Source organism: Syngnathus scovelli, chromosome 6 (genome assembly GCF_024217435.2).
Source record: "Syngnathus scovelli strain Florida chromosome 6, RoL_Ssco_1.2, whole genome shotgun sequence".
In the NCBI taxonomy this organism is placed as follows: domain Eukaryota; kingdom Metazoa; phylum Chordata; class Actinopteri; order Syngnathiformes; family Syngnathidae; genus Syngnathus; species Syngnathus scovelli.
Genome location: NC_090852.1, coordinates 4,169,320 through 4,241,408, shown reverse-complemented (window position 1 = coordinate 4,241,408; position 72,089 = coordinate 4,169,320). Strand labels below are relative to the sequence as shown.

The window sequence follows — 72,089 nt, the reverse complement described above, 5'->3', positions numbered from 1 at the left end:
TTGGGTGTGCATAGTAAAAAGTGCTCTTGGCAGCTAGAGAGTGCCGCGTTGACCACTGCGCATGAAGAAATTACCATCTGCAACGTTTGGTTTAGGTTTTGGGTGCATTTTTAATTTTATTGCTTAAATCGCATTTTCTCGACGAGCTGAGCACGTTTTCTGAAATGTGCTCCTCCCGTCACTCTGGTTGGAAGCGCATAGTAAAAAGTGCTCTTGGCAGCTAGAGAGTGCCGCGTTGACCACTGCGCATGAAGAAATGACCATCTGCAGCGTTTGGTTTAGGTTTTAGGTGCATTTTTAATTTTATTGCTTAAATCGCATTTTCTCGACGAGCTGAGCACGTTTTCTGAAATGTGCTCCTCCCGTCACTCTGGTTGGGTGTGCATAGTAAAAAGTGCTCTTGGCAGCTAGAGAGTGCCGCGTTGACCACTGCGCATGAAGAAATAACCACCTGCAACGTTTGGTTTAGGTTTTAGGTGCATTTTTAATTTTATTGCTTAAATCGCATTATCTCGACGAGCTGAGCACGTTTTCTGAAATGTGCTCCTCCCGTCACTCTGGTTGGGTGCGCATAGTTAAAAGTGCTCTTGGCAGCTAGAGAGTGCCGCGTTGACCACTGCGCATGAAGAAATAACCACCTGCAACGTTTGGTTTGGGTTTTAGGTGCATTTTTAATTTTATTGCTTAAATCGCATTTTCTCGACGAGCTGAGCACGTTTTCTGAAATGTGCTCCTCCCGTCACTCTGGTTGGGTGTGCATAGTAAAAAGTGCTCTTGGCAGATAGAGAGTGCCGCGTTGACTGCTGCGCACGAAGAAATAACCACCTGCTACGTTGGTTTAGGTTTTAGGTGCATTTTTAATTTTATTGCTTAAATAGCATTTTCTGGACGAGCTGAGCACGTTTTCTGAAATGTGCTCCTCCCGTCACTCTGGTTGGGTGTGCATAGTAAAAAGTGCTCTTGGCAGCTAGAGAGTGCCGCGTTGACCACTGCGCATGAAGAAATTACCATCTGCAACGTTTGGTTTAGGTTTTGGGTGCATTTTTAATTTTATTGCTTAAATCGCATTTTCTCGACGAGCTGAGCACGTTTTCTGAAATGTGCTCCTCCCGTCACTCTGGTTGGAAGCGCATAGTAAAAAGTGCTCTTGGCAGCTAGAGAGTGCCGCGTTGACCACTGCGCATGAAGAAATGACCATCTGCAGCGTTTGGTTTAGGTTTTAGGTGCATTTTTAATTTTATTGCTTAAATCGCATTTTCTCGACGAGCTGAGCACGTTTTCTGAAATGCGCTCCTCCCGTCACTCTGGTTAGGTGCGCATAGTAAAAAGTGCTCTTGGCAGCTAGAGAGTGCCGCGTTGACCACTGCGCATGAAGAAATAACCACCTGCAACGTTTGGTTTAGGTTTTATGTGCATTTTTAATTTTATTGCTTAAATCGCATTTTCTCGACGAGCTGAGCACGTTTTCTGAAATGTGCTCCTCCCGTCACTCTGGTTGGGTGCGCATAGTAAAAAGTGCTCTTGGCAGCTAGAGAGTGCCGCGTTGACCAATGTGCATGAAGAAATAACCACCTGCAACGTTTGGTTTAGGTTTTAGGTGCATTTTTAATTTTATTGCTTAAATGGCATTTTCTCGACGAGCTGAGCACGTTTTCTGAAATGTGCTCCTCCCGTCACTCTGGTTGGGTGCGCATAGTAAAAAGTGCTCTTGGCAACTAGAGAGTGCCGCGTTGACCACTGCGCATGAAGAAATGACCATCTGCAACGTTTGGTTTAGGTTTTAGGTGCATTTTTAATTTTATTGCTTAAATCGCATTTTCTCGACGAGCTGAGCACGTTTTCTGAAATGTGCTCCTCCCGTCACTCTGGTTGGGTGCGCATAGTAAAAAGTGCTCTTGGCAGCTAGAGAGTGCCGCGTTGACCACTGCGCATGAAGAAATGACCATCTGCAACGTTTGGTTTAGGTTTTAGGTGCATTTTTAATTTTATTGCTTAAATCGCATTTTCTGGACGAGCTGAGCACGTTTTCTGAAATGTGCTCCTCCCGTCACTCTGGTTGGGTGCGCATAGTAAAAAGTGCTCTTGGCAGCTAGAGAGTGCCGCGTTGACCACTGCGCATGAAGAAATGACCATCTGCAGCGTTTGGTTTAGGTTTTAGGTGCATTTTTAATTTTATTGCTTAAATCGCATTTTCTGGACGAGCTGAGCACGTTTTCTGAAATGTGCTCCTCCCGTCACTCTGGTTGGGTGCGCATAGTAAAAAGTGCTCTTGGCAGCTAGAGTGTGCCGCGTTGACCACTGCGCATGAAGAAATAACCACCTGCAACGTTTGGTTTAGGTTTTGGGTGCATTTTTAATTTTATTGCTTAAATCGCATTTTCTCGACGAGCTGAGCACGTTTTCTGAAATGTGCTCCTCCCGTCACTCTGGTTGGGTGCGCATAGTAAAAAGTGCTCTTGGCACCTAGAGAGTGCCGCGTTGACCACTGTGCATGAAGAAAAGACCATCTGCAACGTTTGGTTTAGGTTTTGGGTGCATTTTTAATTTTATTGCTTAAATCGCATTTTCTCGTCGAGCTGAGCACGTTTTCTGAAATGCGCTCCTCCCGTCACTCTTGTTGGGTGTGCATAGTAAAAAGTGCTCTTGGCAGCTAGAGAGTGCCGCGTTGACCACTGCGCATGAAGAAATGACCATCTGCAACGTTTGGTTTAGGTTTTAGGTGCATTTTTAATTTTATTGCTTAAATCGCATTTTCTCGACGAGCTGAGCACGTTTTCTGAAATGTGCTCCTCCCGTCACTCTGGTTGGGTGTGCATAGTAAAAACTGCTCTTGGCAGCTAGAGAGTGCCGCGTTGACTGCTGCGCATGAAGAAATAACCACCTGCAACGTTTGGTTTAGGTTTTGGGTGCATTTTTAATTTTATTGCTTAAATCGCATTTTCTCGACGAGCTGAGCACGTTTTCTGAAATGTGCTCCTCCCGTCACTCTGGTTGGGTGTGCATAGTAAAAAGTGCTCTTGGCAGCTAGAGAGTGCCGCGTTGACCACTGCGCATGAAGAAATAACCACCTGCAACGTTTGGTTTAGGTTTAAGTTGCATTTTTAATTTTATTGCTTAAATCGCATTTTCTCGACGAGCTGAGCACGTTTTCTGAAATGTGCTCCTCCCGTCACTCTGGTTGGGTGTGCATAGTAAAAAGTGCTCTTGGCACCTAGAGAGTGCCGCGTTGACCACTGCGCATGAAGAAATGACCATCTGCAACGTTTGGTTTAGGTTTTAGGTGCATTTTTAATTGTATTGCTTGAATCGCATTTTCTCGACGAGCTGAGCACGTTTTCTGAAATGTGCTCCTCCCGTCACTCTGGTTGGGTGCGCATAGTAAAAAGTGCTCTTGGCAGCTAGAGAGTGCCGCGTTGACCACTGCGCATGAAGAAATAACCACCTGCAACGTTTGGTTTAGGTTTTAGGTGCATTTTTAATTTTATTGCTTAAATCGCATTATCTCGACGAGCTGAGCACGTTTTCTGAAATGTGCTCCTCCCGTCACTCTGGTTGGGTGCGCATAGTTAAAAGTGGTCTTGGCAGCTAGAGAGTGCCGCGTTGACCACTGCGCATGAAGAAATAACCACCTGCAACGTTTGGTTTGGGTTTTAGGTGCATTTTTAATTTTATTGCTTAATTCGCATTTTCTCGACGAGCTGAGCACGTTTTCTGAAATGTGCTCCTCCCGTCACTCTGGTTGGGTGCGCATAGTAAAAAGTGCTCTTGGCAGATAGAGAGTGCCGCGTTGACTGCTGCGCACGAAGAAATAACCACCTGCAACGTTTGGTTTAGGTTTTAGGTGCATTTTTAATTTTCTTGCTTAAATAGCATTTTCTGGACGAGCTGAGCACGTTTTCTGAAATGTGCTCCTCCCGTCACTCTGGTTGGGTGTGCATAGTAAAAAGTGCTCTTGGCAGCTAGAGAGTGCCGCGTTGACCACTGCGCATGAAAAAATAACCATCTGCAACGTTTGGTTTAGGTTTTGGGTGCATTTTTAATTTTATTGCTTAAATCGCATTTTCTCGACGAGCTGAGCACGTTTTCTGAAATGTGCTCCTCCCGTCACTCTGGTTGGATGCGCATAGTAAAAAGTGCTCTTGGCAGCTAGAGAGTGCCGCGTTGACCACTGCGCATGAAGAAATGACCATCTGCAGCGTTTGGTTTAGGTTTTAGGTGCATTTTTAATTTTATTGCTTAAATCGCATTTTCTCGACAAGCTGAGCACGTTTTCTGAAATGTGCTCCTCCCATCACTCTGGTTGGGTGCGCATAGTAAAATGTGCTCTTGGCAGCTAGAGAGTGCCGCGTTGACCACTGCGCATGAAGAAATAACCACCTGCAACGTTTGGTTTAGGTTTTGGATGCATTTTTAATTTTATTGCTTAAATCGCATGTTCTCGTCGAGCTGAGCACGTTTTCTGAAATGTGCTCCTCCCGTCACTCTGGTTGGGTGCGCATAGTAAAAAGTGCTCTTGGCAGCTAGAGAGTGCCGCGTTGACCACTGCGCATGAAGAAATGACCATCTGCAACGTTTGGTTTAGGTTTTAGGTGCATTTTTAATTTTATTGCTTAAATCGCATTTTCTCGACGAGCTGAGCACCTTTTCTGAAATGTGCTCCTCCCGTCACTCTGGTTGGGTGCGCATAGTAAAAAGTGCTCTTGGCAGCTAGAGAGTGCCGCGTTGACCACTGCGCATGAAGAAATAACCACCTGCAACGTTTGGTTTAGGTTTTGGGTGCATTTTTAATTTTATTGCTTAAATCGCATTTTCTCGACGAGCTGAGCACGTTTTCTGAAATGCGCTCCTCCCGTCACTCTGGTTGGGTGCGCATAGTAAAAAGTGCTCTTGGCAGCTAGAGAGTGCCGCGTTGACCACTGCGCATGAAGAAATAACCACCTGCAACGTTTGGTTTAGGTTTTGGGTGCATTTTTAATTTTATTGCTTAAATCGCATTTTCTCGACGAGCTGAGCACGTTTTCTGAAATGCGCTCCTCCCGTCACTCTGATTAGGTGCGCATAGTAAAAAGTGCTCTTGGCAGCTAGAGAGTGCCGCGTTGACCACTGCGCATGAAGAAATAACCACCTGCAACGTTTGGTTTAGGTTTTGGGTGCATTTTTAATTTTATTGCTTAAATCGCATTGTCTGGACGAGCTGAGCACGTTTTCTGAAATGTGCTCCTCCCGTCACTCTGGTTGGGTGTGCATAGTAAAAAGTGCTCTTGGCAGCTAGAGAGTGCCGCGTTGACCACTGCGCATGAAGAAATGACCATCTGCAACGTTTGGTTTAGGTTTTGGGTGCATTTTTAATTTTATTGCTTAAATCGCATTTTCTCGACGAGCTGAGCACGTTTTCTGAAATGTGCTCCTCCCGTCACTGGTTGGGTGCGCGTAGTAAAAAGTGCTCTTGGCAGCTAGAGAGTGCCGCGTTGACCACTGCGCATGAAGAAATAACCACCTGCAACGTTTGGTTTAGGTTTTGGGTGCATTTTTAATTTTATTGCTTAAATCGCATTTTCTCGACGAGCTGAGCACGTTTTCTGGAATGTGCTCCTCCCGTCACTCTGGTTGGGTGCGCATAGTAAAAAGTGCTCTTGGCAGCTAGAGAGTGCCGCGTTGACCACTGCGCATGAAGAAATAACCACCTGCAACGTTTGGTTTAGGTTTTGGGTGCATTTTTAATTTTATTGCTTAAATCGCATTTTCTCGACGAGCTGAGCACGTTTTCTGAAATGTGCTCCTCCCGTCACTCTGGTTGGGTGCGCATAGTAAAATGTGCTCTTGGCAGCTAGAGAGTGCCGCGTTGACCACTGCGCATGAAGAAATAACCACCTGCAACGTTTGGTTTAGGTTTTGGGTGAATTTTTAATTTTATTGCTTAAATCGCATTTTCTCGACGAGCTGAGCACGTTTTCTGAAATGTGCTCCTCCCGTCACTCTGGTTGGGTGCGCATAGTAAAAAGTGCTCTTGGCAGCTAGAGAGTGCCGCGTTGACCACTGCGCATGAAGAAATAACCACCTGCAACGTTTGGTTTAGGTTTTAGGTGCATTTTTTTATTGCTTAAATGGCATTTTCTCGACGAGCTGAGCACGTTTTCTGAAATGTGCTCCTCCCGTCACTCTGGTTGGGTGCGCATAGTAAAAAGTGCTCTTGGCAGCTAGAGAGTGCCGCGTTGACCACTGCGCATGAAGAAATGACCATCTGCAACGTTTGGTTTAGGTTTTAGGTGCAGAAAACGTGCTCAGCTCGTCGAGAAAATGCGATTTAAGCAATAAAATTAAAAATGCACCTAAAACCTAAACCAAACGTTGCAGGTGGTTATTTCTTCATGCGCAGTGGGCAACACGGCACTCTCTAGCTGCCAAGAGCACTTTTTACTATGCGCACCCAACCAGAGTGACGGGAGGAGCACATTTGAGAAAACGTGCTCAGCTCGTCGAGAAAATGCGATTTAAGCAATAAAATTAAAAATGCACCTAAAACCTAAACCAAACGTTGCAGGTGGTTATTTCTTCATGCGCAGTGGTCAACGCGGCACTCTCTAGCTGCCAAGAGCACTTTTTTATTATGCGCACCCAACCAGAGTGACGGGAGGAGCACATTTCAGAAAACGTGCTCAGCTCGTCGAGAAAATGCGATTTAAGCAATAAAATTAAAAATGCACCTAAAACCTAAACCAAACGTTGCAGGTGGTTATTTCTTCATGTGCAGTGGTCAACGCGGCACTCTCTAGCTGCCAAGAGCACTTTTTACTATGCGCACCCAACCAGAGTGACGGGAGGAGCACATTCCAGAAAACGTGCTCAGCTCGTCGAGAAAATGCGATTTAAGCAATAAAATTAAAAATGCACCCAAAACCTAAACCAAACGTTTCAGGTGGTTATTTCTTCATGCGCAGTGGTCAACGCGGCACTCTCTAGCTGCCAAGAGCAGGTTTTTCCTATGCGCACCCAACCAGAGTGACGGGAGGAGCACATTTCAGAAAACGTGCTCAGCTCGTCCAGACAATGCGATTTAAGCAATAAAATTACAAATGCACTTAAAACCTAAACCAAACGTTGCAGATGGTCATTTCTTCATGCGCAGTGGTCAACGCGGCACTCTCTAGCTGCCAAGAGCACTTTTTACTATGCGCACCCAACCAGAGTGACGGGAGGAGCACATTTCAGAAAACATGCTCAGCTCGTCGAGAAAATGCGATTTAAGCAATAAAATTAAAAATGCACCTAAAACCTAAACCAAAAGTTGCAGTTGGTTATTTCTTCATGCGCAGCAGTCAACGCGGCACTCTCTAGCTGCCAAGAGCACTTTTTACTATGCGCACCCAACCAGAGTGACGGGAGGAGCACATTTCAGAAAACGTGCTCAGCTCGTCGAGAAAATGCGATTTAAGCAATAAAATTAAAAATGCACCTAAAACCTAAACCAAACGTTGCAGGTGGTTAATTAGTCTTGCGCAGTGGTCAACGCGGCACTCTCTAGCTGCCAAGAGCACTTTTTACTATGCACACCCAAGCAGAGTGACGGGAGGAGCACATTCCAGAAAACGTGCTCAGCTCGTCGAGAAAATGCGATTTAAGCAATAAAATTAAAAATGCACCTAAAACCTAAACCAAACGTTGCAGGTGGTTATTTCTTCATGCGCAGTGGTCAACGCGGCACTCTCTAGCTGCCAAGAGCACTTTTTACTATACGCACCCAACCAGAGTGACGGGAGGAGCACATTTCAGAAAACGTGCTCAGCTCGTCGAGAAAATGCGATTTAAGCAATAAAATTAAAAATGCACCCAAAACCTAAACCAAACGTTGCAGATGGTCATTTCTTCATGCGCAGTGGTCAACGCGGCACTCTCTAGCTGCCAAGAGCACTTTTTACTATGCGCACCCAACCAGAGTGACGGGAGGAGCACATTTCAGAAAACGTGCTCAGCTCGTCGAGAAAATGCGATTTAAGCAATAAAATTAAAAATGCACCCAAAACCTAAACCAAACGTTGCAGGTGGTTATTTCTTCATGCGCAGTGGTCAACGCGGCACTCTCTAGCTGCCAAGAGCACTTTTTACTATGCGCACCCAACCAGAGTGACGGGAGGAGCGCATTTCAGAAAACGTGCTCAGCTCGACGAGAAAATGCGATTTAAGCAATAAAATTAAAAATGCACCCAAAACCTAAACCAAACGTTGCAGGTGGTTATTTTTTTCATGCGCAGTGGTCAACGCGGCACTCTCTAGCTGCCAAGAGCACTTTTTACGATGCACACCCAACCAGAGTGACGGGAGGAGCGCATTTCAGAAAACGTGCTCAGCTCGACGAGAAAATGCGATTTAAGCAATAAAATTAAAAATGCACCCAAAACCTAAACCAAACGTTGCAGGTGGTTATTTCTTCTTGCGCAGTGGTCAACGCGGCACTCTCTAGCTGCCAAGAGCACTTTTTACTATGCGCACCCAACCAGAGTGACGGGAGGAGCACATTTCAGAAAACGTGCTCAGCTCATCGAGAAAATGCGATTTAAGCAATAAAATTAAAAATGCACCTAAAACCTAAACCAAACGTTGCAGGTGGTTATTTCTTCATGCGAAGGGGTCAACGCGGCACTCTCTATCTGCCAAGAGCACTTTTTACTATGCGCACCCAACCAGAGTGACGGGAGGAGCACATTTCAGAAAACGTGCTCAGCTCGTCGAGAAAATGCGATTTAAGCAATAAAATTAAAAATGCACCCAAAACCTAAACCAAACGTTGCAGGTGGTTAATTCTTCATGCGCAGTGGTCAACGCGGCACTCTCTAGCTGACAATAGCACTTTTTACTATGCGCACCCAACCAGAGTGACGGGAGGAGCGCATTTCAGAAAACGTGCTCAGCTCGACGAGAAAATGCAATTTAAGCAATAAAATTAAAAATGCACCCAAAACCTAAACCAAACGTTGCAGGTGGTTATTTCTTCATGCGCAGTGGTCAACGCGGCACTCTCTAGCTGCCAAGAGCACTTTTTACGAAGCACACCCAACCAGAGTGACGGGAGGAGCACATTTCAGAAAACGTGCTCAGCTCGTCCAGAAAATGCGATTTAAGCAATAAAATTAAAAATGCACCTAAACCCTAAACCAAACGTTGCAGATGGTCATTTCTTCATGCCCAGTGGTCAACGCGGCACTCTCTAGCTGCCAAGAGCACTTTTTACTATGCGCACCCAACCAGAGTGACGGGAGAAGCACATTTCAGAAAACGTGCTCAGCTCGTCGAGAAAATGCGATTTAAGCAATAAAATTAAAAATGCACCTAAAACCTAAACCAAACGTTGCAGGTGGTTATTTCTTCATGCGCAGTGGTCAACGCGGCACTCTCTAGCTGCCAAGAGCACTTTTTACTATGCGCACCCTACCAGAGTGACGGGAGGAGCACATTTCAGAAAACGTGCTCAGCTCGTCGAGAAAATGCGATTTAAGCAATAAAATTAAAAATGCACCTAAAACCTAAACCAAACGTTGCAGGTGGTTATTTCTTCATGCGCAGTGGGCAACGCGGCACTCTCTAGCTGCCAAGAGCACTTTTTACTATGCGCACCCAACCAGAGTGACGGGAGGAGCACATTTCAGAAAACGTGCTCAGCTCGTCGAGAAAATGCGATTTAAGCAATAAAATTAAAAATGCACCTAAAACCTAAACCAAACGCTGCAGATGGTCATTTCTTCATGCGCAGTGGTCAACGCGGCACTCTCTAGCTGCCAAGAGCACTTTTTACTATGCGCACCCAACCAGAGTGACGGGAGGAGCACATTTCAGAAAACATGCTCAGCTCGTCGAGAAAATGCGATTTAAGCAATAAAATTAAAAATGCACCTAAAACCTAAACCAAACGTTGCAGATGGTCATTTCTTCATGCGCAGTGGTCAACGCGGCACTCTCTAGCTGCCAAGAGCACTTTTTACTATGCACACCCAACCAGAGTGACGGGAGGAGCACATTTCAGAAAACGTGCTCAGCTTGTCCAGACAATGCGATTTAAGCAATAAAATTAAAAATGCACCCAAACCTAAATCAAACGTTGCAGGTGATTATTTCTTCATGCGCAGTGGTCAACGTGGCACTCTCTAGCTGCCAAGAGCACTTTTTACTATGCGCACCCAACCAGAGTGACGGGAGGAGCGCATTTCAGAAAACGTGCTCAGCTCGTCGAGAAAATGCGATTTAAGCAATAAAATTAAAAATGCACCTAAAACCTAAACCAAAAGTTGCAGGTGGTTATTTCTTCATGCGCAGCAGTCAACGCGGCACTCTCTAGCTGCCAAGAGCACTTTTTACTATGCGCACCCAACCAGAGTGACGGGAGGAGCACATTTCAAAAAACGTGCTCAGCTCGTCGAGAAAATGCGATTTAAGCAATAAAATTAAAAATGCACCTAAAACCTAAACCAAACGTTGCAGGTGGTTATTTCTTCATGCGCAGCGGTCAACGCGGCACTCTCTAGCTGCCAAGAGCACTTTTTACTATGCGCACCCAACCAGAGTGACGGGAGGAGCACATTTCAGAAAACGTGCTCAGCTCGTCGAGAAAATGCGATTTAAGCAATAAAATTAAAAATGCACCTAAAACCTAAACCAAACGTTGCAGGTGGTTATTTCTTCATGCGCAGTGGTCAACGCGGCACTCTCTAGCTGCCAAGAGCACTTTTTACTATGCGCACCCAACCAGAGTGACGGGAGGAGCACATTTCAGAAAACGTGCTCAGCTCGTCGAGAAAATGCGATTTAAGCAATAAAATAAAAAATGCACCTAAAACCTAAACCAAACGTTGCAGATGGTCATTTCTTCATGCGCAGTGGTCAACGCGGCACTCTCTAGCTGCCAAGAGCACTTTTTACTATGCACACCCAACCAGAGTGACGGGAGGAGCACATTTCAGAAAACGTGCTCAGCTCGTCGAGAAAATGCGATTTAAGCAATAAAATTAAAAATGCACCCAAAACCTAAACCAAACGTTGCAGATGGTCATTTCTTCATGAGCAGTGGTCAACGCGGCACTCTCTAGCTGCCAAGAGAACTTTTTACTATACACACCCAACCAGAGTGACGGGAGGAGCACATTCCAGAAAACGTGCTCAGCTCGTCGAGAAAATGCGATTTAAGCAATAAAATTAAAAATGCACCCAAAACCTAAACCAAACGTTGCAGATGGTCATTTCTTCATAGCAGTGGTCAACGCGGCACTCTCTAGCTGCCAGGAGCACTTTTTCTATGCGCACCCAACCAGAGTGACGGGAGGAGCACATATCAGAAAACGTGCTCAGCTCGTCGAGAAAATGCGATTTAAGCAATAAAATTAAAAATGCAACCAAAACCTAAACCAAACGTTGCAGGTGGTTATTTCTTCATGCGCAGCGGTCAACGCGGCACTCTCTAGCTGCCAAGAGCACTTTTTACTATGCGCACCCAACCAGAGTGACGGGAGGAGCACATTTCAGAAAACGTGCTCAGCTCGTCGAGAAAATGCGATTTAAGCAATAAAATTAAAAATGCACCCAAAACCTAAACCAAACGTTGCAGGCGGTTATTCATGCGCAGTGGTCAACGCGGCACTTTCTAGCTGCCAAGAGCACTTTTTACTATGCGCACCCAACCAGAGTGACGGGAGGAGCACATTTCAGAAAACGTGCTCAGCTCGTCGAGAAAATGCGATTTAAGCAATAAAATTAAAAATGCACCCAAAACCTAAACCAAACGTTGCAGATGGTCATTTCTTCATGCGCAGTTTTCAACGCGGCACTCTCTAGCTGCCAAGAGCACTTTTTACTATGCACACCCAACCAGAGTGACGGGAGGAGCACATTTCAGAAAACGTGCTCAGCTCGTCCAGAAAATGCGATTTAAGCAATAAAATTAAAAATGCACCCAAAACCTAAACCGAACGTTGCAGGTGGTCATTTCTTCATGCGCAGTGGTCAACGCGGCACTCTCTAGCTGCCAAGAGCACTTTTTACTATGCACACCCAACCAGAGTGACGGGAGGAGCACATTTCAGAAAACGTGCTCAGCTCGTCGAGAAAATGCGATTTAAGCAATAAAATTAAAAATGCACCTAAAACCTAAACCAAACGTTGCAGGTGGTTATTTCTTCATGCGCAGTGGTCAACGCGGAACTCTCTAGCTGCCAAGAGCACTTTTTACTATGCGCATCTAACCAGAGTGACGGGAGGAGCACATTTCAGAAAACGTGCTCAGCTCGTCGAGAAAATGCGATTTAAGCAATAAAATTAAAAATGCACCCAAAACCTAAACCAAACGTTGCAGATGGTCATTTCTTCATGCGCAGTGGTCAACGCGGCACTCTCTAGCTGCCAAGAGCACTTTTTACTATGCACACCCAACCAGAGTGACGGGAGGAGCACATTCCAGAAAACGTGCTCAGCTCGTCGAGAAAATGCGATTTAAGCAATAAAATTAAAACTGCACCCAAAACCTAAACCAAACGTTGCAGATGGTCATTTCTTCATGCGCAGTGGTCAACGCGGCACACTCTAGCTGCCAAGAGCACTTTTTACTATGCGCACCCAACCAGAGTGACGGGAGGAGCACATTTCAGAAAACGTGCTCAGCTCGTCGAGAAAATGCGATTTAAGCAATGAAATTAAAAATGCACCCAAAACCTAAACCAAACGTTGCAGATGGTCATTTCTTCATGCGCAGTGGTCAACGCGGCACACTCTAGCTGCCAAGAGCACTTTTTACTATGCGCACCCAACCAGAGTGACGGGAGGAGCACATTTCAGAAAACGTGCTCAGCTCGTCGAGAAAATGCGATTTAAGCAATGAAATTAAAAATGCACCCAAAACCTAAACCAAACGTTGCAGGTGGTTATTTCTTCATGCGCAGTGGTCAACGCGGCACTCTCTAGCTGCCAAGAGCACTTTTTACTATGCGCACCCAACCAGAGTGACGGGAGGAGCACATTTCAGAAAACGTGCTCAGCTCGTCCAGAAAATGCTATTTAAGCAATAAAATTAAAAATGCACCTAAAACCTAAACCAAACGTTGCAGGTGGTTATTTCTTCGTGCGCAGCAGTCAACGCGGCACTCTCTAGCTGCCAAGAGCACTTTTTACTATGCGCACCCAACCAGAGTGACGGGAGGAGCACATTTCAGAAAACGTGCTCAGCTCGTCGAGAAAATGCGATTTAAGCAATAAAATTAAAAATGCACCTAAAACCTAAACCAAACGTTGCAGGTGGTTATTTCTTCATGCGCAGTGGTCAACGCGGCACTCTCTAGCTGCCAAGAGCACTTTTTACTATGCGCACCCAACCAGAGTGACGGGAGGAGCAAATTTCAGAAAACGTGCTCAGCTCGTCGAGAAAATGCAATTTAAGCAATAAAATTAAAAATGCACCTAAAACCTAAACCAAACGTTGCAGGTGGTTATTTCTTCATGCGCAGTGGTCAACGCGGCACTCTCTAGCTGCCAAGAGCACTTTTTACTATGCGCACCCAACCAGAGTGACGGGTGCAGCACATTTCAGAAAACGTGCTCAGCTCGTCGAGAAAATGCGATTTAAGCAATAAAATTAAAAATGCACCTAAAACCTAAACCAAACGTTGCAGGTGGTTATTTCTTCATGCGCAGTGGTCAACGGGGCACTCTCTAGCTGCCAAGAGCACTTTTTACTATGCGCACCTAACCAGAGTGACGGGAGGAGCACATTTCAGAAAACGCGCTCAGCTCGACGAGAAAATGCGATTTAAGCAATAAAATTAAAAATGCACCCAAAACCTAAACCAAACGTTGCAGGTGGCTATTTCTTCATGCGCAGCGGTCAACGCGGCACTCTCTAGCTGCCAAGAGCACTTTTTACTATGCGCACCCAACCAGAGTGACGGGAGGAGCACATTTCAGAAAACGTGCTCAGCTCGTCGAGAAAATGCGATTTAAGCAATAAAATTAAAAATGCACCCAAAACCTAAACCAAACGTTGCAGGTGGTTATTTCTTCATGCGCAGTGGTCAACGCGGCACCCTCTAGCTGCCAAGAGCACTTTTTACTATGCGCACCCAACCAGAGTGACGGGAGGAGCACATTTCAGAAAACGTGCTCAGCTCGTCGAGAAAATGCGATTTAAGCAATAAAATTAAAAATGCACCCAAAACCTAAACCAAACGTTGCAGATGGTCATTTTTTCATGCGCAGTGGTCAACGCGGCACACTCTAGCTGCCAAGAGCACTTTTTACTATGCGCACCCAACCAGAGTGACGGGAGGAGCACATTTCAGAAAACGTGCTCAGCTCGTCGAGAAAATGCGATTTAAGCAATGAAATTAAAAATGCACCCAAAACCTAAACCAAACGTTGCAGGTGGTTATTTCTTCATGCGCAGTGGTCAACGCGGCACTCTCTAGCTGCCAAGAGCACTTTTTACTATGCGCACCCAACCAGAGTGACGGGAGGAGCACATTTCAGAAAACGTTCTCAGCTCGTCGAGAAAATGCGATTTAAGCAATAAAATTAAAAATGCACCTAAAACCTAAACCAAACGCTGCAGATGGTCATTTCTTCATGCGCAGTGGTCAACGCGGCACTCTCTAGCTGCCAAGAGCACTTTTTACTATGCACACCCAACCAGAGTGACGGGAGGAGCACATTTCAGAAAACGTGCTCAGCTCGTCGAGAAAATGCGATTTAAGCAATAAAATTAAAAATGCACCCTAAACCTAAACCAAACGTTGCAGGTGGTTATTTCTTCATGCGCAGTGGTCAACGCGGCACTCTCTAGCTGCCAAGAGCATTTTTTACTATGCGCACCCAACCAGAGTGACGGGAGGAGCACATTTCAGAAAACGTGCTCAGCTCGTCGAGAAAATGCGATTTAAGCAATAAAATTAAAAATGCACCTAAAACCTAAACCAAACGTTGCAGGTGGTTATTTCTTCATGCGCAGCAGTCAACGCGGCACTCTCTAGCTGCCAAGAGCACTTTTTACTATGCGCACCCAACCAGAGTGACGGGAGGAGCACATTTCAGAAAACGTGCTCAGCTCGTCGAGAAAATGCGATTTAAGCAATAAAATTAAAAATGCACCTAAAACCTAAACCAAACGTTGCAGGTGGTTATTTCTTCATGCGCAGTGGTCAACGCGGCAGTCTCTAGCTGCCAAGAGCACTTTTTACTATGCGCACCCAACCAGAGTGACGGGAGGAGCGCATTTCAGAAAACGTGCTCAGCTCGTCGAGAAAATGCGATTTAAGCAATAAAATTAAAAATGCACCTAAAACCTAAACCAAAAGTTGCAGGTGGTTATTTCTTCGTGCGCAGCAGTCAACGCGGCACTCTCTAGCTGCCAAGAGCACTTTTTACTATGCGCACCCAACCAGAGTGACGGGAGGAGCACATTTCAGAAAACGTGCTCAGCTCGTCGAGAAAATGCGATTTAAGCAATAAAATTAAAAATGCACCTAAAACCCAAACCAAACGTTGCAGGTGGTTATTTCTTCATGCGCAGTGGTCAACGCGGCACTCTCTAGCTGCCAAGAGCACTTTTAACTATGCGCACCCAACCAGAGTGACGGGAGGAGCACATTTCAGAAAACGTGCTCAGCTCGTCGAGAAAATGCAATTTAAGCAATAAAATTAAAAATGCACCCAAAACCTAAACCAAACGTTGCAGGTGGTTATTTCTTCATGCGCAGTGGTCAACGCGGCACTCTCTAGCTGCCAAGAGCACTTTTTACTATGCGCACCCAACCATAGTGACGGGAGGAGCACATTTCAGAAAACGTGCTCAGCTTGTCGAGAAAATGCGATTTAAGCAATAAAATTAAAAATGCACCTAAAACCTAAACCAAACGTTGCAGATGGTCATTTCTTCATGCGCAGTGGTCAACGCGGCACTCTCTAGGTGCCAAGAGCACTTTTTACTATGCACACCCAACCAGAGTGACGGGAGGAGCACATTTCAGAAAACGTGCTCAGCTCGTCGAGAAAATGCGATTTAAGCAATAAAATTAAAAATGCAACTTAAACCTAAACCAAACGTTGCAGGTGGTTATTTCTTCATGCGCAGTGGTCAACGCGGCACTCTCTAGCTGCCAAGAGCACTTTTTACTATGCACACCCAACCAGAGTGACGGGAGGAGCACATTTCAGAAAACGTGCTCAGCTCGTCGAGAAAATGCGATTTAAGCAATAAAATTAAAAATGCACCCAAAACCTAAACCAAACGTTGCAGGTGGTTATTTCTTTATGCGCAGCAGTCAACGCGGCACTCTCTAGCTGCCAAGAGCAGTTTTTACTATGCGCACCCAACCAGAGTGACGGGAGGAGCACATTTCAGAAAACGTGCTCAGCTCGTCGAGAAAATGCGATTTAAGCAATAAAATTAAAAATCCACCTAAAACCTAAACCAAACGTTGCAGATGGTCATTTCTTCATGCGCAGTGGTCAACGCGGCACTCTCTAGCTGCCAAGAGCACTTTTTACTATGCACACCCAACCAGAGTGACGGGAGGAGCACATTTCAGAAAACGTTATCAGCTCGTCGAGAAAATGCGATTTAAGCAATAAAATTAAAACTGCACCCAAAACCTAAACCAAACGTTGCAGATGGTCATTTCTTCATGCGCAGTGGTCAACGCGGCACTCTCTAGCTGCCAAGAGCACTTTTTACTATGCGCACCCAACCAGAGTGACGGGAGGAGCACATTTCAGAAAACGTGCTCAGCTCGTCGAGAAAATGCGATTCAAGCAATAAAATTAAAAATGCACCCAAAACCTAAACCAAACGTTGCAGATGGTCATTTCTTCATGCGCAGTGGTCAACGCGGCACTCTCTAGCTGCCAAGAGCAGTTTTTACTATGCGCACCCAACCAGAGTGACGGGAGGAGCACATTTCAGAAAACGTGCTCAGCTCGTCGAGAAAATGCGATTTAAGCAATAAAATTAAAAATGCACCTAAAACCTAAACCAAACGTTGCAGATGGTCATTTCTTCATGCGCAGTGGTCAACGCGGCACTCTCTAGCTGCCAAGAGCACTTTTTACTATGCACACCCAACCAGAGTGACGGGAGGAGCACATTTCAGAAAACGTGCTCAGCTCGTCGAGAAAATGCGATTTAAGAAATAAAATTAGAAATGCACCTAAAACCTAAACCAAAAGTTGCAGGTGGTTATTTCTTCATGCGCAGCAGTCAACGCGGCACTCTCTAGCTGCCAAGAGCACTTTTTACTATGCGCACCCAACCAGAGTGACGGGAGGAACACATTTCAGAAAACGTGCTCAGCTCGTCGAGAAAATGCGATTTAAGCAATAAAATTAAAAATGCACCTAAAACCTAAACCAAACGTTGCAGGTGGTTATTTCTTCATGCGCAGTGGTCAACGCGGCACTCTCTAGCTGCCAAGAGCACTTTTTACTATGCGCACCCAACCAGAGTGACGGGAGGAGCACATTTCAGAAAACGTGCTCAGCTCGTCGAGAAAATGCGATTTAAGCAATAAAATTAAAAATGCACCTAAAACCTAAACCAAACGTTGCAGGTGGTTATTTCTTCGTGCGCAGCAGTCAACGCGGCACTCTCTAGCTGCCAAGAGCACTTTTTACTATGCGCACCCAACCAGAGTGACGGGAGGAGCACATTTCAGAAAACGTGCTCAGCTCGACGAGTAAATGCGATTTAAGCAATAAAATTAAAAATGCACCCAAAACCTAAACCAAACGTTGCAGATGGTCATTTCTTCATGCGCAGTGGTCAACGCGGCACTCTCTAGCTGCCAAGAGCACTTTTTACTATGCACACCCAACCAGAGTGACGGGAGGAGCACATTTCAGAAAACGTGCTCAGCTCGTCCAGACAATGCGATTTAAGCAATAAAATTAAAAATGCACCTAAAACCTAAACCAAACGTTGCAGATGGTCATTTCTTCATGCGCAGTGGTCAACGCGGCACTCTCTAGGTGCCATGAGCACTTTTTACTATGCACACCCAACCAGAGTGACGGGAGGAGCACATTTCAGAAAACGTGCTCAGCTCGTCGAGAAAATGCGATTTAAGCAATAAAATTAAAAATGCAACTTAAACCTAAACCAAACGTTGCAGGTGGTTATTTCTTCATGCGCAGTGGTCAACGCGGCACTCTCTAGCTGCCAAGAGCACTTTTTACTATGCACACCCAACCAGAGTGACGGGAGGAGCACATTTCAGAAAACGTGCTCAGCTCGTCGAGAAAATGCGATTTAAGCAATAAAATTAAAAATGCACCCAAAACCTAAAACAAACGTTGCAGGTGGTTATTTCTTCATGCGCAGCAGTCAACGCGGCACTCTCTAGCTGCCAAGAGCACTTTTTACTATGCGCACCCAACCAGAGTGACGGGAGGAGCACATTTCAGAAAACGTGCTCAGCTCGTCGAGAAAATGCGATTTAAGCAATAAAATTAAAAATGCACCTAAAACCTAAACCAAACGTTGCAGATGGTCATTTCTTCATGCGCAGTGGTCAACGCGGCACTCTCTAGCTGCCAAGAGCACTTTTTACTATGCGCACCCAACCAGATTGACGGGAGGAGCAGATTTCAGAAAACGTGCTCAGCTCGTCGAGAAAATGCGATTTAAGCAATAAAATTAAAAATGCACCTAAAACCTAAACCAAACGTTGCAGGTGGTTATTTCTTCATGCGCAGTGGTCAACGCGGCACTCTCTAGCTGCCAAGAGTACTTTTTACTATGCGCACCCAACCAGAGTGACGGGAGGAGCACATTTCAGAAAACGTGCTCAGCTCGTCGAGAAAATGCGATTTAAGCAATAAAATTAAAAATGCACCTAAAACCTAAACCAAACGTTGCAGATGGTCATTTCTTCATGCGCAGTGGTCAACGCGGCACTCTCTAGCTGCCAAGAGCACTTTTTACTATGCGCACCCAACCAGAGTGACGGGAGGAGCACATTTCAGAAAACGTGCTCAGCTCGTCGAGAAAATGCGATTTAAGCAATAAAATTAAAAATGCACCCAAAACCTAAACCAAAGGTTGCAGGTGGTTATTTCTTCATGCGCAGTGGTCAACGCGGCACTCTCTAGCTGCCAAGAGCACTTTTTACTATGCGCACCCAACCATAGTGACGGGAGGAGCACATTTCAGAAAACGTGCTCAGCTTGTCGAGAAAATGCGATTTAAGCAATAAAATTAAAAATGCACCTAAAACCTAAACCAAACGTTGCAGATGGTCATTTCTTCATGCGCAGTGGTCAACGCGGCACTCTCTAGGAGCCAAGAGCACTTTTTACTATGCACACCCAACCAGAGTGACGGGAGGAGCACATTTCAGAAAACGTGCTCAGCTCGTCGAGAAAATGCGATTTAAGCAATAAAATTAAAAATGCACCCAAAACCTAAACCAAACGTTGCAGATGGTCTTTTCTTCATGCGCAGTGGTCAACGCGGCACTCTCTAGCTGCCAAGAGCACTTTTTACTATGCGCACCCAACCAGAGTGACGGGAGGAGCGCATTTCAGAAAACGTGCTCAGCTCGTCGAGAAAATGCGATTTAAGCAATAAAATTAAAAATGCACCTAAAACCTAAACCAAAAGTTGCAGGTGGTTATTTCTTCATGCGCAGCAGTCAACGCGGAAGTCTCTAGCTGCCAAGAGCACTTTTTACTATGCGCACCCAACCAGAGTGACGGGAGGAGCACATTTCAGAAAACGTGCTCAGCTCGTCGAGAAAATGCGATTTAAGCAATAAAATTAAAAATGCACCTAAAACCTAAACCAAACGTTGCAGGTGGTTATTTCTTCATGCGCAGTGGTCAACGCGGCACTCTCTAGCTGCCAAGAGCACTTTTTACTATGCGCACCCAACCAGAGTGACGGGAGGAGCACATTTCAGAAAACGTGCTCAGCTCGTCGAGAAAATGCGATTTAAGCAATAAAATTAAAAATGCACCTAAAACCTAAACCAAACGTTGCAGGTGGTTATTTCTTCGTGCGCAGCAGTCAACGCCGCACTCTCTAGCTGCCAAGAGCACTTTTTACTATGCGCACCCAACCAGAGTGACGGGAGGAGCACATTTCAGAAAACGTGCTCAGCTCGTCGAGTAAATGCGATTTAAGCAATAAAATTAAAAATGCACCCAAAACCTAAACCAAACGTTGCAGGTGGTTATTTCTTCATGCGCAGTGGTCAACGCGGCACTCTCTAGCTGCCAAGAGCACTTTTTACTATGCGCACCCAACCAGAGTGACGGGAGGAGCACATTTCAGAAAACGTGCTCAGCTCGTCCAGAAAATGCGATTTAAGCAATAAAATTAAAAATGCACCTAAAACCTAAACCAAACGTTGCAGATGGTCATTTCTTCATGCGCAGTGGTCAACGCGGCACTCTCTAGCTGCCAAGAGCACTTTTTACTATGCACACCCAACCAGAGTGACGGGAGGAGCACATTTCAGAAAACGTGCTCATCTCGTCCAGACAATGCGATTTAAGCAATAAAATTAAAAATGAACCCAAAACCTAAACCAAACGTTGCAGGTGGCTATTTCTTCATGCGCAGTGGTCAACGCGGCACTCTCTAGCTGCCAAGAGCACTTTTTACTATGCGCACCCAACCAGAGTGACGGGAGGAGCGCATTTCAGAAAACGTGCTCAGCTCGTCGAGAAAATGCGATTTAAGCAATAAAATTAAAAATGCACCTAAAACCTAAACCAAAAGTTGCAGGTGGTTATTTCTTCATGCGCAGCAGTCAACGCGGCACTCTCTAGCTGCCAAGAGCACTTTTTACTATGCGCACCCAACCAGAGTGACGGGAGGAGCACATTTCAGAAAACGTGCTCAGCTCGTTGAGAAAATGCGATTTAAGCAATAAAATTAAAAATGCACCTAAAACCTAAACCAAACGTTGCAGGTGGTTATTTCTTCATGCGCAGTGGTCAACGCGGCACTCTCTAGCTGCCAAGAGCACTTTTTACTATGCGCACCCAACCAGAGTGACGGGAGGAGCACATTTCAGAAAACGTGCTCAGCTCGTCGAGAAAATGCGATTTAAGCAATAAAATTAAAAATGCACCTAAAACCTAAACCAAACGTTGCAGGTGGTTATTTCTTCATGCGCAGTGGTCAACGCGGCACTCTCTAGCTGCCAAGAGTACTTTTTACTATGCGCACCCAACCAGAGTGACGGGAGGAGCACATTTCAGAAAACGTGCTCAGCTCGTCGAGAAAATGCGATTTAAGCAATAAAATTAAAAATGCACCTAAAACCTAAACCAAACGTTGCAGATGGTCATTTCTTCATGCGCAGTGGTCAACGCGGCACTCTCTAGCTGCCAAGAGCACTTTTTACTATGCGCACCCAACCAGAGTGACGGGAGGAGCACATTTCAGAAAACGTGCTCAGCTCGTCGAGAAAATGCCATTTAAGCAATAAAATTAAAAATGCACCTAAAACCTAAACCAAACGTTGCAGGTGGTTATTTCTTCATGCGCAGTGGTCAACGCGGCACTCTCTAGCTGCCAAGAGCACTTTTTACTATGCGCACCCAACCAGAGTGACGGGAGGAGCACATTTCAGAAAACGTGCTCAGCTCGTCGAGAAAATGCGATTTAAGCAATAAAATTAAAAATGCACCTAAAACCTAAACCAAACGCTACAGATGGTCATTTCTTCATGTGCAGTGGTCAACGCGGCACTCTCTAGCTGCCAAGAGCACTTTTTTACTATGCACACCCAACCAGAGTGACGGGAGGAGCACATTTCAGAAAACGTGCTCAGCTCGTCGAGAAAATGCTATTTAAGCAATAAAATTAAAACTGCACCCAAAACCTAAACCAAACGTTGCAGATGGTCATTTCTTCATGCGCAGTGGTCAACGCGGCACTCTCTAGCTGCCAAGAGCACTTTTTACTATGCGCACCCAACCAGAGTGACGGGAGGAGCACATTTCAGAAAACGTGCTCAGCTCGTCCAGAAAATGCTATTTAAGCAATAAAATTAAAAATGCACCTAAAACCTAAACCAAACGTTGCAGATGGTCATTTTTTCATGCGCAGTGGTCAACGCGGCACTCTCTAGCTGCCAAGAGCACTTTTTACTATGCACACCCAACCAGAGTGACGGGAGGAGCACATTTCAGAAAACGTGCTCAGCTCGTCCAGAAAATGCGATTTAAGCAATAAAATTAAAAATGCACCCAAAACCTAAACCAAACGTTGCAGGTGGTTATTTCTTCATGCGCAGTAGTCAGCGCGGCACTCTCTAGCTGCCAAGAGCACTTTTTACTATGCGCACCCGACCAGAGTGACGGGAGGAGCACATTTCAGAAAACGTGCTCAGCTCGTCGAGAAAATTTGATTTAAGCAATAAAATTAAAAATGCACCCAAAACCTAAACCAAACGTTGCAGATGGTCATTTCTTCATGCGCAGTGGTCAACGCGGCACTCTCTAGCTGCCAAGAGCACTTTTTACTATGCGCACCCAACCAGAGTGACGGGAGGAGCCCATTTCAGAAAACGTGCTCAGCTCGTCGAGAAAATGCGATTTAAGCAATAAAATTAAAAATGCACCTAAAACCCAAACCAAACGTTGCAGGTGGTTATTTCTTCATGCGCAGTGGTCAACGCGGCACTCTCTAGCTGCCAAGAGCACTTTTAACTATGCGCACCCAACCAGAGTGACGGGAGGAGCACATTTCAGAAAACGTGCTCAGCTCGTCGAGAAAATGCGATTTAAGCAATAAAATTAAAAATGCACCTAAAACCTAAACCAAACGTTGCAGGTGGTTATTTCTTCATGCGCAGTGGTCAACGCGGCACTCTCTAGTTGCCAAGAGCACTTTTTACTATGTGCACCCAACCAGAGTGACGGGAGGAGCACATTTCAGAAAACGTGCTCAGCTCGTCGAGAAAATGCGATTTAAGCAATAAAATTAAAAATGCACCTAAAACCTAAACCAAACGTTGCAGATGGTCATTTCTTCATGCGCAGTGGTCAACGCGGCACTCTCTAGGTGCCAAGAGCACTTTTTACTATGCACACCCAACCAGAGTGACGGGAGGAGCACATTTCAGAAAACGTGCTCAGCTCGTCGAGAAAATGCGATTTAAGCAATAAAATTAAAAATGCAACTTAAACCTAAACCAAACGTTGCAGGTGGTTATTTCTTCATGCGCAGTGGTCAACGCGGCACTCTCTAGCTGCCAAGAGCACTTTTTACTATGCACACCCAACCAGAGTGACGGGAGGAGCACATTTCAGAAAACGTGCTCAGCTCGTCGAGAAAATGCGATTTAAGCAATAAAATTAAAAATGCACCCAAAACCTAAAACAAACGTTGCAGGTGGTTATTTCTTCATGCGCAGCAGTCAACGCGGCACTCTCTAGCTGCCAAGAGCACTTTTTACTATGCGCACCCAACCAGAGTGACGGGAGGAGCACATTTCAGAAAACGTGCTCAGCTCGTCGAGAAAATGCGATTTAAGCAATAAAATTAAAAATGCACCTAAAACCTAAACCAAACGTTGCAGATGGTCATTTCTTCATGCGCAGTGGTCAACGCGGCACTCTCTAGCTGCCAAGAGCACTTTTTACTATGCGCACCCAACCAGATTGACGGGAGGAGCACATTTCAGAAAACGTGCTCAGCTCGTCGAGAAAATGCGATTTAAGCAATAAAATTAAAAATGCACCCAAAACCTAAACCAAACGTTGCAGGTGGTTATTTCTTCATGCGCAGTGGTAAACGCGGCACTCTCTAGGTGCCAAGAGCACTTTTTACTATGCGCACCCAACCAGAGTGACGGGAGGAGCACATTTCAGAAAACGTGCTCAGCTCGTCCAGAAAATGCTATTTAAGCAATAAAATTAAAAATGCACCTAAAACCTAAACCAAACGTTGCAGGTGGTTATTTCTTCGTGCGCAGCAGTCAACGCGGCACTCTCTAGCTGCCAAGAGCACTTTTTACTATGCGCACCCAACCAGAGTGACGGGAGGAGCACATTTCAGAAAACGTGCTCAGCTCGTCGAGAAAATGCGATTTAAGCAATAAAATTAAAAATGCACCTAAAACCCAAACCAAACGTTGCAGGTGGTTATTTCTTCATGCGCAGTGGTCAACGCGGCACTCTCTAGCTGCCAAGAGCACTTTTAACTATGCGCACCCAACCAGAGTGACGGGAGGAGCACATTTCAGAAAACGTGCTCAGCTCGTCGAGAAAATGCGATTTAAGCAATAAAATTAAAAATGCACCCAAAACCTAAACCAAACGTTGCAGGTGGTTATTTCTTCATGCGCAGTGGTCAACGCGGCACTCTCTAGCTGCCAAGAGCACTTTTTACTATGCGCACCCAACCATAGTGACGGGAGGAGCACATTTCAGAAAACGTGCTCAGCTTGTCGAGAAAATGCGATTTAAGCAATAAAATTAAAAATGCACCTAAAACCTAAACCAAACGTTGCAGATGGTCATTTCTTCATGCGCAGTGGTCAACGCGGCACTCTCTAGGTGCCAAGAGCACTTTTTACTATGCACACCCAACCAGAGTGACGGGAGGAGCACATTTCAGAAAACGTGCTCAGCTCGTCGAGAAAATGCGATTTAAGCAATAAAATTAAAAATGCAACTTAAACCTAAACCAAACGTTGCAGGTGGTTATTTCTTCATGCGCAGTGGTCAACGCGGCACTCTCTAGCTGCCAAGAGCACTTTTTACTATGCACACCCAACCAGAGTGACGGGAGGAGCACATTTCAGAAAACGTGCTCAGCTCGTCGAGAAAATGCGATTTAAGCAATAAAATTAAAAATGCACCCAAAACCTAAACCAAACGTTGCAGGTGGTTATTTCTTTATGCGCAGCAGTCAACGCGGCACTCTCTAGCTGCCAAGAGCAGTTTTTACTATGCGCACCCAACCAGAGTGACGGGAGGAGCACATTTCAGAAAACGTGCTCAGCTCGTCGAGAAAATGCGATTTAAGCAATAAAATTAAAAATGCACCTAAAACCTAAACCAAACGTTGCAGATGGTCATTTCTTCATGCGCAGTGGTCAACGCGGCACTCTCTAGCTGCCAAGAGCACTTTTTACTATGCACACCCAACCAGAGTGACGGGAGGAGCACATTTCAGAAAACGTTATCAGCTCGTCGAGAAAATGCGATTTAAGCAATAAAATTAAAACTGCACCCAAAACCTAAACCAAACGTTGCAGATGGTCATTTCTTCATGCGCAGTGGTCAACGCGGCACTCTCTAGCTGCCATGAGCACTTTTTACTATGCGCACCCAACCAGAGTGACGGGAGGAGCACATTTCAGAAAACGTGCTCAGCTCGTCGAGAAAATGCGATTCAAGCAATAAAATTAAAAATGCACCCAAAACCTAAACCAAACGTTGCAGATGGTCATTTCTTCATGCGCAGTGGTCAACGCGGCACTCTCTAGCTGCCAAGAGCAGTTTTTACTATGCGCACCCAACCAGAGTGACGGGAGGAGCACATTTCAGAAAACGTGCTCAGCTCGTCGAGAAAATGCGATTTAAGCAATAAAATTAAAAATGCACCTAAAACCTAAACCAAACGTTGCAGATGGTCATTTCTTCATGCGCAGTGGTCAACGCGGCACTCTCTAGCTGCCAAGAGCACTTTTTACTATGCACACCCAACCAGAGTGACGGGAGGAGCACATTTCAGAAAACGTGCTCAGCTCGTCGAGAAAATGCGATTTAAGAAATAAAATTAGAAATGCACCTAAAACCTAAACCAAAAGTTGCAGGTGGTTATTTCTTCATGCGCAGCAGTCAACGCGGCACTCTCTAGCTGCCAAGAGCACTTTTTACTATGCGCACCCAACCAGAGTGACGGGAGGAGCACATTTCAGAAAACGTGCTCAGCTCGTCGAGAAAATGCGATTTAAGCAATAAAATTAAAAATGCACCTAAAACCTAAACCAAACGTTGCAGGTGGTTATTTCTTCATGCGCAGTGGTCAACGCGGCACTCTCTAGCTGCCAAGAGCACTTTTTACTATGCGCACCCAACCAGAGTGACGGGAGGAGCACATTTCAGAAAACGTGCTCAGCTCGTCGAGAAAATGCGATTTAAGCAATAAAATAAAAATGCACCTAAAACCTAAACCAAACGTTGCAGGTGGTTATTTCTTCGTGCGCAGCAGTCAACGCGGCACTCTCTAGCTGCCAAGAGCACTTTTTACTATGCGCACCCAACCAGAGTGACGGGAGGAGCACATTTCAGAAAACGTGCTCAGCTCGACGAGTAAATGCGATTTAAGCAATAAAATTAAAAATGCACCCAAAACCTAAACCAAACGTTGCACGTGGTTATTTCTTCATGCGCAGTTGTCAACGCGGCACTCTCTAGCTGCCAAGAGCACTTTTTACTATGCGCACCCAACCAGAGTGACGGGAGGAGCACATTTCAGAAAACGTGCTCAGCTCGTCCAGAAAATGCGATTTAAGCAATAAAATTAAAAAGGCACCTAAAACCTAAACCAAACGTTGCAGATGATCATTTCTTCATGCGCAGTGGTCAACGCGGCACTCTCTAGCTGCCAAGAGCACTTTTTACTATGCACACCCAACCAGAGTGACGGGAGGAGCACATTTCAGAAAACGTGCTCAGCTCGTCCAGACAATGCGATTTAAGCAATAAAATTAAAAATGAACCCAAAACCTAAACCAAACGTTGCAGGTGGTTATTTCTTCATGCGCAGTGGTCAACGCGGCACTCTCTAGCTGCCAAGAGCACTTTTTACTATGCGCACCCAACCAGAGTGACGGGAGGAGCGCATTTCAGAAAACGTGCTCAGCTCGTCGAGAAAATGCGATTTAAGCAATAAAATTAAAAATGCACCTAAAAGCTAAACCAAAAGTTGCAGGTGGTTATTTCTTCATGCGCAGCAGTCAACGCGGCACTCTCTAGCTGCCAAGAGCACTTTTTACTATGCGCACCCAACCAGAGTGACGGGAGGAGCACATTTCAGAAAACGTGCTCAGCTCGTTGAGAAAATGCGATTTAAGCAATAAAATTAAAAATGCACCTAAAACCTAAACCAAACGTTGCAGATGGTCATTTCTTCGTGCGCAGTGGTCAACGCGGCACTCTCTAGCTGCCAAGAGCACTTTTTACTATGCGCACCCAACCAGAGTGACGGGAGGAGCACATTTCAGAAAACGTGCTCAGCTCGTCGAGAAAATGCCATTTAAGCAATAAAATTAAAAATGCACCTAAAACCTAAACCAAACGTTGCAGGTGGTTATTTCTTCATGCGCAGTGGTCAACGCGGCACTCTCTAGCTGCCAAGAGCACTTTTTACTATGCGCACCCAACCAGAGTGACGGGAGGAGCACATTTCAGAAAACGTGCTCAGCTCGTCGAGAAAATGCGATTTAAGCAATAAAATTAAAAATGCACCTAAAACCTAAACCAAACGTTGCAGATGGTCATTTCTTCATGCGCAGTGGTCAACGCGGCACTCTCTAGCTGCCAAGAGCACTTTTTATTATGCGCACCCAACCAGAGTGACGGGAGGAGCGCATTTCAGAAAACGTGCTCAGCTCGTCGAGAAAATGCGATTTAAGCAATAAAATTAAAAATGCACCTAAAACCTAAACCAAACGTTGCAGATGGTCATTTTTTCATGCGCAGTCGTCAACGCGGCACTCTCTAGCTGCCAAGAGCACTTTTTACTATGCGCACCCAACCAGAGTGACGGGAGGAGCACATTTCAGAAAACGTGCTCAGCTCGTCGAGAAAATGCGATTTAAGCAATAAAATTAAAAATGCAGTTAAAACCTAAACCAAACGTTGCAGATGGTCATTTCTTCATGCGCAGTGGTCAACGCGGCACTCTCTAGCTGCCAAGAGCACTTTTTACTATGCACACCCAACCAGAGTGACGGGAGGAGCACATTTCAGAAAACGTGCTCAGCTCGTCGAGAAAATGCGATTTAAGCAATAAAATTAAAAATGCACCTAAAACCTAAACCAAACGTTGCAGGTGGTTATTTCTTCATGCGCAGCGGTCAACGCGGCACTCTCTAGCTGCCAAGAGCACTTTTTACTATGCGCACCCAACCAGAGTGACGGGAGGAGCACATTTCAGAAAACGTGCTCAGCTCGTCGAGAAAATGCGATTTAAGCAATAAAATTAAAAATGCACCTAAAACCTAAACCAAACGTTGCAGATGGTCATTTCTTCATGCGCAGTGGTCAACGCGGCACTCTCTAGCTGCCAAGAGCACTTTTTACTATGCGCACCCAACCAGAGTGACGGGAGGAGCACATTTCAGAAAACGTGCTCAGCTCGTCGAGAAAATGCGATTTAAGCAATAAAATTAAAAATGCACCTAAAACCTAAACCAAATGTTGCAGGTGGTTATTTCTTTATGCGCAGTGGTCAACGCGGCACTCTCTAGCTGCCAAGAGCACTTTTTACTATGCGCACCCAACCAGAGTGACGGGAGGAGCACATTTCAGAAAACGTGCTCAGCTCGTCGAGAAAATGAGATTTAAGCAATAAAATTAAAAATGCACCTAAAACCTAAACCAAACGCTACAGATGGTCATTTATTCATGCGCAGTGGTCAACGCGGCACTCTCTAGCTGCCAAGAGCACTTTTTACTATGCGCACCCAACCAGAGTGACGGGAGGAGCACATTTCAGAAAACGTGCTCAGCTCGTCGAGAAAATGCGATTTAAGCGATAAAATTAAAAATGCACCTAAAACCTAAACCAAACGCTGCAGATGGTCATTTCTTCATGCGCAGTGGTCAACGCGGCACTCTCTAGCTGCCAAGAGCACTTTTTACTATGCACACCCAACCAGAGTGACGGGAGGAGCACATTCCAGAAAACGTGCTCAGCTCGTCGAGAAAATGCGATTTAAGCAATAAAATTAAAACTGCACCCAAAACCTAAACCAAACGTTGCAGATGGTCATTTTTTCATGCGCAGTGGTCAACGCGGCACTCTCTAGCTGCCAAGAGCACTTTTTACTATGCACACCCAACCAGAGTGACGGGAGGAGCACATTTCAGAAAACGTGCTCAGCTCGTCGAGATAATGCGATTTAAGCAATAAAATTAAAAATGCACCCAAAACCTAAACCAAACGTTGCAGGTGGTTATTTCTACATGCGCAGTGGTCAACGCGGCACTCTCTAGCTGCCAAGAGCACTTTTTACTATGCGCACCCAACCAGAGTGACGGGAGGAGCACATTTCAGAAAACGTGCTCAGCTCGTCCAGAAAATGCTATTTAAGCAATAAAATTAAAAATGCACCTAAAACCTAAACCAAACGTTGCAGATGGTCATTTTTTCATGCGCAGCAGTCAACGCGGCACTCTCTAGCTGCCAGGAGCACTTTTTACTATGCGCACCCAACCAGAGTGACGGGAGGAGCACATTTCAGAAAACGTGCTCAGCTCGTCGAGAAAATGCGATTTAAGCAATAAAATTAAAAATGCACCTAAAACCTAAACAAAACGTTGCAGGTGGTTATTTCTTCATATGCAGCAGTCAACGCGGCACTCTCTAGCTGCCAAGAGCACTTTTTACTATGCGCACCCAACCAGAGTGACGGGAGGAGCACATTTCAGAAAACGTGCTCAGCTCGTCGAGTAAATGCGATTTAAGCAATAAAATTAAAAATGCACCCAAAACCTAAAGCAAACTTTGCAGGTGGTTATTTCTTCATGCGCAGTGGTCAACGCGGCACTCTCTAGCTGCCAAGAGCACTTTTTACTATGTGCACCCAACCAGAGTGACGGGAGGAGCACATTTCAGAAAACGTGCTCAGCTCGTCCAGAAAATGCAATTTAAGCAATAAAATTAAAAATGCACCTAAAACCTAAACCAAACGTTGCAGATGGTCATTTCTTCATGCGCAGTGGTCAACGCGGCACTCTCTAGCTGCCAAGAGCACTTTTTACTATGCACACCCAACCAGAGTGACGGGAGGAGCACATTTCAGAAAACGTGCTCAGCTCGTCCAGACAATGCGATTTAAGCAAAAAAATTAAAAATGCACCCAAAACCTAAACCAAACGTTGCAGGTGGTTATTTCTTCATGCGCAGAGGTCAACGCGGCACTCTCTAGCTGCCAAGAGCACTTTTTATTATGCGCACCCAACCAGAGTGACGGGAGGAGCGCATTTCAGAAAACGTGCTCAGCTCGTCGAGAAAATGCGATTTAAGCAATAAAATTAAAAATGCACCTAAAACCTAAACCAAAAGTTGCAGGTGGTTATTTCTTCATGCGCAGCAGTCAACGCGGCACTCTCTAGCTGCCAAGAGCACTTTTTACTATGCGCACCCAACCAGAGTGACGGGAGGAGCACATTTCAGAAAACGTGCTCAGCTCGTCGAGAAAATGCGATTTAAGCAATAAAATTAAAAATGCACCTAAAACTTAAACCAAACGTTGCAGGTGGTTATTTCTTCATGCGCAGTGGTCAACGCGGCACTCTCTAGCTACCAAGAGCACTTTTTACTATGCGCACCCAACCAGAGTGACGGGAGGAGCACATTTCAGAAAACGTGCTCAGCTCGTCGAGAAAATGCGATTTAAGCAATAAAATTAAAAATGCACCTAAAACCTAAACCAAACGTTGCAGGTGGTTATTTCTTCATGCGCAGTGGTCAACGCGGCACTCTCTAGCTGCCAAGAGCACTTTTTACTATGCGCACCCATCCAGAGTAACGGGAGGAGCACATTTCAGAAAACGTGCTCAGCTCGTCGAGAAAATGCGATTTAAGCAATAAAATTAAAAATGCACCCAAAACCTAAACCAAACGTTGCAGGTGGTTATTTCTTCATGCGCAGTGGTCAACGCGGCACTCTCTAGCTGCCAAGAGCACTTTTTACTATGCACACCCAACCAGAGTGACGGGAGGAGCACATTTCAGAAAACGTGTTCAGCTCGTCGAGAAAATGCGATTTAAGCAATAAAATTAAAAATGCACCTAAAACCTAAACCAAACGTTGCAGATGGTCATTTTTTCATGCGCAGTGGTCAACGCGGCACTCTCTAGCTGCCAAGAGCACTTTTTACTATGCACGCCCAACCAGAGTGACGGGAGGAGCACATTCCAGAAAACGTGCTCAGCTCGTCCAGAAAATGCAATTTAAGCAATAAAATTAAAAATGTACCCAAAACCTAAACCAAACGTTGCAGGTGGTTATTTCTTCATGCGCAGTGGTCAACGCGGCACTCTCTAGCTGCCAAGAGCACTTTTTACTATGCGCACCCAACCAGAGTGACGGGAGGAGCACATTTCAGAAAACGTGCTCAGCTCGTCGAGAAAATGCGATTTAAGCAATAAAATTAAAAATGCACCTAAAACCTAAACCAAACGTTGCAGGTGGTTATTTCTTCGTGCGCAGCAGTCAACGCGGCACTCTCTAGCTGCCAAGAGCACTTTTTACTATGCGCACCCAACCAGAGTGACGGGAGGAGCGCATTTCAGAAAACGTGCTCAGCTCGTCGAGAAAATGCGATTTAAGCAATAAAATTAAAAATGCACCCAAAACCTAAACCAAACGTTGCAGGTGGTTATTTCTTCATGCGCAGTGGTCAACGCGGCACTCTATAGCTGCCAAGAGCACTTTTTACTATGCACACCCAACCAGAGTGACGGGAGGAGCACATTTCAGAAAACGTGCTCAGCTCGTCCAGAAAATGCAATTTAAGCAATAAAATTAAAAATGTACCCAAAACCTAAACCAAACGTTGCAGGTGGTTATTTCTTCATGCGCAGTGGTCAACGCGGCACTCTCTAGCTGCCAAGAGCACTTTTTACTATGCGCACCCAACCAGAGTGACGGGAGGAGCACATTTCAGAAAACGTGCTCAGCTCGTCGAGAAAATGCGATTGAAGCAATAAAATTAAAAATGCACCTAAAACCTAAACCAAAGGTTGCAGGTGGTTATTTCTTCGTGCGCAGCAGTCAACGCGGCACTCTCTAGCTGCCAAGAGCACTTTTTACTATGCGCACCCAACCAGAGTGACGGGAGGAGCGCATTTCAGAAAACGTGCTGAGCTCGACGAGAAAATGCGATTTAAGCAATAAAATTAAAAATGCACCCAAAACCTAAACCAAACGTTGCAGGTGGTTATTTCTTCATGCGCAGTGGTCAACGCAGCACTCTCTAGCTGCCAAGAGGACTTTTTACTATGCGCACCCAAACAGAGTCACTGGAGGAGCACATTTCAGAAAACGTGCTCAGCTCGTCGAGAAAATGCGATTTAAGCAATAAAATTAAAAATGCACCCAAAACCTAAACCAAACGTTGCAGGTGGTTATTTCTTCATGCGCAGGGGTCAATGCGGCACTCTCTAGCTGCCACGAGCACTTTTTACTATGCGCACCCAACCAGAGTGACGGGAGGAGCACATTTCAGAAAACGTGCTCAGCTCGTCGAGAAAATGCGATTTAAGCAATAAAATTAAAAATGCACTTAAAACCTAAACCAAACGTTGCAGATGGTCATTTCTTCATGCGCAGTGGTCAACGCGGCACTCTCTAGCTGCCAAGAGCACTTTTTACTATGCACACCCAACCAGAGTGACGGGAGGAGCACATTTCAGAAAACGTGCTCAGCTCGTCGAGAAAATGCGATTTAAGCAATAAAATTAAAAATGCACCTAAAACCTAAACCAAACGTTGCAGGTGGTTATTTCTTCATGCGCAGCGGTCAACGCGGCACTCTCTAGCTGCCAAGAGCACTTTTTACTATGCGCACCCAACCAGAGTGACGGGAGGAGCACATTTCAGAAAACGTGCTCATCTCGTCGAGAAAATGCGATTTAAGCAATAAAATTAAAAATGCACCCACAACCTAAACCAAACGTTGCAGGTGGTTATTTCTTCATGCGCAGTGGTCAACGCGGCACTCTATAGCTGCCAAGAGCACTTTTTACTATGCGCACCCAACCAGAGTGACGGGAGGAGCACATTTCAGAAAACGTGCTCAGCTAGTCGAGAAAATGCGATTTAAGCAATAAAATTAAAAATGCACCCAAAACCTAAACCAAACGTTGCAGGTGGTTATTTCTTCATGCGCAGTGGTCAACGCGGCACTCTCTAGCTGCCAAGAGCACTTTTTACTATGCGCACCCAACCAGAGTGACGGGAGGAGCACATTTCAGTAAACGTGCTCAGCTCGTCCAGAAAATGCTATTTAAGCAATTAAATTAAAAATGCACCTAAAACCTAAACTAAACGTTGCAGATGGTCATTTTTTCATGCGCAGTGGTCAACGCGGCACTCTCTAGCTGCCAAGAGCACTTTTTACTATGCACACCCAACCAGAGTGACGGGAGGAGCACATTTCAGAAAACGTGCTCAGCTCGTCCAGAAAATGCAATTTAAGCAATAAAATTAAAAATGTACCCAAAACCTAAACCAAACGTTGCAGGTGGTTATTTCTTCATGCGCAGTGGTCAACGCGGCACTCTCTAGCTGCCAAGAGCACTTTTTACTATGCGCACCCAACCAGAGTGACGGGAGGAGCACATATCAGAAAACGTGCTCAGCTCGTCGAGAAAATGCGATTTAAGCAATAAAATTAAAAATGCACGTAAAACCTAAACCAAACGTTGCAGGTGGTTATTTCTTCGTGCGCAGCAGTCAACGCGGCACTCTCTAGCTGCCAAGAGCACTTTTTACTATGCGCACCCAACCAGACTGACGGGAGGAGCGCATTTTAGAAAACGTGCTGAGCTCGACGAGAAAATGCGATTTAAGCAATAAAATTAAAAATGCACCTAAAACCTAAACCAAACGTTGCAGGTGGTTATTTCTTCATGTGCAGTGGTCAACGTGGCACTCTCTAGCTGCCAAGAGCACTTTTTACTATGCGCACCCAACCAGAGTGACGGGAGGAGCACATTTCAGAAAACGTGCTCAGCTCGTCGAGAAAATGCGATTTAAGCAATAAAATTAAAAATGCACCTAAAACCTAAACCAAACGTTGCAGGTGGTTATTTCTTCATGCGCAGCGGTCAACGCGGCACTCTCTAGCTGCCAAGAGCACTTTTTACTATGCGCACCCAACCAGAGTGACGGGAGGAGCACATTTCAGAAAACGTGCTCAGCTCGTCGAGAAAATGCGATTTAAGCAATAAAATTAAAAATGCACCTAAAACCAAACCAAACGTTGCAGGTGGTTATTTCTTCATGCGCAGTGGTCAACGTGGCACTCTCTAGCTGCCAAGAGCACTTTTTACTATGCGCACCCAACCAGAGTGACGGGAGGAGCACATTTCAGAAAACGTGCTCAGCTCGTCGAGAAAATGCGATTTAAGCAATAAAATTAAAAATGCACCTAAAACCTAAACCAAACGTTGCAGATGGTCATTTCTTCATGCGCAGTGGTCAACGCGGCACTCTCTAGCTGCCAAGAGCACTTTTTACTATGCGCACCCAACCAGAGTGACGGGAGGAGCACATTTCAGAAAACGTGCTCAGCTCGTCGAGAAAATGCGATTTAAGCAATAAAATTAAAAATGCACCCAAAACCTAAACCAAACGTTGCAGATGGTCATTTCTTCATGCGCAGTGGTCAACGCGGCACTCTCTAGCTGCCAAGAGCACTTTTTACTATGCACACCCAACCAGAGTGACGGGAGGAGCACATTTCAGAAAACGTGCTCAGCTCGTCGAGAAAATGCGATTTAAGCAATAAAATTAAAAATGCACCTAAAACCTAAACCAAACGTTGCAGGTGGTTATTTCTTCATGCGCAGTGGTCAACGCGTCACTCTCTAGCTGCCAAGAGCACTTTTTACTATGCGCACCCAACCAGAGTAACGGGAGGAGCACATGTCAGAAAACGTGCTCAGCTCGTCGAGAAAATTTGATTTACGCAATAAAATTAAAAATGCACCTAAAACCTAAACCAAACGTTGCAGGTGGTTATTTCTTCGTGCGCAGCAGTCAACGCGGCACTCTCTAGCTGCCAAGAGCACTTTTTACTATGCGCACCCAACCAGAGTGACGGGAGGAGCGCATTTTAGAAAACGTGCTGAGCTCGACGAGAAAATGCGATTTAAGCAATAAAATTAAAAATGCACCTAAAACCTAAACCAAACGTTGCAGGTGGTTATTTCTTCATGCGCAGTGGTCAACGTGGCACTCTCTAGCTGCCAAGAGCACTTTTTACTATGCGCACCCAACCAGAGTGACGGGAGGAGCACATTTCAGAAAACGTGCTCAGCTCGTCGAGAAAATGCGATTTAAGCAATACAATTAAAAATGCACCTAAAACCTAAACCAAACGTTGCAGGTGGTTATTTCTTCATGCGCAGCGGTCAACGCGGCACTCTCTAGCTGCCAAGAGCACTTTTTACTATGCGCACCCAACCAGAGTGACGGGAGGAGCACATTTCAGAAAACGTGCTCAGCTCGTCGAGAAAATGCGATTTAAGCAATAAAATTAAAAATGCACCTAAAACCAAACCAAACGTTGCAGGTGGTTATTTCTTCATGCGCAGTGGTCAACGTGGCACTCTCTGGCTGCCAAGAGCACTTTTTACTATGCGCACCCAACCAGAGTGACGGGAGGAGCACATTTCAGAAAACGTGCTCAGCTCGTCGAGAAAATGCGATTTAAGCAATAAAATTAAAAATGCACCTAAAACCTAAACCAAACGTTGCAGATGGTCATTTATTCATGCGCAGTGGTCAACGCGGCACTCTCTAGCTGCCAAGAGCACTTTTTACTATGCGCACCCAACCAGAGTGACGGGAGGAGCACATTTCAGAAAACGTGCTCAGCTCGTCGAGAAAATGCGATTTAAGCAATAAAATTAAAAATGCACCCAAAACCTAAACCAAACGTTGCAGATGGTCATTTCTTCATGCGCAGTGGTCAACGCGGCACTCTCTAGCTGCCAAGAGCACTTTTTACTATGCACACCCAACCAGAGTGACGGGAGGAGCACATTTCAGAAAACGTGCTCAGCTCGTCGAGAAAATGCGATTTAAGGAATAAAATTAAAAATGCACCTAAAACCTAAACCAAACGTTGCAGGTGGTTATTTCTTCATGCGCAGTGGTCAACGCGGCACTCTCTAGCTGCCAAGAGCACTTTTTACTATGCACACCCAACAAGAGTGACGGGAGGAGCGCATTTCAGAAAACGTGCTCAGCTCGACGAGAAAATGCGATTTAAGCAAATAAAATTAAAAATGCGCCCAAAACCTAAACCAAACGTTGCAGGTGGTTATTTCTTCATGCGCAGTGGTCAACGCGGCACTCTCTAGCTGCCAAGAGCACTTTTTACTATGCACACCCAACCAGAGTGACGGGAGGAGCACATTTCAGAAAACGTGCTCAGCTCGTCGAGAAAATGCGATTTAAGCAATAAAATTAAAAATGCACCTAAAACCTAAACCAAACGTTGCAGGTGGTTATTTCTTCATGCGCAGTGGTCAACGCGGCACTCTCTAGCTGCCAAGAGCACTTTTTACTATGCGCACTCAACCAGAGTGACGGGAGGAGCACATTTCAGAAAACGTGCTCAGCTCGTCGAGAAAATGCGATTTAAGCAATAAAATTAAAAATGCACCTAAAACCTAAACCAAACGCTGCAGATGGTCATTTCTTCATGCGCAGTGGTCAACGCGGCACTCTCTAGCTGCCAAGAGCACTTTTTACTATGCACACCCAACCAGAGTGACGGGAGGAGCACATTCCAGAAAACGTGCTCAGCTCGTCGAGAAAATGCGATTTAAGCAATAAAATTAAAAATGCACCCAAAACCTAAACCAAACGTTGCAGGTGGTTATTTCTTCATGCGCAGTGGTCAACGCCGCACTCTCTAGCTGCCAAGAGAACTTTTTACTATGCGCACCCACCCAGAGTGACGGGAGGAGCACATTTCAGAAAACGTGCTCAGCTCGTCGAGAAAACGCAATTTAAGCAATAAAATTAAAAATGCACCTAAAACCTAAACCAAACGTTGCAGGTGGTTATTTCTTCGTGCGCAGCAGTCAACGCGGCACTCTCTAGCTGCCAAGAGCACTTTTTACTATGCGCACCCAACCAGAGTGACGGGAGGAGCACATTTCAGAAAACGTGCTCAGCTCATCGAGAAAATGCGATTTAAGCAATAAAATTAAAAATGCACCTAAAACCTAAACCAAACGTTGCAGGTGGTTATTTCTTCATGCGCAGTGGTCAACGCGGCACTCTCTAGCTGCCAAGAGCACTTTTTACTATGCGCACCCAACCAGAGTGACGGGAGGAGCACATTTCAGAAAACGTGCTCAGCTCGTCGAGAAAATGCGATTTAAGCAATAAAATTAAAAATGCACCCAAAACCTAAACCAAACGTTGCAGATGGTCATTTCTTCATGCGCAGTGGTCAACGCGGCACTCTCTAGCTGCCAAGAGCACTTTTTACTATGCACACCCAACAAGAGTGACGGGAGGAGCGCATTTCAGAAAACGTGCTCAGCTCGACGAGAAAATGCAATTTAAGCAATAAAATTAAAAATGCGCCCAAAACCTAAACCAAACGTTGCAGGTGGTTATTTCTTCATGCGCAGTGGTCAACGCGGCACTCTATAGCTGCCAAGAGCACTTTTTACTATGCGCACCCAACCAGAGTGACGGGAGGAGCACATTTCAGAAAACGTGCTCAGCTCGTCGAGAAAATGCCATTTAAGCAATAAAATTAAAAATGCACCCAAAACCTAAACCAAACGTTGCAGGGGGTTATTTCTTCATGCGCAGTGGTCAACGCGGCACTCTCTAGCTGCCAAGAGCACTTTTTACTATGCGCACCCAACCAGAGTGACGGGAGGAGCACATTTCAGAAAACGTGCTCAGCTCGTCGAGAAAATGCGATTTAAGCAATAAAATTAAAAATGCACCTAAAACCTAAACCAAACGTTGCAGGTGGTTATTTCTTCATGCGCAGCAGTCAACGCGGCACTCTCTAGCTGCCAAGAGCACTTTTTACTATGCGCACCCAACCAGAGTGACGGGAGGAGCACATTTCAGAAAACGTGCTCAGCTCGTCCAGAAAATGCAATTTAAGCAATAAAATTAAAAATGAACCCAAAACCTAAACCAAACGTTGCAGGTGGTTATTTCTTCATGCGCAGTGGTCAACGCGGCACTCTCTAGCTGCCAAGAGCACTTTTTACTATGCGCACCCAACCAGATTGACGGGAGGAGCACATTTAAGAAAACGTGCTCAGCTCGTCGAGAAAATGCGATTTAAGCAATAAAATTAAAAATGCACCCAAAACCTAAACCAAACGTTGCAGGTGGTTATTTCTTCATGCGCAGTGGTCAACGCGGCACTCTCTAGCTGCCAAGAGCACTTTTTACTATGCACACCCAACCAGAGTGACGGGAGGAGCACATTTCAGAAAACGTGCTCAGCTCGTCGAGAAAATGCGATTGAAGCAATAAAATTAAAAATGCACCTAAAACCTAAACCAAACGTTGCAGGTGGTTATTTCTTCATGCGCAGTGGTCAACGCGGCACTCTCTAGCTGCCAAGAGCACTTTTTACTATACACACCCAACCAGAGTGACGGGAGGAGCACATTCCAGAAAACGTGCTCAGCTCGTCGAGAAAATGCGATTGAAGCAATAAAATTAAAAATGCACCCAAAACCTAAACCAAACGTTGCAGATGGTCATTTCTTCATGTGCAGTGGTCAACGCGGCACTCTCTAGCTGCCAAGAGCACTTTTTACTATGCACACCCAACCAGAGTGACGAGAGGAGCGCATTTCAGAAAACGTGCTCAGCTCGTCGAGAAAATGCGATTTAAGCAATAAAATTAAAAATGCACCCAAAACCTAAACCAAACGTTGCAGGTGGTTATTTCTTCATGCGAAGTGGTCAACGCGGCACTCTCTAGCTGCCAAGAGCACTTTTTACTATGCGCACCCAACCAGAGTGACGGGAGGAGCATATTCCAGAAAACGTGCTCAGATCGTCGAGAAAATGCGATTTAAGCAATAAAATTAAAAATGCACCCGAAACCTAAACCAAACGTTGCAGATGGTCATTTCTTCATGCGCAGTGGTCAACGCGGCACTCTCTAGCTGCCAGGAGCACTTTTTACGATGCACACCCAACCAGAGTGACGGGAGGAGCGCATTTCAGAAAACGTGCTCAGCTCGACGAGAAAATGCGATTTAAGCAATAAAATTAAAAATGCACCCAAAACCTAAACCAAACGTTGCAGGTGTTTTTTTATTCATGCGCAGTGGTCAACGCGGCACTCTCTAGCTGCCAAGAGCACTTTTTACTATGCGCACCAAACCAGAGTGACGGGTGGAGCACATTTCAGAAAACGTGCTCAGCTCGTCGAGAAAATGCGATTTAAGCAATAAAATTAAAAATGCACCCAAAACCTAAACCAAAAGTTGCAGGTGGTCATTTCTTCATGCGCAGTGGTCAACGCGGCACTCTCGAGCTGCCAAGAGCACTTTTTACTATGCACACCCAACAAGAGTGACGGGAGGAGCGCATTTCAGAAAACGTGCTCAGCTCGACGAGAAAATGCGATTTAAGCAATAAAATTAAAAATGCACCTAAAACCTAAACCAAACGTTGCAGGTGGTCATTTCTTCATGCGCAGTGGTCAACGCGGCACTCTCTAGCTGCCAAGAGCACTTTTTACTATGCGCACCCAACCAGAGTGACGGGAGGAGCACATTTCAGAAAACGTGCTCAGCTCGTCGAGAAAATGCAATTTAAGCAATAAAATTAAAAATGCACCCAAAACCTAAACCAAACGTTGCAGGTGGTTATTTCTTCATGCGCAGTGGTCAACGCGGCACTCTCTAGCTGCCAAGAGCACTTTTTATTATGCGCACCCAACCAGAGTGACGGGAGGAGCACATTTCAGAAAACGTGCTCAGCTCGTCGAGAAAATGCGATTCAAGCAATAAAATTAAAAATGCACCTAAAACCTAAACCAAACGTTGCAGGTGGTTTTTTCTTTATGCGCAGTGGTCAACGCGGCACTCTCTAGCTGCCAAGAGCACTTTTTACTATGCGCACCCAACCAGAGTGACGGGAGGAGCACATTTCAGAAAACGTGCTCAGCTCGTCGAGAAAATGCGATTTAAGCAATAAAATTAAAAATGCACCTAAAACCTAAACCAAACGTTGCAGGTGGTTATTTCTTCGTGCGCAGCAGTCAACGCGGCACTCTCTAGCTGCCAAGAGCACTTTTTACTATGCACACCCAACCAGAGTGACGGGAGGAGCACATTCCAGAAAACGTGCTCAGCTCGTCGAGAAAATGCGATTTAAGCAATAAAATTAAAAATGCGCCCAAAACCTAAACCAAACGTTGCAGGTGGTTATTTCTTCATGCGGAGTGGTCAACGCGGCACTCTATAGCTGCCAAGAGCACTTTTTACTATGCGCACCCAACCAGAGTGACGGGAGGAGCACATTTCAGAAAACGTGCTCAGCTAGTCGAGAAAATGCGATTTAAGCAATAAAATTAAAAATGCACCCAAAACCTAAACCAAACGTTGCAGGTGGTTATTTCTTCATGCGCAGTGGTCAACGCGGCACTCTCTAGCTGCCAAGAGCACTTTTTACTATGCGCACCCAACCAGAGTGACGGGAGGAGCACATTTGAGAAAACGTGCTCAGCTCGTCGAGAAAATGAGATTTAAGCAATAAAATTAAAAATGCACCCAAAACCTAAACCAAACGTTGCAGATGGTTATTTCTTCATGCGCAGTGGTCAACGCGGCACTCTCTAGCTGCAAAGAGCACTTTTTACTATGCGCACCCAACCAGAGTGACGGGAGGAGCACATTTCAGAAAACGTGCTCAGCTCGTCCAGAAAATGCTATTTAAGCAATAAAATAAAAAATGCACCTAAAACCTAAACCAAACGTTGCAGATGGTCATTTCTTCATGCGCAGTGGTCAACGCGGCACTCTCTAGCTGCCAAGAGCACTTTTTACTATGCGCACCCAACCAGAGTGACGGGAGGAGCACATTTCAGAAAACGTGCTCAGCTCGTCGAGAAAATGCGATTTAAGTAATAAAATTAAAAATGCACCTAAAACCTAAACCAAACGTTGCAGGTGGTTATTTCTTTATGCGCAGTGGTCAACGCGGCACTCTCTAGCTGCCAAGAGCACTTTTTACTATGCACACCCAACCAGAGTGACGGGAGGAGCACATTCCAGAAAACGTGCTCAGCTCGTCGACAAAATGCGATTTAAGCAATAAAATTAAAACTGCACCCAAAACCTAAACCAAACGTTGCAGATGGTCATTTCTTCATGCGCAGTGGTCAACGCGGCACTCTCTAGCTGCCAAGAGCACTTTTTACTATGCACACCCAACCAGAGTGACGGGAGGAGCACATTTCAGAAAACGTGTTCAGCTCGTCCAGAAAATGCGATTTAAGCAATAAAATTAAAAATGCACCCAAAACCTAAACCAAACGTTGCAGGTGGTTATTTCTTCATGCGCAGTGAGAGAGAAGAATAAGGCGGCAGGCTTTGATGTCTATTCATATGCAAATGAGTTAGGAAGTCATAAAATTTTATGACCTATTGATGTTAAGATTTATGGTTTTTTTTTTATTGGGGGTCATAAATCACCCTTGGGGGCATCAAGATGGCGCCAGTCATGACGGCGCCATCTTTGACTGTCGCCATTTTGGTTTGCTGGCGCCATTTTTAAGATGTGGATATGTATGGGCATGTATTTTTATGAATCAAGACAGGTGCAGCACCTGAGCTAGCTTTGCTAACAGCCCTCTGAGCTACCTTTGCTTCCGGCCCGTACGTGTGAGCTTGAAGAGAGCCTTTCTGTTGAGAAGAGGAAGAGGAGGAGGGGGTTAGAGAGGCGTCATTAGAGGTGGCAAAGTCATTAGAGGTGGCAAAGTTGGCTTCAAGAGAGTCGCATATAATTTGAGAAACAATAGCTCAGCCAAAGTTATCTGAAAGCGGGAGACGCATGTAATTTGGTAAACATTGCTTTAGAGGATCAAGGGGGTTTTGGAGGATCAAGGGGGGTTTTGTTGAGAAAATCACACGGCTACAAGTCACAAGTTATCTCTAATGTAATTTGACAAACAATAGTGGAGCCGGCATTACTGGGTCCAGGTGGAACCGTTTAACTTTGGAGGGAGACAGACGAAGGCCTCTGTTTTTTTATGAAGGCTGTATAAGTTTAAAACATATCCTGATTTAAAAAATGAAAAAAACAAACACGTGATACACAGAGGTGTGGTTTGAGAGAGGGGCTGGACTTGTTGTTCGTATATTTACGCGAGAGTATCGGGCTGATAGTTCATAGAAAAAGAGCTAAAGCTGTGATGTTAAACTGCAAACCTGAAGCTCAAATCATGATAGCAGAAACGCCGGTCAGTATTCATCTTTGCCGCAGAGGCCCTGATGGTTTGCTAGATGCCCCTAGGAAGAAACAGATGTATCTGAGACGTATGCAACAAAGGCCTACAGAGAAACTTGAGCGGAGCTGGCATCTAACACCAGAGACTCAATGGGGATTTAAATTTTTTTACGAGACTGGTGAGTTGTCTTTCTTTATGAGAAACCAAGAGAGCTCTGGATCAAGCAACAGCAACTATGTGCAGGCCCACGCATTTGGTACTCTGAACTCAAATGATTGGGGTGTTTTAAATCAACTCCTGCCAGAGGTTTTGACTGAATTTCACAATGAGTACGGGTCAGAAGGTGAGCTGAATGCAACTTGGATTTCAAAAATCACAGCCGGCGGGAGATGTTTTTTCCGGCTGAAAGTTTCTCCTCAAACTGTTGATGGGTCAGAAGATGGGGAGGTAATGGATTTTTTGTTTTTAAAACTTGAAGCATTCAGCAGTGAATGTGGGCTTTTCCAGACAATTTTGAATATACCGTTGACAGAATGGTATGGAACGATGCAAGCATATGGGGAGAGTATTACGAGGCTTTTTCTATCAAGCCGTGTCTGGACAAACGTCGTCGGAGTGAAACGTAAACTGGCTTTAGATTAACCCTTACTAAAAAATTAAGTTTAAACCCTGGCCCTCTTCAACACACAAGACTCTGTTCCTCCTCCTACCCCCCTCTTTTTCTCACCTGCTGTCACAGGAAGGTGGAGTTATAGTCATTAGCATAACTATCTAAATTGTATAAGAGCGGGCTTGCAATCGGCTCTTTCACACACGCACACGCACAAGAGCAAGAAGATGGCCCAAAAAATGCTTGCCAGAAGACTTTTACCACGTTCTACACCTACGGGGATCACGTTCTGGTCAACCCCTGACAACTCGGATGCAGAGTCAGATGCTGACGATGGGAACACAGCTTTCCTAGCGTCGCCAAGACCGACGCCAGTGGGGCCTGAGACATGGGCTGAGAGATTTGAGATTCTTCCGCTGCCGCCATCCGATCCGAACGAATGCGCCTCCCCGATTCGACTCGACGATCTGCAAACCGATTCTCTCTATGGAGCTTTGTCATCAACTTTCGACGTGTTTGAAACCCCTGAAACCTCGGGGGAGCAGCAGCAGCAGCGGCAGCAGGAGGAGCAGCATGAACCATGGTCCACGTCACGAGCCATTGAATTGTTTGATGGCGCCTGCGCACGCTATCCTGAAAATGGTATGGATTTGCCAAGCTTGTCTGCTACCGACATTAGAGTCTTACTCAGAGAGGCAGAATCGCACCTGCCCGCTGATTTTGAGGAGGTTGACGACACGATGGCCCTTGAGTTTGGGGCCGTTCCTCCGAGGGCCCCGGCGCCTGCGAGAATCAACACACAGATGGACACGGAGGCTGACGACACGATCGTTGGCACTCCGATGGTCCTTGAGTTTGGGGTCGTTCCTCCGATGACCTCGACACCTGCGAGAATCAACACACAGATGGACACGGAGGCTGACGACACGATCGTTGACACTCCGATGACCTCGGCACCTTTGAGAATCAACACACAACAAGACGCAGGGTATAATATGACAATAGAGCCTCTTAAATGGTTGGTGATTGAAGACTACACACGCCTGAAGCTGATGCTGGTTCATCTTTTGTATGATGCCTTAATGAAACATGCTAAATCTAACTGTGACGGATGTGCTCTTGATGATCTTAGCCAAATGCATCATACGTGCCTATATGTTGAGGATCGAAACTTTTATTTCTATGCGAATTATGAAGCAGTGACGGGTGAATTGTGCAATGCTGACTTGCTACACACGTTGTCGACAATGTTTTTCTATTTTAAAAGCTCTGCAACGCTTATAAACATCCGCAATTCTGTTTCTGCCATTCTACATGACCTAGCTCATGAAGGCAAGATCTTCACACGGCTCTGTGCGATAAAACAAGAAGCTGGTGGTACTCTTCTGAATCGCAACGAAGTCACTCTATTATTTAGAACGTTTGGAAAAACACAATGGGAGGTTTTGTAAAAAAAATGTGGAATCAATTGATGACTTTCCTAACAGTACTTTTAGATTTAACAGGGGAGCAGCTAAAGAAGTTTAAAACTCTAATAGGGTCCAAAGTAACACCATCTATGTTATCTTCATTCATGCGTTATGTCAAACCTTAGGATTTATAGAAAAACTTTTTTTTACCATGTTTTACACTTGTTTGTGTTTATTAGTAATGTTTTTTTTAAGAAGTAGCTTGATTTTTTCTGTAATAAACTATTGTGACCGTAAAAGTGACTGTTTCTCTGTGTTTATTCAAAATCGCGAGATATCAGACCTGTTTGCTTTATTAACAGCGTCACAATCTGATATCCATCAGAATTTACCTAACAATGGGTGGCGACAGGTGTCTTCAGAGACTCTACTATTGCGCTAAAAATCCAGCGAGTTTTGGCGGCGAGAAACGGCTGCACAGGGAGGCGATTAATAGCTGTAAAAACACTAACATAAGAAAAGTAAAAGCTTTTTTATCCGATCAGGATGCGTACACTTTACACAAACCAGCCAGAATAACTTTTCCTAGAAATAAAGTTTTTGTTCGAGGTCCTATGAGACAATTCCAAGCAGATTTGTGCGATATGCAATCACTAGCACGCTACAACGATGGATATAAATATTTACTAACCGCAATCGATATATTCTCGAAACGTGCATATGTACGTGTTTTGAAAGCGAAAACTGGTACACAGGTCACCAAAGCATTTGAAGATATCCTGACAGTTAGCGGTTCACCATTACGCCTTCAAACAGATAAAGGGGTGGAGTTTTTTAACAAACATTTCCAGAAATTAATGAGAAAGCACAATATTACACATTTTTCCACCGCCTCGGACACCAAAGCCCAAACGATTGAAAGGTTCAACAAAACGTTAAAAACGCGGATGTGGAGGTATTTCACTGCTAAGAACACACAACGATACGTCGATGTAATTCAGGATTTTATTGTCAGTTATAACAACAGTTTTCACAGCAGTATAAAAATGACACCTAACGCTGTAAACGAAGAGAATAAGAATATCGTTTTCACTAACCTCTACTCAAGAAATCCTTTTCAACGGGGATGCAAGTTCCGGTTCGCACCGGGTGACACTGTGCGAATTTCCAAAATAAAAGGGAATTTTGAAAAAGGTTATTTACAAAGTTACACGGATGAAATTTTCAGAATAAGACAGCGTCTCCACCGCGTTCCTCCCGTCTATAAAATATCGGACTTGGATGGTATGCCCGTGCAAGGCAGCTTCTACAAAGAGGAATTACAAAAAGTAAAAATTAAAAAAAATAAAATTTTTCGCATACAGAAAATTCTTAAATCACGTACTGTGGCAGGTAAACGCGAGTCCCTCGTCCACTGGGTGGGCTGGCCAGCCAAATTCGACAGTTGGGTACCCACAAAGAGTATTAAAACCATCTGACGGTCTCTAAAGCGGCCATTCTGTGGAAATTACAAGATGGGTGACCATCAGAGAGAATTCTACATCACATTAGCGTCAAATGCCAGTGTTCATCTTTTTAGCTCAAACACGCTCACAGAATTCAAAACCGAACTAGCTCAACATATCGATTTAAAAGGCTCGTGGGAGGTCGGTTTATGCGAGATTTCCTACATCAACACAATACCCACCATTCCTGAGAAAAAACGGAACTTTTACCTAAAACAACCTAAAAATCCGCCCCCTAGAGGTGATACGTTCCAAGACGACTCATCAGAAATTCGACATTTGCTCAAAACAAGGGGAGGTGTTTATCAAAATTATGACTCGTTAGCTTTGGACATTCAAACTCTATTAACTAAAGCGAGTAACAAAAAGATTGACGTCCGATTTGATCAGCACAAACAGAGGTTCATGTTTTCGGGCGAAGAAGGATTGAGAGTTATGTTCAAGAGCCCCCTGGCGTACATTATCGGAATGGCGCCAGAGAATTGGTTGTCACTCAAACCGGAAGGCGTCAACGCACAACATCCTGCCGATATACGCGCCGGATCATATTTCATGTTCATCTACACCGACATCATACATCATCAGACAGTTGGTGACGCGTACGCCCCCATGCTACGAACTCTGCCTCTGGAAGGCGGATACGGTGAAGTTGTAAACAAAACTTTTAATCCGGTTTACTATTTAGATGTGTGCAGAAGCCATATTGAAACCATTTCGGTTTACCTACGAACGGACCAGAACAACCCGATAGATTTCGAATACGGGAAGGTTATTCTCACTCTGCATTTTAGATCTAAATAATAATAAATTAAAAAAAAAAAAAAAAAAAAAAAAAAAAAATGACGTCATCGTCAATGCATCCCGACTTGTATCGTTTTGTTGATTATTATGAAACACAAGTGGGGGGCTCTTTTCAAGCCGGTTTTTCGGGAAGCCCTGTGCAGTACGGACGAGGGATTGGGTCTATTTTTGCAAAATTATTTCGTTTTGTGATGCCTATGTTTAAAAGCGGGTTTAACTTGGCGAAGCCGCATCTTCAAGCAGCCGCTAAAAACATAGCAACGGATGTAGCGGGGCGCGTCATTCAAAGAATCCACCAGAAACAGGGCCCCGAGCAAGAAGGTTCCGGGCTTGCTGTATTGTCACGTGGGACGATCCATCCTGGGGGGCGGAGAAAAAGAAGCGTTAAAAGGAAAAGACGCTCCTCCACCCGTCTCAGACCAGTTGTCAGAAAAAAGCGGAGAAGAAGCAAGACAGATATTTTCTCTTAAAAAATGGCCCTTCTACATTTTAAAAGTCAAGAGGCGATTTTATCCAGTCTTGATCTGTTTAGTGCGCCCCTGACGCAACTCTCCATAGAAGATAGCTCATATGTCGAATTCCAACCGTTAACAGCAATCGTGGACCAAGGCCCAATAGAATTTTATATACCCGGGGACGGCTCAAAATATTTAGATTTATCCGACACTTTACTACATCTCCGTGCAAAGGTGACGCGTAGGGATGGGACAAATATTCCACCGCAAGAACAAGTCGGCATCGTGAATTTTCCTATAAACACAATTTTTAGTCAATTAGATATTTCGTTGGGTGGACGGTTAATCTCACAATCTAGCGCCACGCACGCCTACAGATCCATCATCGAGCTGCTGTTAAACTTTTCAAACGATTCTTTGGAGTCACAATTCACAGCAGGAATGTTCGCAAAAGACTCTAGGGGGCGCATGGACTCCATTTCTTTCGAAGAGGGCGTGGCTAACGCTGGTTTTGTGCGGCGCGCACAACAGATTGCAGGCTCACGTGAATTTCATCTTATGGGACCGCTTCATGGAGATATTTTCTTTTCCGAACGCCATCTACTGAATAATGTGGATCTGCGTCTAAAGTTAACTAGAGCTTCTGATGATTTCTGTCTCATGAGCGCTCCAGACAGTGATTCGTGTCTCAAAATACTAGGAGCATCCCTGTTTGTGAAAAAAGTATCAATCTCACCGGCTGTAGCTATAGGTCACGCCGCCGCATTACAAAAAGGTAATGCCCTCTATCCCGTCAGTCGCGTAAACATGAAAACCTTCAGTATCCCGCAAAACTCGAGAATCTGTCAGCAGGATAATCTCTTCCTCGGACACATCCCCAAGCAAATTGTATTAGCTCTCGTAAACCACAACAGTTTTATGGGACGGAGAGATTTAAACCCGTTTAATTTTTTGCATTATAACATAGAGTATTTAGCTCTCAGCCACGAAGGTCGACAAATACCTGCCAAACCTTTTCAGCCCAATTTCGAAGCTGGACTATGTACACGTGAATTTCATAATTTATACACAGCAACGGGGCGTTTTCTAAAAGATTTACCTCTCTGTATAAACCAACAGGATTTTACTCAGGGCTATTCACTTTTTGTTTTCAATTTAAGTCAGGTGGATGACTCAGGCGCGTTAACGCCGATCAATAACGGGGTGCTGAGACTCGATTTGCGCTTCAGAACCCCATTACCGCATACAGCAACCCTCATTGTATACGCGGTTTATGATTCGCTTATAGAGATTAATGCTAAGAGGGAAGTATTGATGGACTATTATTAACGCTATGAACGGCCGTGAATTGGACATGATTATGACCCGGATGCAGAGAACCTTATTTGGAGGCGTTTTCGCATCGGATGAGCTAGGTGACGTCAGAGACACGCCTCCGAAACATTACATAGTCAATACGCATCCAAGACATTTACCCGGAGAGCACTGGCTCGCTTTGACTTTAGAATCGGACGGCTCGGCCACATTCTTTGATCCTTTTGGGCTACCACCGAATGGGTCGTACTACCCGGCCAGTATATACAGATTTTTGAAGAAGCATTCTAAACGGATCGACTATCAGAACGGGCAGTTGCAGCACGAGCTCACAGACACCTGCGGTCAACACTGTGTGTATTATTTAACCCAACGCGGATGGGGGCACACTTATCGTGAAGTGCTGACTCATTACAATTCCGACCCTCTCCATAACGACGCGATGGTTAGAGAGTTTGTCAAAAAATGTCGAAGACCAGTCCGGATGTGCGGCGGGCAAACATCATGTTCGTTGCATAAATTTAAAAAATGTCATTGTCTGAAACCATGTTAATGTTTTATAAAATCTCTTTTATTCAATAAACATTGTTAAAGAGAGTTACAGAGTCATGCGTTGTTTTTTCCACTAACAACAATAGTGTCATCTAATAACTAACCCATTTTACTACCGGTGATGTCCTCTTTCTTTTTTTTTTATTCATCATGTTTACATCTTCTACATAAGAAACATCCCCATCTTCACCTGTAGCGTATTTTAAACGTTTAAAATCTGCGCGAGCCAAGGGGTTGGAGATGCTTGTTTCCGGCAAGTTTAACCGTGCTAGCGTTCGGAGAAATTCACTCCATCCTACCGGCTTCTCGTTGATTTTTTTCCCACTCGTACACAAATGTCTCAACAGATCGCTCATATGGGAGCCTTTGATAGTTTTTCCTCTAAAAACAAATTCACTTAACGGCGTCCAGCTTACATCTTCTGCCGATAGTCTTTTCAGCACATAGTTGGCATTGCGTCGGAAACGTGGACCTATGGCGTCCAGAATATCATCAGTTGCGCTCTCATCAGCGGCCTTTATTTCACCCCTCTCATTGTCTTCGTGGCGAATCGTAATAGGAATTTGCTCGGAGTCTTTTTGTTTGACCAACCCCAAGTAACGCTGCATTAAGGTCTGATAAATTTTGATCTTTTCATATTGATTTAAATTTTTATTATCCAAAACCTGTTTCATCTCTTCATCCAAAGAATGCTCTGCTGTATCACGGATGGTCGGCGCTGGTCGATTCAGCCTCTCGAGCTGATAAGGCGAAATCAGGAACATTTTCTGAGCCGTTTTCAAACTCATTTTATGCTTTGTTCATAAAGCCACTAATGACACTCCCGAGAACAGGTGCGAAAGCGGCCAGTAACGGTAAAATAAAACCACCTTTCTGAACTAACACAGCTCTTTTCTTCTTCAAAGTATTTTTCTTATCAGCCAAAAAGCGGATATTTTTCTTTTGCTTTTTAAGTCTCTTGTAAAGTTTTGATTTTAAGGGTACATGTCCTTTAAGAAGATTTAGAGCAATCTCACATAATGCTTTCACCAAACTACTGGGGCCTCTGAGTAGCAAATGCTTACGTTTGGCCGGCTTGGATGTAAACAGAGATTTGAGTAACGGTGCGTTTGTTTTTAAAAGCTTCGTCATCGCTTTATTGTTTGGGTATATAAACGACAGGCCACTGGTTATGTAGTACACCTGTACGTAGTCTATATTGTTCTGGGCATGAAGGTGTCAAATCTACCAGTAAATACCCATGCGGCTCTCTTGTAGCATCTTCAAAGCATTCCAGGAAAAACTTCCGGTTGCTGGGAGAAATTTGATTCGCCAGGACACTCACCTGCAGTTTATCGCGGGGGTTTTTGAACAAAATCAAATAATTACTGTTCAAACTAATAGTCCGGCTAAATTTCCCCTGATGGAATACATTCTGCGTTAGCATTATAACGCTTAAATTTTTATGATGTCTATATTGGGTGAATATTCGAACCACTTCAGGGTTATCCGAAGCTTGGAAGATGACGTCATCCAGAATCAACAGATGGTGCTGCTGTGGCGGGAACAGCTTCTCGTCGTCAAAAGATTCAGGCAGCCCCTTGATAAAAACAATGTCTTTATTCAGGTTTTTGAGCTCATCGTACATTGGCTGGTATGAAGTATAAACCCAGACAATATTATCAGGTTTTTTTCTCAGAACATGTTCAGGATTTTGCAATACATTTTTTACAAAGAAAGTCTTGCCACAACCCGAAGGCCCTGCTACTAGAGATGAAAAAGGGAGTTCTAATCTGGGGTCGAATTCAATCTGATTAAAAGCCATTTCCACACACAGACACACGTATGGATAGATAGAAATATCAGTAGCCAAACGGTTCAGTGGTGCCTCGCTCTAGCAGCCTTCTTTTATCATACACCACACGAAGCCGCTTGGAAAATGACACGTTTCTGAGATGAAACCCTCTCTTATCGCGAACGATATTATGCTGGGGCGCGTAAAGCACATCTGAGGTCGCACCTGCTGTATCGATGTAGCCTTGAACCAAACTGAGCATGCTGTCGAGATTGATGCTCTGACCGCTTTCGTGATTTTGTGTGATACCCTTTACCTTCATGACCGTCTGAGATGACCCTCGTGTTTTATAAGCGTATGTTTTGGGGCCGGCTGAGACAAATTCTAAAATGCTGTCGTTCGAAAGCTCATCTGTCAAATCACCCAGATAATCACCTAGCGCGAGAACACTTTCACCTGGCTTCACAGTGTACACGAGGCTGTCTGTATCTGTGTAAAGGACACGCTTCTGTAAAATTTCTAAATAGCTGTACATTTTTAGGCGTGCATAGGCTGTTGTGAAACACGCTGCAGCCACGTTTGATGTTTTTGAGGCGGGGATCTCGTTGTTTATGTTGATACAATACTGCACAATTGAGAGCTTCTCATTGATAAAATGGAAGAATTTCACATTGTACAGACCTGAAAACAAAAGTTCAAAAAAATCCTCTGATTTTGTCACAATTTTTGTGTTTGTCATGTTGTCACGTTGCGCGAGTTTTCCCCACAGATTGTTAAGACAGAGTTTTGACACTTGCCTTTTGCCAGGGTTTACAGCAATTTTGGAAGGATCGAGTTGGATACCCTGATGAATGGCATACCCTTCTATGTATCTTTCTCTGTCAGCCTGGTTGACCACGTGAGGCGGGTAACCTGAAGATTCTTGTTTACCTTTTAGAAATGTTCGCATGTAATCACGGAAAATTGTGTCGCTCGTTCTTGTGTAATGCCACACTTCTGTAATTTCCGCAACCGTGTACCCGAGATCGAGTGCCTTAACAAATTCAGGGGTTGTCCAAACACCTGTTAACGATCTTTGCTCATCACTATGTGTACAAGCCGTCTGCTGGTTGTTACACTCGGCGCATGTGCGGCACAGTGTGAAGACGAGTTTACCTTTAGCTGTTTTGAACGGTAGAACGGGAAAATATAAACCACGGGGTGGGTTGACTGTGGCGCTGATGAAACCAAAATACGACCTAGGGTCTTTAAAATCATCGTGGATAATCGTTGGATGATCGATTGGGTATGTGGCTGTACTGTTGATGAAAGGATATAATGATGTCACATCAACATACAACACACGCTCGTCTGGCTCTGCCGTGTATTTTAAAACGAATGCGTTTGTTCGGCCCCCAAAAAGAGCCTGCCTCGGTTTGAGCGGTGTAGGAAATTTGTTTTTTTTAAGGAATTCCTTCACCTCTATGTCCATCTTTTTCATTTGCAACCATTCATGCTCCCACATAATTACAAGGTACACATCCTGTCTAAGCTGTAGATCCTGAATTTTCTTTTGTGTTTTATCAAACCTCTCCTGAAAAGGGCGTTTGGTTGTCGGGCATATTTTAGAGAGGTCGAAGCATTCTGCGCAGCCGTGGTGATAACAACCAAAATACTCAAACACTATTTTTACGCCCCCGATTTCACAATAACCATCTACAAAGTAGTTGTCTATCCTAACTTCACCACCGTTCAACGCATGTCTAATTTGGATATTTTGGCTGTGCATGATCCATTGCATGTACTGAATAGAATCGTGCGAGAAAGCTTTGTACTGACGCATATAGTTGTCTGATGGTGTAATGGCTAGTGTTTGATGAGTCAGAAAATTAGCTCGAAAAACTTTCATGCACGCCGACGCAATTGTTACCGCATTGAATGGATCTGTTCCGGTGGCCTCAAAAAACTCACTCCTGAATTTTTCACACCCTTGCATTAACAGATCAACATCATTCTTGCAGTAGGCTATTGCCTGTTTAGCAAAATCAAACACATTGCTAGCTTCTTTGGCATACCACTCGTCAAACTTTGATCGTTGGGAGGGTGACATTCGCTCGGTGCCGTAGTACGTGGGGTCAGGGTGAGACCCTACGTAGTTTAGATGCTCTAAAGAGCTGAATTTGTGTGGGAAGTAACCTTTTGATTTGTCTTCAAACCCCAGGGCCTTAGGCATTGCGCTTAGAGGCATCGTCAAGAATGAGAGAGAGTCTATGAATCGAGATTTTGTGTCTAAATCGACAAATGATAGAACTTTACTCCCTTGCATCAGAATGTCGAGTTTGAGACCTAATTCAAGCATTCTCCTTATCAGTATGTATGAATCAAAACCTCTCGCATTATGTGCAACAAACGTAGTTTGTTTAAACCGTGGCCTTCGGAAAAATCTGAGAAATTCATCAACACAATCTGTGCCATACCAATGCTTCGCCAGTCCATTATTTGATTCGCAACAGATGAGAAAAGGTTTGTGTAAACCGTCTGAATCTACATAAGTTTCGAAATCGTAGTAGACTACATTTTTGCACGGTGGTTGTGGTTTGATGGGCTGAATGTAGCACATGTGAGGGTTCAACAATGCGTCATCTTGATTTATGATCTCATCACACACTGTGCATTTTTTAACGGGGCAACGATGTTTAGCACCGGTACCATCAGCTCTCACATAATATTGAAGACCGCACTCCAAGCATTTTTTGTATGAAGTGCAGTTGCTGACACGATTCATTGATCGAGACTCTTTATGTTTGGTAAAGCATTCCTCATTACGACAAGATTTGTTACAGTCGGGGCAGATGACATGTTTAAACCGTCGCTGTTTACAGCCTGGATCAAGACAAACGCCACAGTGTCCTTCACAATGGTGCTGTTGCCAATTCTCATGCCCTTTGTAACAATGCCTGCAAAAAAATGCGTGGCCGACAAAGGCCTCAATCGCTTTCACGCCGTAAAAATGGCCCTCAAGATTTAAGACAAATAAAGTGTCGTTATCTGTTTTGGGGTAACGCGTGTCGAAAAAGGTCATGGGGCGGCAGTCCTCTTTTCGATACATTACAGTTATTTTCCGTTTGAGGACTTTCTCAAATTTATGGACATCGCCCAGACTCACAGGTGTTTGACAATCCAATCCTACACTCTCATGTAAGAGTCGCGCTTGTCTTGTGGCCTGTTTTGTCGTGAGTGTGTCATTTAGCAGATAGGTTAGTGAGAGAGCGAAACACAATTTATTGTCTGTATTACGAGGTATGTGTAGGTGTCGTTTTTTCAACCTCAAAATCTCTCTGTTGGTAGTGTTCAACAGCCTTCGACGCATTCCACCACCACCACGCAATGGTGTGACTATTTGTACAATGAGCTCTAAGCCCTCATCAGCCAGAAGCTCTGTGTTTGATTGGGCTAAACGTTCAAGCAAGTTTGATACATTATCTCTGATAGAGTTTATATCACTAGTTTGCTGGTAGATGTGAGCTCTATCGTTACCAGCCGCAAGCTCTATCTGAATTACATCACCTGTTTGTGCCCTGCTAGCTACCTCTTGCACGACATCATCTATTTTATCTTCAATCTGGAGATAGAAGGTTGCAAAATCATTAATGTTCTGTTGCGATGGTATATTTAACCGTCGCCTTACCTCTACATTATTGAAATGTGGCCTATTGATTACAATAGAACCGCCGTGTTGGTCAGCTAATACAGAACCGTTGTTAGATTGCTGGGGCGTGTGTTGAAATGCTGGTGTGTTGTTGTTGTCAATAACGTCTATTTCGTGATCAATTATAACAGAGCAGTTGTTAGGCTGAAATATCGGCTGAACATCGTCAACAGCAAACGATGATGAATCGACAGTGTTAGCGGTCAACGGGTCAACCAGAGGCTGTGTATTTAGATTTTGGATCATGTTTAGCAACTGCACAGGAATGTCAGGACTGATACGCCCGTTGTTGCCATTAGCTTGGTTGTTTAATTCCGCTATCATGTTTAGCAATTGTGACGGGATTTGTGTCGGACTCTGTCGACCTTCATTCATACTCTGATTGTTCAATTCATCTATGACAGCCTGTAAATGAGTGAGAATAGCAGGACTGTCTGGTCTCTCCCCCTCTGACAAAGCCGCGGTCACATTGTTGAGCAAATCTGTTATTTGACTCGTAGACGTATTGTTAACGTTTGATAAATCTAGCTCTGGTGTGTCACTTCTTTGGCTTGGCCCGCTAAATGACGGTAAATCTATTTCAGAAATGTTTGCTAAGAAATCTGACTCCGTTGACGTAAGGTTTGGATGATCCATTATATTTTCTTTTACAAAACACAACAGAAACAACACAAACCTATTTTGATTCGGCTAAATCTGTAAGAGCACGTATAATCTTAAAACACTCTTGTAACCGTCTTTTGTAGACACAGTTACCACGACACTTTAGAGACTGCTGGTTGAGTGGTGCGTGTTGTAGAAGGGGTGCCCTCTCCTCCTCCCCCGCCTCTTCCTGTCTCTCGTGTCACGACGCTCACCTGGAAGTGGCTATAAATAGCAAGTCGAATGATAACATAGAAGGAAATGCTTCTAACTTTGTTTGTCGACTCTTGATGATGCTTCAAGCCCTCGTAAGTAGACAGAGCTTCAACTAGTTCTGAGTCCGTCGCTGATTCCGGCTGAACGGTGCGAGTTGAGATTGGATTGGTTTCAACAGTAGCACGTGACTCTGATGCCGCCGGTCGCGCTGGCGCTGACGTTTCGACTGCTCCAATATGGCGGTCGGACGTTTCGACTGCTCCAATATGGCGGTCGGAGGCAGTTTGTGTCGGCCGATTGTTTTTTCTAGTGGCAGCGGCCAGGAGATCTGACGCATACAAAAAATAAAATCAGCAACTAATACCCTCTATATGAACTATCTTAGATGCGCGATTGACTCACCGTAGTCTGATTGTGTTAGGTAAACGTCGCTAAAATCGTCGTCAAAAGATGCGTGGACATCGGCAAAAACGATGTTGTCTGTAAACAATACATCTTGTTTTATAAAATAACCTATTATTATTATTTATCATTATTATTATCTGTTATTATTATTGTGAGAAATGTAGTAAAATGACTTACCTTTAACCATTCTCGAAAACAGCTTTTTGACGCGCTTCGACCCCGTTGGTCCGAGCGATGGGTTGTCTTGTCTTGTCTTCTCCAAAATGATGCTCGTCCACACCAAACTTTAAATTCGGCGGGGATAAGACCACGCCTATGAGCTCACGTGTCGCACGAAATCGGATAACTTTGGCCGCTTGCTGATGACGCATCAAAGAGGTCTTTCTCATATCGTCGGACCCAGTATTGTTTGTCAAATTATGCACCAACACCTTGCGACTTGTAGCCGTGTGATTTTCTCAACAAAACCCCCCTTGATCCTCCAAAACCCCCTTGATCCTCTAAAGCAATGTTTACCAAATTACATGCGTCTCCCGCTTTCAGATAACTTTGGCTGAGCTATTGTTTCTCAAATTATATGCGACTCTCTTGAAGCCAACTTTGCCACCTCTAATGACTTTGCCACCTCTAATGACGCCTCTCTAACCCCCTCCTCCTCTTCCTCTTCTCAACAGAAAGGCTCTCTTCAAGCTCACACGTACGGGCCGGAAGCAAAGGTAGCTCAGAGGGCTGTTAGCAAAGCTAGTTCAGGTGCTGCACCTGTCTTGATTCATAAAAATACATGCCCATACATATCCACATCTTAAAAATGGCGCCAGCAAACCAAAATGGCGACAGTCAAAGATGGCGCCGTCATGACTGGCGCCATCTTGATGCCCCCAAGGGTGATTTATGACCCCCAATAAAAAAAAAGCCATAAATCTTAACATCAATAGGTCATAAAATTTTATGACTTCCTAACTCATTTGCATATGAATAGACATCAAAGCCTGCCGCCTTATTCTTCTCTCTGCAGTGGTCAACGCGGCACTCTCTAGCTGCCAAGAGCACTTTTTACTATGCGCACCCAACCAGAGTGACGGGAGGAGCACACTTCAGAAAGCGTGCTCATCTCGTCGAGAAAATGCGATTTAAGCAATAAAATTAAAAATGCACCCAAAACCTAAACCAAACGTTGCAGGTGGTTATTTCTTCGTGCGCAGCAGTCAACGCGGCACTCTCTAGCTGCCAAGAGCACTTTTTACTATGCGCACCCAACCAGAGTGACGGGAGGAGCACATTTCAGAAAACGTGCTCAGCTCGTCGAGAAAATGCGATTTAAGCAATAAAATAAAAAATGCACTTAAAACCTAAACCAAACGTTGCAGATGGTCATTTCTTCATGCGCAGTGGTCAACGCGGCACTCTCTAGCTGCCAAGAGCACTTTTTACTATGCGCACCCAACCAGAGTGACGGGAGGAGCACATTTCAGAAAACGTGCTCAGCTCGTCGAGAAAATGCGATTTAAGCAATAAAATTAAAAAATGCACCCAAAACCTAAACCAAACGTTGCAGGTGGTTATTTCTTCATGCGCAGTGGTCAACGCGGCACTCTCTAGCTGCCAAGAGCACTTTTTACTATGCGCACCCAACCAGAGTGACGGGAGGAGCACATTTCAGAAAACGTGCTCAGCTCGTCGAGAAAATGAGATTTAAGCAATAAAATTAAAAATGCACCCAAAACCTAAACCAAACGTTGCAGATGGTCATTTCTTCATGCGCAGTGGTCAACGCGGCACTCTCTAGCTGCCAAGAGCACTTTTTACTATGCACACCCAACCAGAGTGACGGGAGGAGCACATTTCAGAAAACGTGCTCAGCTCGTCCAGAAAATGCGATTTAAGCAATAAAATTAAAAATGCACCCAAAACCTAAACCAAACGTTGCAGGTGGTTATTTCTTCATGCGCAGTGGTCAACGCGGCACTCTCTAGCTGCCAAGAGCACTTTTTACTATGCGCACCCAACCAGAGTGACGGGAGGAGCACATTTCAGAAAACGTGCTCAGCTCGTCGAGAAAATGCGATTTAAGCAATAAAATTAAAAATGCACCTAAAACCTAAACCAAACGTTGCAGGTGGTTATTTCTTCATGCGCAGTGGTCAACGCGGCACTCTCTAGCTGCCAAGAGCACTTTTTACTATGCGCACCCAAACAGAGTGACGGGAGGAGCACATTTCAGAAAACGTGCTCAGCTCGTCGAGAAAATGCGATTTTAGCAATAAAATTAAAAATGCACCTAAAACTTAAACCAAACGTTGCAGGTGGTTATTTCTTCATGCGCAGTGGTCAACGCGGCACTCTCTAGCTGCCAAGAGCACTTTTTACTATGCGCACCCAACCAGAGTGACGGGAGGAGCACATTTCAGAAAACGTGCTCAGCTCGTCGAGAAAATGCGATTTAAGCAATAAAATTAAAAATGCACCTAAAACCTAAACCAAACGTTGCAGGTGGTTATTTCTTCATGCGCAGTGGTCAACGCGGCACTCTCTAGCTGCCAAGAGCTCTTTTTACTATGCGCACCCAACCACAGTGACGGGAGGAGCACATTTCAGAAAACGTGCTCAGCTCGTCGAGAAAATGCGATTTAAGCAATAAAATTAAAAATGCACCTAAAACCTAAAACAAACGTTGCAGGTGGTTATTTCTTCATGCGCAGTGGTCAACGCGGCACTCTCTAGCTGCCAAGAGCACTTTTTACTATGCGCGTCAACGCGGCACTCTCTAGCTGCCAAGAGCACTTTTTACTATGCGCACCCAACCAGAGTGACGGGAGGAGCAAATTTCAGAAAATGTGCTCAGCTCGTCGAGAAAATGCGATTTAAGCAATAAAATTAAAAATGCACCTAAAACCTAAACCAAACGTTGCTCGTGGTTATTTCTTCATGCGCAGTGGTCAACGCGGCACTCTCTAGCTGCCAAGAGCACTTTTTACTATGCGCACCCAACCAGAGTGACGGGAGGAGCACATTTCAGAAAACGTGCTCAGCTCGTCGAGAAAATACAATTTAAGCAATAAAATTAAAAATGCACCCAAAACCTAAACCAAACGTTGCAGGTGGTTATTTCTTCATGCGCAGTGGTCAACGCGGCACTCTCTAGCTGCCAAGAGCACTTTTTACTATGCGCACCCAACCAGAGTGACGGGAGGAACAGATTTCAGAAAACGTGCTCAGCTCGTCGAGAAAATGCGATTTAAGCAATAAAATTAAAAATACACCTAAAACCTAAACCAAACGTTGCAGGTGGTTATTTCTTCATGCGCAGTGGTCAACGCGGCACTCTCTAGCTGCCAAGAGCACTTTTTACTATGCGCACCCAACCAGAGTGACGGGAGGAGCACATTTCAGAAAACGTGCTCAGCTCGTCGAGAAAATGCGATTTAAGCAATAAAATTAAAAATGCACCTAAAACCTAAACAGAACGTTGCACGTGGTTATTTCTTCATGTGCAGTGGTCAACGCGGCACTCTCTAGCTGCCAAGAGCACTTTTTACTATGCGCACCCAACCAGAGTGACGGGAGGAGCACATTTCAGAAAACGTGCTCAGCTCGTCGAGAAAATGCGATTTAAGCAATAAAATTAAAAATGCACCTAAAACCTAAAACAAACGATCTCATCCGCGGTGCTTGTAAAGTGCCGAACCGCTGGGCCGGGGCCATTTTCGGCCACTTGGCGCATGCACACGGCCTTTTGGCGGTGCCGGGCGGCGTGCGCGAGTGCACTGGCCGCTGGAAGTCGAATGAGGCTCCGCGATCTCATCCGCGGTGCTTACAAACAGCCGATCCGCTCGTCTTGGAGCTATTTCCGGCTACCCGGCGCGCTCACGGCCTCCCGGTGGTCCCGGTCGCCTCCCCGAACCGTTAAAAAAAATGTCAAGTGAGCCTACCTTAAGAGAGTTAGAATTACTCCCGCCGTTCGGCCGCTTAAAGTGCCACGGGAGGCGTAGCAACGCGAGAGTGTGCGCTAAGTGCGAGAGGTGGTGTTTTTACTCGCCGCGTCCGCCAGAGCGAGGCAATTCCCCGCCACGGCGGCACCGGCAGCTTCTGAGCGGGGAGACGCTCGGAAGTCCGTGCGGGGGGAAGATGAGAGCCGTGCGAGGTACCAGGTGGAGCCGGACGGTCACCGGCGCCGCTCGCCGTGCGCGCCGGCCGCCGGAAGTCGAATGCGGCCCCGCGATCTCATCCGCGGTGCTTGTAAAGTGCCGAACCGCTGGGCCGGGGCTATTTTCGGCCTCTTGGCGCATGCGCACGGCCTTTCGGCACTTTACAAGCACTGCGGATGAGATCGCGAGCGGCGCCGGTGACCGTCCGGCTCTACCTGGTGCCTCGCACAGCTCTCATCTTCCCCCCGCCCGGCACCGCCGAAAGGCCGTGCACATGCGCCAAGTGGCCGAAAATGGCTCCGGCACAGCGGTTCGGCACTTTACAAGCACCGCGGATGAGATCGCGGGGCCGCATTCGACTTCCAGCGGCCGGTGCACTCGCGCACGCCGCCCGGCACCGCCGAAAGGCCGTGCGCATGCGCCAAGTGGCCGACAATAGCCCCGGCCCAGCGGTTCGGCACTATACAAGCACCGCAAATGAGATCGCGGGGCCGCATTCGACTTCCGGCGGCCGGTGCACTCGCGCACGGCACCCGGCACCGCCGAAAGGCCGTGCGCATGCGCCAAGTGGCCGAAAATAGCCCCGGCCCAGCGGTTCGGCACTTTACAAGCACCGCGGATGAGATCGCGGGGCCGCATTCGACTTCCGGGGGCCGGCGCGCACGGCGAGCGGCGCCGGTGACCGTCCGGCTCCACCTGGTACCTCGCACGGCTCTCATCTTCCCCCCGCACGGACTTCCGAGCGCTCGGGGAGACGCTCGGAAGCTGCCGGTGCCGCCGTGGCGGGGAATTGCCTCGCTCTGGCGTACGCGGCGAGTAAAAACACCACCTCTCGCACTTAGCGCACACACTCGCGTTGCTACGCCTCCCGTGGCACTTTAAGCGGCCGAACGGCGGGAGTAACTCTAACTCTGTTAAGGTAGGCTCACTTGACATTTTTTTAACGGTTTGCGGAGGCGACCGGGACCACCGGGAGGCCGTGAGCGCGCGCCGGGTAGCCGGAAATAGCTCCAAGACGAGCGGATCGGCTGTTTGTAAGCACCGCGGATGAGATCGCGGAGCCTCATTCGACTTCCAGCGGCCGGTGCACTCGCGCACGCCGCCCGGCACCGCCGAAAGGCCGTGCGCATGCGCCAAGTGGCCGAAAATGGCCCCGGCCCAGCGGTTCGGCACTTTACAAGCGCCGCGGATGAGATTGCCGGGCCGCATTCGACTTCCATCGGCCGGTGCACTTGCGCACGCCGCCCGGCACCGCCGAAAGGCCGTGCGCATGCGCCAAGTGCCCGAAAATGGCCCCGGCCCAGCGGTTCGGCACTTTACAAGCACCGCGGATGAGATCGCGGGGCCGCATTCGACTTCCAGCGGCCGGTGCACTCGCGCACGCCGCCCGGCACCGCTGAAAGGCCGTGCGCATGCGCCAAGTGGCCGAAAATAGCCCCGGCCCAGCGGTTCGGCACTTTACAAGCACCGCGGATGAGATCGCGGGGCTGCATTCGACTTCCAGCGGCCGGTGCACTCGCGCACGCCGCCCGGCACCGCCGAAAGGCCGTGCGCATGCGCCAAGTGGCCGAAAATGGCCCCCGCCCAGCGGTTCGGCACTTTACAAGCACCGCGGATGAGATTGCCGGGCCGCATTCGACTTCCAGCGGCCGGTGCACTCGCGCACGCAGCCCGGCACCGCCGAAAGGCCGTGCGCATGCGCCAAGTGGCCGAAAATGGCCCCGGCCCAGCGGTTCGGCACTTTACAAGCACCGCGGATGAGATCGCGGGGCCGCATTCGACTTCCAGCGGCCGGTGCACTCGCGCACGCCGCCCGGCACCACTGAAAGGCCGTGCGCATGCGCCAAGTGGCCGAAAATAGCCCTGGCCCAGCGGTTCGGCACTTTACAAGCACCGCGGATGAGATCGCGGGGCTGCATTCGACTTCCAGCGGCCGGTGCACTCGCGCACACCGCCCGGCACCGCCGAAAGGCCGTGCGCGTGCGCCAAGTGGCCGAAAATGGCCCCGACCCAGCAGTTCGGCACTTTACAAGCACCGCGGATGAGATCGCGGGGCCGCATTCGACTTCCGGGGGCCGGCGCGCACGGCGAGCGGCGCCGGTGACCGTCCGGCTCCACCTGGTACGTCGCACGGCTCTCATCTTCCCGTATTTGTAAATATAATGTATGTATTTCGTTTATTTGGGGTACTTTAAATATGGGTATTTTCTACTTATATTGAAGTTGGTTTCTAATAGATAAAAAATTAAGTATTTGATTTTGGGTTATATTTTGACCACCTATTTCTGGTTGTGTTTAAAGGTTTTTCACCTATGTGGATTGGACAACTTTGAAAAATAAAACAAAGAAAGAAAAGAAGTATGAATCTTGTACATTTGAGTGAATTCCATTCAAATCTTCGAAGCAAGCCTCCTTATCAAGTGGGGGAACTGCAGTTTAACCTCACAAGAGTGAGGTCCACTTGACAATGTCCGGGTCCACTGGACCCTGGGCTAATAGAAGTGTAGAAATTGATGTTCTGTGTACCACACACACACACACACACACACAAACGCACACGCACACACACATACACACACACACACACACAGGCCTCGACAGGAGTAGGACAAAGTGTAGGTACAAAGAACATCAGTGGGTCTAATGTGCGAGAAAATGAGAGTAGACAGTGTTGACAATGTAGCAACCTTGTGTGGGAACCGCAGGTGCAGAAACACAAAAGAAACAGTTCCCACACATTGTTTGTCAACACTGTCTGCTCTAATTTTCTCGCACATTTGACCCTCGGTCAATCTAATACAAATTGGAGGCGGGATACTATAATTCTAACTTTGCCAGTGTGGTTTCTTATCACATTCGATCAATATGGTTAAAAGGTACTCTGCGTAGAGGGCCCTGAAATTGATTTTGGAAGAGAGTGACGTTTAGAGGGAGAGGATTCAGAAGAAGAGGTTTCAGATTTTGAGGATCACATTTCTGAAAATTCAGTCTGACAGTGACTCTGAAGAAGATGATGAGATTGAGCATCAGCCAAATCCAAAACAAACAAGAGCCACAGGATCGGGCTGTCAGCAGCCAGTCCAAGGACCAAGCAGTCAGCAGCCAGCCCCAGGCCCAGAACAAGCCAATCCGCATGGAGCAAGTGAGGAAATATGGATGTCAAGAAATTCTGAAGTTGAATGGTCTTCTTGCCCAAGAAAAGAGCCACCCCGCAAGGCTGCCAATGTGATAAGGATGCAACCAGGGCCAACACGGATGGCAGTTACTCACACACAGGACATTAAGTCTTCTTTCGAGCTTTTCATCCCAGATTCCATCCAGGAAATTATTCTTGACTGCACTAATTTAGAAGAAAGACATGTTTTTGGAGAGAGTTGGAAGGAAATGAACCAAACCCAATTAATTACATGCTTACTTTGGAGTTCTCATCCTTGCTGGAGTTTTCAGGTCCAAAGTTCCATTCAAGTCCATATATATTGTTTATACTGCTTGTAATTGAGATAAGGTAAACATCTGTTCGGTACTTTAACAAAAAAGTGTTTGATTGTGAGGCATTAAAAGCCACAAAATGCAACCGGTCAATCAGACCCACAAACGCTGGCTGAGTAACACCAATATGAACATTACACAAGGGTTAATTAAAATCCCATATCAGCAGTCTTCACACAAAATACTCAATAAACACATGGAATCAAAAACTTGTTTTTGATGGTGCGTACCACTCGTTTGAAAAGACATGCTCCAAAGTCCCGTTGTCCGAATCAAAACTTTTGACTGCGGAGTTGGTCTTCCTTTACTGATGACTTCCTGCTTCGAACCAAAAAGTTGAAAATCGTTTGAGTTTGGATATGTGCATAGTCCTCCATTGTAAAACGAAATGTAAAAACGAAAAAAACAAACAAATGTAAAACAAAATAAATGGATGACTGCTCCTCTGTTGTTCACTGTATATTTAAACCGGAGGTCACTTATTCTACAGGTGGGCGCATTAAGCATCCAGGGATCACTAGTGCCCCCTGTCATAAGGCTGTAGAACTTTTCTGTTGTCTCCTTTGGGTCTATTTTCAAAGTCGTTTTGTTCATCTAAAGAAACACGACGTTACAGACAGATGACAGAAAACACTAGATATTATATACATCAGCTTAACTATAGAAATTAGTTAATATAGCCACAGTGATTGAACGCTTAAACAGCAACATAGAGACGGATAGCAGTTCAGTCTAACTGCATAACCTGTCAGCATAGCCGTGTGATTACGCAATCCTCAGAGGAGGCAAGGCAGGAAGTTGCCTGCTCCAAGCGACTTGTCTTTGGTTTCAACATAACTATAAAAATTCTGCGATTTTGGTTCAAAATGATACAAAACTACTAAAATTGAAAGGAAAATGACTTTATCATAAAAATAATTGAGTTAGTTTTTTACCCTTTTAATGATGGCAGGGGAGGCATCCGGGCTGCGTGGTCGGGTTTTCTCGGTTCCTCTCGGCTCATCTCGCGAGGTTCAACTTCAGAATTTTAGTTTGACAACCGAAGCAAAAAAATCTCGAATTTTTCGTTCGAATCCCGATTTGTTTGAGAACCGGGACGTTCGAAAACCGAGGTTTGACTGTATACCATATATTGGAACAGACAACAGTGGACGGTAACAATGTGGTGGTGCATTTTTCTGTCTCCTGTTGCAAACTCTTCACTATTGATGTAATGTCGCATTTCAATATGCATGGTGGTGGCCATCACGGCAATGTGGCCTTTAAAAAGAATGCCTTCTATGACATCGTCAAAGGTCATTTTTAAAAAAATAAACAGTTCAATTGTTATTTGAGGATTGTGCCACGTTTTTTTGAGATGTCCATTTTAGAGCAAGGAAAACAAAGATGTGGAGGAACATTTAATTCTTTTTTGGGTTGTTTAATGGCGGCCAGTACATAGGCACGGCAGCAGATACATTTACAATCCCCATTCTCTAATTCAGAAGGTTTTCTATTGTACAGAAAAGGCGGAAAAGCGTCACCTGACCATTTAGTACCTATGTGTATTGGGAGGTTACGTATGTGTGCGTGTGCGTGCATGTGTGCGTGCGTGCGTGCATAAGAGGGCGGGATGGGGTTATGTTCATACAGTATCTCACAAAAGTGAGTACTCCCCTCTCATTTCTGCAATGTTTTGATTATATCTTGTCATGGGAGAACACTGAAGAAATGACACTTTGATCCAATGTTTAGCCACTGTAAAGCTTGGATAGCAAAGTAAATTTATTGTTACTTCCAAGTAACTCAAAATACAACAATGAATGTGAAAAATGCTAGCAACAAAAGTGAGCACACCCCAACTGAAATTGTCAAAATTGGACCTAAATGTCAATATTTTGTGTGGCCACCATTATTATTTCCATTGTTTACTCATCTCACTGAAACATTTAAGCCTACCAAGCAGAAACATTTCCATTCTTGACGTAGAGTCTCTCCTAAAATTTATCACCGTGACTAACTGACCTTAATCACGATTGACAAAATCAGTCAATTGTACGTATTTTGAACAAAAATGGCTGGGTGGGAGAAGCCTTTCTTCTCTGCAGCTGTCAAGACATACAGTTACACAGCGCTGTAAAGCACCATTGCCATGTGAGTATGTAATCCAGCAAATTTAGAAGGATAACAGTAATTGCGTTTTTCACTGCAGTTGGACGAATCTACTGACGAGAGTGACACAGCCCAGATGTACATTTTCATTCATCTCGTGTTTAGCGACCTCACTGCAAGAGGAGTGGACAATACTTCCCATGAAAGAAAAAAAGCGAGAAGAGAAATTTCAGTTATTTAATTATTTATTGAGAAAACTCCCAGTATACAAATTGGCATCTATTGCGATTGATGGAGCACCCGCAATGATTGGCCGCGTATTGTCAAATGCAAGCAGGATGACGCTTTTGCTGATTTCTTGAACTACCATTGCATAATCCACCAACAAACGTTTTAGCGCTAAAATGCTCAAATTAAAAGAGATCATGGATGTGAAAACAAAGATTGGCTGTTCTGTTCGAGCCAGATCTCTTCAAAGTTATTCCGTGCACACCTGGAGAAGTTTGACTAGCTGAAAAAGGGTGAGCACCCCTGCTCTATATGATGATCATCACCCATTAAGAACATTTACTAAGAAATGTTATAGTCAAAAACCATGAATGACACTGACTATATAAATGCTTGTGAAAAGCAACCATTAACAGTTTTTGACATTCTGAACTAAAGAAGCTGATTTATATCCAAACTTGTGATGATCTTTTAATTTAACGAGGGACACATTTTCAATATTCCCTCAGCAAAATATTTGTATTTTCACTGGCATAATAGATATTTTGACAGAATCCAACTGAATTCCCCACTCATATGTGGGTTTGGGTTCCGGACGTGCTGTGTTTTTAAGATTGTGCAGTGTTTTCTCCAAGGACGACATAATTCACTTTACCATATGTGTGTTCTGTTATATGTTATGACGTTCTGATTAAATTTAGAGTTGGGTTCTGTCAAACGCACCTCTTTCAATAAGGTGCCCCCGGCTTCCCGGTAACGGGTTTGTCTTAGCCGGGTTCGGAGATTCGTCCGTAATCTAACCACCCGAGTTAAATTAACTCCACCGGAATCAATCTAATTTCTGTACGACGCCAATCCCTCTCAAGTCACCCGAAGCTCGAGTCGAGTAACTCAATTCGAGGCAAGACTTCGAAGTGACCGCATCGTATTGATGGCTCCCCGCTACTGTTTGAAGTTTTTATTATGTTACGGATATTTTTAGATGTCTTTGTTAAGACCTCAGGGATTCGTTGGTATTGCGCACCCTAGCACTAGTTTTGCCGAAGTAAATGTTGATATGGGTCCGTTCTACTTGGTCGCTCAAGCAGCGAGCCGACCAACTTGTTTATCCGAAAGAGAATCGAATTAATAAAAGTGTGACCATAATAGCATTTAAGAAGAAAGTTAATGCACTATACATTATTAATTCTAGCTTCTTATACGTAGATCCAGCACTTAACTGTCGGAGTGCTTCAACCCTCTCGATCGCTTTAAAAAGATTAATAACTCTCTCAAAACGAATCAAAATGCCCTACTCTAATTAGATTTGCCCTGTAATTAATTTGGAAGGCAAGTCTATTTTTTGATCGTGTCTTATTTAACTTTTGACGCGGCCCGACAAAGTTAGAAACGGGCCTGCGCCCGTCGGACAAAAAAAAAAAAAAAATACTTTTATCCGTCACCAACTCAAATAATCTGATTTAACCACCGTCGTTATTTTATTTAGAGGAAGTAAATTTTCAAACGAATTAACATTTAATGAAATTCACTCTTCCTTTAAATAATTACGAAGGCTATCCAATTCTTTAACATGTACGGAGTGACTTTTTACGCGGCCCGTCAAAAAGGGAAACGGGCATGCGCCCTCCAAAGAATTAAATTATTTAATTCTACACCAAACAATAATCCGATCTAAACCCTTCCGTTAATTTATTCAGACGAAGCAAACGGATTGAAATTCACTCGTATCTCAAATAGCTACGAAGGTTATTTAATTCTCTAAAATTGTCTGATGTTACTTTTATTTATTATGGTCCTATGTTATACCATAGTAACCACCCGCCCATTAATCAAATTTGTCAAATCAACCCCAAACAATCGATTACACATCCCGTACAGATCAGCGCACAACGAAGTAGATGAATATACAAAACACTTTTATTGAAGAAACATGAAATAGAATTACAAATCTCAATTACTCCAGAAACCGAACAATTTCACTCACTGATACCCGTGCTAATAAAATCATTCAATCCCAGAACAATTCGATTGCAAAACACAATTCATGATAATTTGAGAGGTGATGAAGTACAACAGGTTTTCCTGGCATCCTTAACCAAACATTGGTTGATATAAGTCGGCATCGGGGCCGTGCAGTCCGGTTTTCTCGGGTCCTTTCGGCTCATCTCGCGAGGTTCAACCTCCGAATTTTGTTTGACAACCAATGCAAAAAAATCTCAAATATTTCGTCGGAATTCCGATTTGTTCGAGAACCGGGACTTTCCAAACCGAGGTTTGACTGTAACAGTAAATATATTGGAGCGAACCGGATGCGAGCTTGCGCGACTTGCTGCCGCTGTTCTCCGGTCATTTTCTTTAAAGTTTTGCTCTGATTATGTGTACATTCTGCAGCAGACCACAAAACCTTGATGGATGTGGTACTGTTTGGCTTTATTCTGGGTTAACTCCCTGGGGGACCTGTCTGTCTGGAGCGTGTCTTTGACCGCCTAGATCAGGGGTCGGCAACCCAAAATATTCAAAGAGCCATATCGACACCCCCCCCCCCCCCCAAAAAAAAAAAAATACCAGTCTGGAACCGCAAAAATCTAAATGCTTTTTATAAGGCAACATAGACTGTCAATACATGAGCTACTGTTGGCGCAGCCATCGCGGTAAGAGCTGGTGCAGCCGGATGAAGACAGACATATAACGCGGATGAAGACAGACATATAACACGGAGACATGAATTTGGTTTAGCCTGCATGTGATCACCTTTGTGAATGAGCGTCTGCCATTTATTGAATGCACACAGGTGTGTTACCACACCACACTCACTGGGTCACAGGGTGATGACATATCAACACCCACACTTGTTCCTTATTTGACACACAAACATACAGTGTACAGTGCACATTTCAATTTCCCAAGTCCATAGTTCAGTTACCAAATAGAAAACATACAAATTTGTCCATCCTGACCTTAACAACAGGCTTAGTAAAAACATCGGCCACCATATCATCCGTAGGGCAATAAAGAAGAAGAAATTTGCCTTCTGAAATAACAGAGCGAACAAAATGGTATCTGATGTCAATATGTTTGCATCGCTGTCGACACAGGATTTTTGGATAGAGCAATAGCACCCTGATTGTCCTCCAAAACAGTCACAGATATAAATTTCAAAGTATTGTCCATTCCTTTTAATAGGTTCACCAGATATAAGTTTTCTTGAGTTGTTGTAGACAGAGCCATGTATTCGGCCTCACATGTAGATAAGGCGACTGTGGGCTGCTTGTTAGATTTCAAGGAAACAATAGCCCCAGCCTCAGACAAACTAAAGCAGTAACCAGTAACACTGTGCCGGTCATTCTGCTCAGCTGCCCAGTCTGCATCACGATAGGCAACAAGCTTCAAGTTTACATTTTGCTTTTTATAGCACAACTCCTGGTCCACAGTGCATTTCAAATATCTCAGAACATGTTTAGCTGCCACCCAGTGCTGTTCTTTAGGTTCAGACCAATATTGAGATAATTTACCAACAACAAAACTTAGATCTGGTCGAGTAGATATCATTACATAAACCAAACTTCCAACCACTCCACGATATTTTACAGGATCAACAGGTAGATCATCATTGTCAAATGTAAATTTCATTTCACATGGTGTTGACCTTGGCTTGCAGTGAGTCATGTCAAACCTGCCAAAAAAAATTGTGATATACCTCTTTTTATTCATTTTGACTTCCTCTTTTGTCTGGGCAAAATCAATGCTAAGGAAATGTCTTAGTTTCCCAAGATCTTTAATTTTAAATTTGTACCCTAACATTTCCTTCACTTCACTGAGCATTTCAACATGACTCGCTGCAAGAAGATCAACAACCCAAATAATAATTTCCAACATTTTTACAGTAAACACAATAGTCAGCAATATTTCTGAACCAAACCATTTTCAATAAGGAAATCGTGTAACATCCTATTCCAGTTTCGTCCTGACTGTTTCAAACCATACAGTGACTTATTGAGCTTACACACTAGTTTCTCTCCTGTTTTAGATTTAACCTCAAACCCTTCAGGCTGCTCCATGTAAATCACACAGTTTATAGGAGCATGGAGATATGCTATTTTAACATCCATCTGATGCAGCTCTAAATTGTACTGTACTGCGAGCTGCATCAAAATATGAACAGAAGTCATATCAGCAGTTGGTGAGAAGGTTTCATTATAGTCTAATCCTGCCATTTGACTATAACCTTTTGCTACATATCTGGCTTTGTAAATGGTTTCCAACTGATTTTCTTTAATAGCGTAACCTCATCTACCCCCCACTGCATGTTTTAGGTAAAGTCGTCAAAGTAAAAGTATCGTTCTCTATTAGAGAATCCATTTCCTCTTTCATAGCTTTGGCCCACTGCTCTGATTTGGCAGAACTCAAAGCTTCTTTTGTGGTCCGTGGGACATCACAAGTCAGACAATAACAATAATCAATACTTGTGAATGCCTCATCACATTTTACCTCATAATCACAATCTGTATAATATTAAGGGGCTCTCCTCTCTCGCTTTGGATAACGACCACTCTGGCTGCTGTCACCTTCACATTTTAAGTTTGGATCACAAACCTCTATTTTTACATCAGGTGGGATTGGTTGTGTCTCATCCGGTTTTGGTTGTGGGGTCTCCACCCTCTTTCAAGACTCAAAATGTTCATACAGGTCATCTGTCTGAGTGCCACATACAATGGAACTTTTTGTAACAAATTCCCCAGTCTATTTTTGGTTACTTTCCCTGTCTCTGGATAGAAAATAAGATATGCTGGACTGTTTTTGTCATAGCCAACAAATATGCCTTTTTCACTGTGTGTGTCCAACTTTTTCTTATCATATTTATATGCATAACACTCTGACCCAAACATTCTCGTTTTGCACAAGTCCGGCTTCTTCCCACTTAAAACCAAATATGGGGTTTGTCCAATTATATATTATAGCATCTATTTCTGATTATGCCAGCTGTTTGTACTGCATAAGTCCACATATAGTACTTTGGTAAGTTACACTCAATTAACCTAGCCATTTCAAATAGAGTCCTCCAGGCCCTTTCAGCAGTCCCATTCTGATGGGGTGAATACGGGGCTGAAGTTTCATGTCTAATAGCATTTTTACATAGCAACGACTGAAACACATTAGAGGTAAACTCAGTTCCATTATCTGACCTTATACATTTAATCGTGCCATAAGGGGCTACATCAGCAATGAACCTCTCAGTAGCTACAACAGTGTCACTCTTAGTTTTAAGAAAATAAGTAAACACAGCTCCAGAATAATCATCAGTGAAAGCTATGGCAAATTTGAAACCATCTTTTCCAGCAGGTTCTATAGGTCCGGCCAGGTCTGCGTGCACAAGCTCTAAAATGTCCATAGCTTTTTCATCTGCATTTTTGTTTCTGCTCTGAGCAAATTTACCTTTAATACACACTTCACATGTGATATTGGGCTTTTTAGTTTTAATTTTCATTCCATCTGTCACATTTACCAGCTTTAACACGTCATTATAATTAGTGTCCCAAAATGTCATGCCATGTTTGAATGTCATAACACACATTACATTTATCAGTCTCATTTTCAACAGTACGCAAATAAAACAGTCTATCATTCATATGAATATCAAAACTCGTGCCATTTTTATAGATGAGCCGATTCTGTCCCTCCTTGAAGATGACTGTTGCTCCTTGCGCTGTAGCTGCTTTAACAGAAAAGATGTCCTGGGAAAATGATGGCACATAGAGCGCCTCCATCAGGAACATATGAACAACACGGCCTTTACCGTCTCTCAAGCGCAACTTGGCAGTGCCTTTCCTCTGCGCAATCCCGGTGGCACGCTCTCCATCAGCCAACTCCAGAATTTGGCTCGGAGCCTTGAAAGTCAGGTCAAACTGCACAAATCTCCCAATGTCAGTGATGTAATTTGTCGCTCCTGAGTCAACCAGAAGACCCTTCGCCTTGACTCCGACCGGGGCATCCTCCAGTTGGACCTTGAATGCAAACGTATGGTCCTCCTCATCTCCCGCTTGCTTCACCTTGTCCCACTTTGTGTGTCGCGCTTTTGCAGAAGCTGCACCACTGCCTCGGCTCTCTGCGCTCTCCAGCAGCTGACGCACAGCCCGCGGCTTTGTGGCCCTTCTGACCACAGGTGTAACAGATAAGCTTTACGCTCCAATTGTCTCTTCCTCTGACTTTCATCACACATTCTTCTCCAGACCCAGAAGCGCCAAACTTCTCTGTGCTCTCATAGGTCCTCAGTTTGGTCTTAAATTCAGCAAATGTCATTTTCTCATCACTCTGCGTAACGTGTACAGAGAATGGTTGATAAGTATCAGGCAGGCC

General features: G+C 45.0%; 1 long non-coding RNA gene across 1 annotated transcript; it reads right to left on the bottom strand.

Annotated features, from left to right (window-relative positions):
* Positions 1-50,637: 50,637 nt before the first annotated feature.
* On the bottom strand, positions 50,638-56,782 carry LOC125970745 (uncharacterized). Its single transcript, XR_011086994.1, has 4 exons — positions 55,960-56,782; positions 55,780-55,857; positions 55,434-55,705; positions 50,638-55,386 (listed from the first exon to the last, which is right to left on the bottom strand). It is a non-coding gene; the product is annotated as an uncharacterized lncRNA (long non-coding RNA).
* Between the last annotated feature and the right edge of the window lie 15,307 nt (positions 56,783-72,089).